The sequence below is a fragment of the Apium graveolens genome, chromosome 10 (assembly GCF_009905375.1).
Source record: "Apium graveolens cultivar Ventura chromosome 10, ASM990537v1, whole genome shotgun sequence".
Lineage (NCBI taxonomy): Eukaryota > Viridiplantae > Streptophyta > Magnoliopsida > Apiales > Apiaceae > Apium > Apium graveolens.
In genome coordinates, this window is record NC_133656.1 from 221,972,782 (window position 1) to 222,044,870 (window position 72,089).

Consider the following 72,089-nt stretch of genomic DNA (forward strand, 5'->3'; position numbering starts at 1 on the left):
CTGACTTAATTCCCTTTAAGTTAGGAGAATTTGAGGTCATACTAGGAATGGATTGGTTGTCAAACCATGAAGTGCAAATAGAATGTAGAAGTAAGAAGGTGAAATTAAGAACCAAGGATGGTGAAGAAGTGATATTCAAAAGAAAGAGGCAAGAGAAGAAATTCCTAACGGCTATTGAGGCAAGAAGATTATTATGTCAAGGATGCGAAATTTATTTGGCTCATGTCGTGGATGTGGAGAAAGAATCTGTGAAGATCGAGGATATTCCGGTAGTAAGAGATTTTCTGGATGTGTTTCCTGATAAATTGCCTGGACTACCTCTAGACAGAGAGATCGAGTTTACGATTGATTTGGCTCCTGGAACGGAACCAGTGTCAAAAGCTCCCTATCGCATGGCACCGGTCGAGATGAAGGAATTGGCAGCTCAGTTGCAAGAATTGTTGGACAAAGGAGTGATCCGACCGAGTGTATCCCCGTGGGGCGTACCGGTGTTGTTTGTAAAGAAAAAGGATGGAAGTATGAGGTTGTGTATTGATTACCGCGAACTGAATAAGTTGACGATTAAGAATAAGTACCCTCTACCGCGGATCGATGGCTTGTTTGACCAGTTAAAAGGAGCTTCGTGTTTCTCAAAGATTGATTTAAGATCTGGGTATCATCAATTAAAGATTAAAGCGGAAGATATACCCAAGACAGCGTTCCGAACGAGATATGGACACTATGAGTTTTTGGTAATGGCGTTTGGCTTGACGAATGCGCCAGCCGCATTTATGGATCTTATGAACCGAGTGTTCAAACAATATTTGGATAAGTTCGTTATTGTATTTATCGACGATATACTAATTTACTTCAAGACGGAAGAAGATCATAAGGAGCATTTGAGGATTTTCTTGGAAATTCTGATAAAAGAGAAACTGTATGCTAAATTTTCAAAGTGCGAATTTTGGCTAAAGGAAGTACAATTTCTTGGTCATGTAGTTAATAAAGAAGGAATCAAAGTGGACCCAGCCAAGATAGAAGCTGTAATGAATTGGGAAAGACCCAAGACTCCTATGGAAGTCAGAAGTTTTCTGGGATTAGCCGGATATTACAGGAGATTTGTGCAAGATTTCTCTAATACTGTCGTTCCGTTAACAAAGTTGACAAGAAAGAACGAGAAGTTTGTTTGGACAGAAAAGTGTGAGGAAAGTTTTCAAGAGTTAAAGAGGAGGTTGGTAACCGCCCCAGTGTTGGTATTACCAGATGAAAAAGGGGAATTTGTGATATTCAGTGATGCTTCATATAAAGGACTTGGATGTGTGTTAATGCAACACGAGAAGGTAATAGCATATACGTCAAGGCAACTCAAGCCGCACGAGCAAAAGTATCAAACGCATGATTTGGAATTGGCAGCAATCGTGTTTGCCCTTAAGATTTGGAGGCATTATTTGTACGGGGAAAAGTGCGAGATTTATACGGATCATAAGAGTTTAAAGTATATCTTTACTCAAAAAGAATTGAATATGCGACAAAGAAGGTGGTTGGAATTGATCAAAGATTATGATTGTGCGATAAACTATCATCCTGGAAAGGCAAATGTGGTAGCAGATGCTTTAAGTCGAAAGGAAAGATTGAATCTGTTAACATCATCAGAAAAATTAATCAAGGATTTTGAAAAGATGGAAATAGAGGTGCAGACTCCAGAATTTGGAGGTGAAGCTATATATGCAATGTCATTTCAACCTGAAATTTTGGAAAAGATTCGATGCTGTCAAGAGCAAGTGATGAATCACGAAAATGATAAGTTGACGGGAGAAGAAATTAAAGCTCAAAGGGATGGAAAAGGGATATACCGTGTTAACTCACGTATTTGGATACCTAATGTCGTGGAACTAAAGCACGAAATTTTGCAAGAAGTGCATAACTCGAGATTTTCAATTCACCCTGGAAGTACAAAAATGTACCAGGATTTAAAAGAAAGTTATTGGTGGCCAAATATGAAGAAGGAAATTGCGGAATGGATAAGTAAATGTTATACGTGCCAAAGAGTCAAAGCGGAACATCAAAGGCCGAGCGGATTGCTTCAGCCACTGGACATACCCGAATGGAAATGTGAACATATCGCGATGGATTTCGTGGTAGGATTACCTAAAACCAAGTCAAATCATGATGTGATTTGGGTGGTAATCGATCGGTTGATAAAGTCAGCACATTTCTTGCCGATAAATGAAAGGTTTTCATTGGAAAAGTTGGTCAAATTGTATTTGGATGAGATTGTGATGCGTCATGGAGTTCCTGTGTCTATCGTGTCCGATAGAGACCCAAGGTTTAACTCGAGGTTTTGGAGACAATTCCATGATCATTTGGAAACTAAATTGAAAATAAGTACGGCATATCATCCGCAGACAGATGGACAAAGTGAAAGGACAATTCAGACAATTGAAGATATGTTGCGAACCTGCGCAATAGATTTCAAGGGAAATTGGGATGATCATTTGCCCTTAATTGAGTTTTCCTACAACAACAGTTATCACGCGAGTATTGGCATGCCGCCTTATGAAGCGTTGTACGGAAGAAAGTGTAGGTCCCCTACCTATTGGGACGAAGTTGGTGAGCGCAAATTAATTGGCCCAGAGCTAGTTCAACAAACGAAAGAAAAGGTAGAAATGATTCGAAAGAGATTAATTGCAGCTCAAGATCGCCAAGCAAAGTACGCAAATCAAGAACGGAAAGACATGCAATTCAAACCTGGAGATAAAGTCTTGTTAAAGATATCTCCTTGGAAAGGTTTGACCCGATTCGGAAAGAAAGGAAAGTTGAGTCCTAGGTACATTGAACCATTTGAAGTATTGCGTCGAGTTGGGAAAGTGGCATATGAGTTGTCGCTACCTCCGCAAATGCAATATCTGCACAATGTATTTCATGTATCTCTTCTAAAGAAGTATAATGCTGATGCAAGCCATGTGATCGAGTTGGAACCAGTGGAGATCCAACCAGATTTGTCCTATGTGGAACAGCCAGTTCGAATTTTGGACCGAAAAGAGAGGACACTTAGAAATAAAGATGTACCACTAGTTAGAGTGTTATGGAGAAATCCATTAGTCGAAGAATCGACCTGGGAATTAGAAAGCGAAATTAAAGAAAAGTATCCCCATCTATTTGCTTAGATTAGATTCTGGGGACAGAATCCTTTTAAGGAGGGTAGATTGTGACGACTGAGAATTTTGCGACGTAATTAAGTCAATAAAGTATGCTTTATGTGATGTGATTATAATTATGTGACTAAGTGCTGATTAATTGTCTTTTCTGTATAATAGAATATAGGAGCGTATATAAAAACGTTCCAATTTAAAGAGTCAGCTTAGGAGTTAAGCTGTGTCGTCGGGCCGTCAGGTAGAACGTAACCCGTCCTAATAAGGAGTTAAAGAATATAAAATATGAATTATATGTGATTGAATGAAATGAATGTTTAAATAAAGTATTTCGTCCTAAGTGACGTGTTGATTGGTAAAGATAATGAGAAGCTTAATCGAAACGCTGAGCGTCGGGCCGTCAGGCTGAACGTGACCCGGTACGCGTAGAAAAGGATAAAGATTAAAGAAGGATAAATTCTATGATAGACCTGAGTCATTATGTGATTATATATGTGAGATTGTTGTCTATGTACATGACTATGTGTTCTGTGACATTTTTATGAATTTTTAAGGGATTATGTGATTTAAAAAAAAGGTTTAATTAACCTTCGCACATTTTTATAAAATCATCTGAGTAAGATAAAAACATGGGATTTGTTTTATTATCTTCATAGTGGCCCTAGAGACTTTTTTAAAAATGATGAGTGGATTTATTTGGTGGTCTTTGCATTTTTAAATTGATTTTATGTGGAAAAATGTTATTATTAAGGCGAGATTGCGAAATTCATATAAAATCAACCGTACGCTCAAAATCTTATTATGAGTAATGGTTAGAAAGCTAATTTCAAGGCCTACGTATTAAAATTGTCATTTTCAATAATTCTCGACTTCACGAGAGAGATATATTTTATATTTAATTCTTGTTACATTTGAGTAAAAAGGAAGGAGCAAATAAGAATAAAAAGGGGAATTAGTAATGTACTAAAATGCCCTTGATTTTGATTGAGTATAAAACTCATTCTCTTCCCCCTTTTCTTTCTTTTTCCCGAGCACATCAATCTCTCTTCTCTCTTTCTTTCTCACTCTCTCTCTCTCTCGGCTACTCTCTCTCTCTCTCTCTCTCTCTCTCTCTCTCTCTCTCTCTCTCTCTCTCTCTCTCGGTTCTTCTTCTTTTCTCTTGGTAAACCACTTGTTTCTTTGATAACTCTCACCAATCCTTCTCAAAATCTCTTGTTAAACATACATAAGTGGTTATTGGAGTGTGCAGTGTGAATATCTTGTTGCATGCAAGCTCGATGTGTGTGTGTGTGTGTGTGTTCATGCTTGATGCGTGTGTACGTGTGTGTATATGGTCTAATATGTGCTTAAGGAGGTGATTTTATAATTGAAAATTGATTTTCAAAGCCAAGTGAGTCTTGCATGTGCATTGTGTGTACATAAATCGGAGGTTTCAAGGTTGGAAACCCCAAAATGGGGCACCACCGAGAAACCACCGCCACCGGTGATGAACTCCGGTGAACCGGTGGTGAACAATGATGTTAAAACTGAGCTCTAGAATCTTTAAATCAAATATTTGTGTTTGCATGTGATATTTTGATAAAAAGGCCGAATGGTTTTGTAGATTACAAGTTGATAGATTGATTCTTGTTGGTTGTAATGTTAATTTAGTTTGATGTTAAGAGATTAGTAGGATTAAAGATATAAAAGCTTAAAAGTTGAGTTGCATGTGTGTTTTCTTGAGGAAAGGCCGAATGGCCCTTGCTATTTTTTTAGAAAATCATGTTGATTTTGTTAAAATGAATGACTTGTTGATTTGATGTTTGATTATGGGTTGATGTGTGATTTAAGGATTAAGAAGATCATTTGCATGTGTTGTTTTTGAAAAACCCGAATGGAATCTTGGTTTTAAAAAATCAAAAATGATTTTAATGGTCATGACTTGTTAATGTTCATTCTTGGAAATTAGTAAAGATAGGTTGATAAAAATTTCTTAATGTTTGCATATACCAAAAAGGGCTATGTTCTTTTATGATTTAAGTATGATTCTATGATAATTGGACTTGTACATTTGTTTGGATGCAAAATTTGGGAATGCATGGTGAAGGTCTTGGTTCGATCTCGTGTTAGTAAAAAGAAGAATTGACTTTTGTGACTTATTTTTGGTATAATTAAGGTTTAACTAGAAAGTAATAAGATTGCATGTTGATTTAGAAAAGGACTTGTTAATGCATGATTTGATTTGATTGTGATTGTGGTTAAGGCCGAATAGGCCAAAGAAATTCAAAGTCAAAAATCTGATTTTTGGTAAATGATAGAATGATTGAATGTTTATGTGTGAAAACCTTTGAATTTTGCTTGTTGTATTGTGTTTTGGTTCGAATTATGGATAAAAGAAAAGGGAATTGAGTTAATAGAGGTGAAAATCTATAAGTAATAGCCGTGCATATCATTGTGTGTTTGTACGAGTTATAAATATTTGATTTGGGGAAAATAGTCAAGGTTTGGCGAGTATATGTAAAGTGATATAAGGCTATGAGTAAAGAATGTGCTATGTGCTATGTGTATATAAGCTATACTCGTATAGTTCGAGTCAAAAGTATAATCGAGTTATCGTATTGAGTGATCGTTCTGGGAACGAGAGTTGAGAAACTGATTAAGGTTTTGGTATTGTAGATTCGGAGCGTGAGGGCATTCAGGCTAGGAAAGGAAATGATATACTAGGTGGCATTAATTCAACCTTCAGGAAAGCAAATTCAGGCAAGTAACTCTGATTACTTGTGTAAATGGTTATAAAGAGAATGTTTTTCAGGCCATGTAGAGTATTAAACTGTTGAATTGTGAAACCCTGATATTGATTTGAGATACCCTGCCTTTGTTCTTGATAAACTATTATTGATAAGCATAATGATTCAACCCTTTGATAATCTGTCCTTTCTGTTCCAGTTATTTATTAAGCCATGAATTGTATTGAACCCTCTAATTATCCTTGTAAACCCTGTTTGATGATACTTTATTTCCTGATCACCCTATTGATCCCTAAACAAATGTTGATCCTTTTAACTTAAATGCCTTGTTATCCTTGATACAGAATCCTTAAGAATTGTTCCTTGTTTATCCTTGATTCATTCCCTGAACTTTGTTTTTCTTAAAATCTGACTTAAGAATGAGTTTCGACTCGAAAGAGTCTAAATGATTTCATATTCTTGGTAATGATAAAATGGATTTTAGAAATAATATTTGTTTTTCCAACTCGAGGTTTTCCAAACGAATTCCTGATGGATTGGATTGGGATGTAAGAGGCTAGTGGGACTAGTCCAGTCATGGTAAGAGGCTAGCGGGGCTAGTCCAATTTAAGGCTGAAATTATGCCGATTGGTACCTTAAAGACCGGAATGGAGGTCGGTACGGGCTGATCACCCGTATTATAATGAAATGGAAAGATAAAGTGATCCAATCAAGGGTTCTAAATGATTATTTAAAAGGAAACTGAAACTTCTTGTTCAGTAAATTGATTCTTGAAAATGAGAATGGTTTATATTATTTTGAAAAGAGTTAATATGAAGCTTAAAGCTCGAGAACCCTGATTCTTAAATCTGTTGATCATATGATTGATTCCATATATTGAATACCGTTGTTTTCCTCTTTTTGAAAGATCTATTCTGATCCTTTGATGATTTGTGATGAATGTCGGCTTTCGACCTACGTTGAGCCTTGTTCCTTAAAAGCTCCATATTGTTCCTTTAAAACCTTTCCTTAACCCAAAAGCTGGAAATCTGCCACCTAGAACAAATAAAGTAGAATGCCCTGAGTTTGGTAAAGTATATTGTGAAATGATATCGTAGAACTGATTTATAGTTACTTGCTGAGTTTTATACTCATATGTTTTGTTTTAATCTAACCATGGCAGTTAAGCAAGAAGATGGCCAGGCTTAGGCGCACTGCTCGTAAGAGCGTACCTGGTGGTCCCTACCGTGTTGAGGGCTTCCGGTTGCCAGAGCAGATAGTGGTATTTTTGAGTGAGCACACGCCTAGAAGGAAATGTTTAAAGATACAATGGGTTATCTGTCGGTTCCCAGTCGGAATCGATATTGTTTATTTAATAATATTTTTGGGGTTGTAAGTTATATTTTATGATTGGTAGTTGTAATATTGTCTCATACTTTATCCTGTTGATCCTGTTAGTAGTTAATCGGGGTTTATGCATATTTAATTATTAGATTAGAGGTGTGTGAGTCCTCATTTCCTAACCCCGAGATTGAGGGCGTCACATACATGGTGTTGGACAGACCCAATGTGAGATTCTACATGTCTGTTGTGTCATAAGTAATTCTCACAGTGATAATAATGTAATGATCCTTAGCTTTGAAATCATTATATTTTTATATGATAATTAATGTACTTTGATTACAAATAAAGATTACCTTTGACCGGGTAATGATAAAAGTGTATTTCGGGTATATTATGAATTGTATGAGAAATATGAATGATCTAGATAGGATTTAACCCTCCTAGGAGTGATATTATTGGCCTCTTGTGTGAGCTAGACTATGAAATGCGTGGCCTCGCTCAAATGTTGATTTGATCTGATAGTCTACTCATTGATCAAGGAAACTTGAATTAAACTATGATGAGGATGACACATTACATGCCTCTAGTTTAATCTATAATATTTGGTTAAAGGGATTATATTATATTGAAGGTTAAATCGAATCACCGATTTAATTATTATCACTTGGTTATCAATGATGTATTATTGGATGCCGCTCATTGTTTATAATTATAATATGAGATATTAAAATTATTGCCAACATAATAATAACCTACGGGGTCACACACAAATAACGCTTGTAGGAGAAATAATTTAAATTATGAATTTATATTAATAAGTAATTTGTTTTATTTATGATATGATATTAATTAAGTATGACTTAATTAATTAAATAATAAAATAGATAAATTACTTAAACTAATTCCGAAATAGTTATTAATTAATTAAGTGTGACTTAATTAAATAATAAATTGGGATTTCGAATTAGTATTAATTATAATTAGAAAACTCATTATTCTCTCTATATAAACTCTCTGAGAGCTGATTTATATATAAGTATAAATGGTTTACAAAACCCTAGTCGTTCAAGGAGAAAGAGGAAGAGAGGTAGAGATGGAGTTTTCGGGTGTTAGTAGACATCAATCCTTCAAGAAAAGCATTCGTGTGGATACCGTAGATCGTAGATCGCGAGAGCGGGATACGTGGTGATTCAACAAGGTTTGGAACTCCATTAATCCTCCATTAATGAACTCTTGAAGCTTCTTTAAGGTAAAGATTCTTACTACAAATTAAATATCTATTTTCGCATGGATCCTGCGTACGTTTTCGATTTTATTATAGTTTTAATTTAATTTTACATCGTTTCCATTGCGTTTATGTGCTCGAAACCCTTCAATGGAATCAGAGCTACTTGCGAAAGTGTTTAACTCATTTATGTGTTTAACCATTTTTGATATACAAGCATGTACGTGATTTGTCATGTTTTGATGTTGATACCGTATATTTGTATATGTATGGTTTGAATATACGATATTCATGTGAGTTGTATAATCATATGATGATTATTTAATCTGTATGTATACTGATATATACATAATTTATGTTTGTTCTTATTATGAGAATTGTATTAGATACGGATTCTGAATTATTATGAGAATCGTATTAGATACGGATTTTGAATCAGATGTTGCAGATTCCATGAAATCTGGGTCTGGTGTCCGATTTTCGCGAACGAATACCTAATTCGATAAGGAATTGACTCGTCTGTAGAGCGTTTGATGTCGTTTAATGCATGTAAACAACGATTTAATGTTTTCAGAATGTGATTCTGATTTTTCTGATGTTTGCCATATTTTGTTTTTATGATTAGATCATGATGGGTATGATACGTTAAGATAAGTTTATGTATTTTTTTATCGTAGGTAACCCGCAGTCGCTACCCTTCAGGTGCGCACTGGGTAAACCCTACGGGTTCACGTAATAGCCTGCAAACCACGTGAACCAAGGTAAACCGCATTTAAGCGACAGGCTCTGGCTCAGGAGGCATAATCATAAATTCTCCTCCCGTGAGATTCGAACCTGTGACCAAGAGGTTATGGCTTATGACCTTAGGCTAATGGTTTTGATTTTTTTTTTTAAATACGGTTTGCATGTCGTTTGATCTTGTAATTTAAATCTCGAATGTAACTTAAGTTTTTCTTGTAAGTTCATTAGATTAGATTTTATTTTTTATTAATGTAATGTACATGAAGACTTAAAGTTCAAGGAAGGGCATTCCCAAGGAGGCCATCCAAGGAAGCGATATAAGAAAGAGACGAGTCAAGAGAGAAGACATGTAATAGTTAGCTTGTATTTATTTTACTACCTTAGATTGACCTAGATCTCTATCATTAGCTTGATAAAGATCACATAAGACGAAGCCATAACCAACCACATTTATTTTATTGAAATTTACGTATATATGTGCATATGATGAATATATGTGTAGAGTAGTTTATAAAGGTGCATGCTTGATTAGATTAAGGATGCATGTATTAGATACGCACTCATGCCATACTTGTTAAATAATATAAATCTGTAACGACTCAGTATTTTAAAATGAATAAACGATTATGAGATTCTCGTGTTTATGAAACACATAATAAAATATAAATTTTCTTTATTTTTGACATGGGGCGATTTTGTCAAAAGCGGCTTCATTAAACTTGTAAGGTTGTGGGTTTTAAGCGAGACCGTTGTGACTCCCTCACTACTTGGAAATCAAACCATTGACGGATATTGATTTGAAGTATTTTATTCAAGGAAAAACTAGAAATCTCTTTATGATGGGATCATGATCGTTTTAAAATTAACAAAACCCAAGTTAATATTAAGTTGATTAGATGCCTTCCAATGAGTCCAATGCGTTAACCCCTAGATCGATAAGAAGTGGGTTCGCCAAAGCGAAGTACTCCCGTCTATCTTGGGAGATGTGTTGAAGTATATTGATACTTTTTGACTATTGGATTTGACTTAACTAAGTTATCACAATACGATTGTGAACTTAGAGGCATAGAGTTTGGAGATATTTATTAGATAAATATGAATAAATGTTGTTCCACCAAGCTATCCAAGTGTTATATAGTTGATATAATTGTAAAAATCAAAATTGAAACTAATCGATTGAGTTTTAGTGATGGATTAATCAATTTATCAGAGATTATAAAAAAATAATTAAAACAATTGTTTAGATAAAAATATGTTACCCATATTCTAGTAAAATTTAATATTTTAAATTTATCTAGATAATAAAATAAAGAAAATTGGGCATGATAGTGTCCTCATGGAACTTATGGACTTACCTAACTTACCTGAACTTTCCCGAGGTTAAAATATTTTTTCATATAAAATTTAAATATATGTAAATATAAACAAGATCACCTTATATTTATAAAAATACTCCTACACTACACTTATATTTTTTAACCACATACAAATTTCCTGAGGTCATCATCGGCCACAACAATCCCAATAAAGTATATCATTTAAAATAATTTATAATAATAAATCCAATCTAAAATCCCAATCAATCTTATTTTTTTCAAAATAAATTAAAATTTATCAAAAGTTTTTTAAAATATGATTTTTTTATACAACTCATGGTAAAAGTTTTGGCCTTTTCTAAATCTAATACTTGGAAAATTGATAAGAAAATGGAGTACAAAGAGGACTAGCAAGAGGATTGAGAGTACAAGGATAAGAAAAAAATGGCAACACTTATGGCTTCTTATTCTACAGTTGGAATGTTGAGCTCAACAACTCATCTTTCATCATCCACAAGACAACCCATTTCATCCTCCTCCAAAACGACATCGTTTGATGACATGCGTTTCGTTTGTTCTCAATTGAGTGGTCTTCAAATTTCACATGATAAGTCCATTAAGCTCAAGCCCATTTGTGTGCCCACTAAGCTCCCTCTTCTGCTTGTTGCTCGTAATGTCCTAACCCCCTCTACTCCATTTTTTTACATACATACAAACAAACATACAAACATACATACATACATGCATACATACATACATACATACATACATATCTTCTTGTTTAATTTTTGTTCTTTTTTTAATTTTTTGGTTTATAGAATGGGTGTGTTTGATGATTTTTATGTTCTTTTGGGTTCAGTAGATGGGTTGTTCTGAATTTAGTAAATAAAGAATCTTGGGAAATTTTGAAATTTGTTGAATGTGTGTTTTGGTATTGGTAATGTGGTACTTGATTGTTTGTAGGGCCGACCCTGAGAATTGAGGGCCCTAGGCGAACTCAAATTATGGGGCCCTTATAAATTAATAAATCAAGTACAATATATATCGAGAGCTACAAATATACTAATAAGAGGAAAAACAAAACATTATGCAAAATAATCTTATTATATTACTTAAATATAATACGTCTTGTATTTTCTGATGCAAAAATATCAATCAAATTTACATAATCAAGTTTTTCAACCATATCCTTTTCTATTGATAACATAGCTAAGCCACTTAACCTTTCTTGAGACATAGTTGAACGGAGGTAGGATTTTATCAGTTTCAACTTTGAAAAACTTCGTTCTGCATAAGAAACAGTAACCGGTATCGTTAGAAGAATCCTATAAGCAATCCAGACATTTGGGTAGCTACCTTCCATCTCTTTGATGTATGTCAACACGTCTATAGCACTCTTTGTACCTTCTGGCAAATTTCGGCGCAATATACACAAGTCTTCATACAAATCATCACAATTAAGATCTGAATTCTCACCATTATTTTTAATGTTTGCAAGATTATCACAAAAGGTCCTCAACTTTTCAGGCTCAATGGACTTTAACTTCTCAAAATTCCATAAAATTCCAAAATTTTCTTCAAAACTTTGTAATTGTTGAAACCTAATTAAAAAATACATATATTAAAAATGTATGACTAATATATCTCATAATTTTAAAATAAATCATATATAAGTACCTGGTACCAAATGATGAAATAGCTTGATCAATAATGCAGAGAAAATAATTATTCTTAAAATTCTCCTCAGCTGATTGTGTCACATCTCACCCGTGCTCTCATCAGATTGCCTTTTTCTGTGAACCACACGCTTTTCCACAAATGGTTCAACTTCCATCTTATTGGCAATCTCAGTAGCTTCAATCATAGCTTCCTGAAATCAACTTCTCTATAATTTTGAAGAAATGAAAGGTGACCTTTTAATTCTCTGATGGCAATATCAATTTGCGTGTCTTCACTTTGAAGAGCTTCTCTTCTCCTTTTCTCCTTTCTTTTCTCACCTCCACACTTGTATTTTCTTATCGGACCCATTGATCTATTTTCCTGAGATTTGTGAATATGAAATGAGTCAAATACTCCAATATTAATACAATCTGTTGTTATAAATAAGAAATCCAAAGAAAAATTTACCTCTTTGCTTATTAATCCAGCCTTTAGTCGTAGAATCTTTGATTGAATGAATCTAATAGTATGCTCGCAAGGTTTTTCTCACTTGTCTCTTGCAAATCAGAGTATCAGGCCCTCCGTCTCTTTGTTTTTAACTTTACCATATTAGTACTTGTTTAATAAAATAAAAAATATTAACTTATAAAATTAATTGGATGTTTAATTTGAAAGAAAAATTAAATGAATTAAAGGTTTAAAACAGTAAAAATATGAATATTAAATACTAATTTTTCAAGTACAAAAAACTAAATTAAAATTAAAAAAAATCAATTAAATAAAAAAAAATAATAAAATAATAAAAACACACTTATATATATATATATATACAAACCTATATAATATTTGGAGGCACTTGTATTTTGAATATCCTGGGCAGAGTATCAGGCCCTCCGTCTCTTTGTTTTTAACTTTACCCTATTAGTACTTGTTTAATAAAACAAAAAATATTAACTTATAAAATTAATTGGATGTTTAATTTGAAAGAAAAATTAAATGAATTAAAGGTTTAAAACAGTAAAAATATGAATATTAAATACTAATTTTTCAAGTACAAAAAACTAAATTAAAATTAAAAAAAATCAATTAAATAAAAAAAAATTATAAAATAATAAAAACACACTTATATATATATATATACAAACCTATATAATATTTGGAGGCACTTGTATTTTGAATATCCTGGGCACAAGACTAGTCCGCATATAGTCAGGGCAACCCCGTTCCGCATGGAGGCCTCTCCCTTAGTTAGAACAAGCCTTGAAAAGTGAAACTTGGGAATCTTAGCTTCGAAGATAGTTTCAGTCTTGACAACTTTGCAAATAGTAGAAAATGCCAAGCTTGTAAATTTGGTATGTACACATATAAGCCATATAGGTATGTAATATGAAGGATTATTCACAATAAAAAAGCAAATGCCATATCATTACTAACTAGCATAAAAAACCGTGCAAGGCACGGGTTATCTTCTACTCCCTCCGTCCCTCCCAAATGTTTACATTTGGGTGGGGCGTGGAGTTTAAGAAAAATGATAAAATAGTGGAGAAAAGTTAAAAAAGTGAGTAAAATAGTGGGACCGATTAATATTATATATATAAAGTGGGTATAGTAGAGAGAAGTAGTGGATGTAGTTATTTTAAAAATTATAAAAACCTTACTATTTTTGGAAAGTTTTGAAATGTAAACAATTGGAAGGGACATCCAAAAAAGGAAAGTGTAAACAAATGAGAGGGACAGAGGGAGTAGAATTTGATATTAAGTTATGAATTAATATCGTCATTTAAATCATTTCAAATTTTATCTATTATAATTTTAATCTTTTCTTACAATAATTAGATAATATCTTGTAAATTATTTATATAAAATTAAATATTCTCGATTAGACTTTTTATAAAAAATAGTTAGGTTTTTTAATCATTTGAAATTACAAATCAATACAACATTTTCATTAAATATAATAACATATATCAAATGAATCAAATTTGGTGATGACTAATTTCAAATTTTGAGTATTTTTTAAAAATCGAGTTAAGTCCGAAAAATAATAACCTATCACCGATCAAGTTAGTAAGTTTGATATCTATTAGTTATTAATTTGGTTTTACAAAAAAATAGTTTCAAACACATCAATCCTTATTTATATAGCATTTACAAAAAAATTGTCGTATTTGTAAGATGCTTTTATCGAGATCATACTTTTGAACCTATAAAACTGGATAATGACGATTACTTTATGATGGATCACATTGTCAAATTTTGAGTATCTTTTAAAAAATAAGTCAAGTACTAATTTTGAATTCGAAATAAGCTGAAGTTTAATGGCTCTTTATACCCGTGAATGTTTATTTATTTTTAAATATTTTTTAAAAATATAATACTATGTACATTTTAATTATGTATTCATTAACACATTTATAATTACTTAAAACTTATAATTTTTTAATAAAAAGTTATTGTATTTTTATCAAATATAAAGAGTTTATGATCAAAAAATTGAATTTTATGCTCACTAATTTTTAAGAGTAATTAGACATTTTACGAATAATAAAATGTCTCAAAATTCTGATGTAACAATAAGTCTCGATCACACACACACTTATTTAATATGCATGGTGAAAGACCCATGTGAATAAGTGGCAGAGTGGTAAGTAGATTGCTATTGTAACTTGAAAACCTGGGTTCGATTCCCTTTAATAACAAGTTTTATACAATTTATGAAAAAAAGGGTAAATTAGATATTTTAAGTTGAATTTTATGTCTCACCAATTTTTAAGGACAAATTAGACATTTCATAAAGAATAAATTGTCTCATGATTTTTGAGATAATAAAATATGTCTCATCAATATTGTCCCATGTTGGGCTATTAATAATATAATAAATAATAATAATAATAATAGATAGATGAGAATAGACATCAGAGCACCTGGCAAGAATAAACTAGGTATTTGCATCTATGCTTACATAAGGAGTACCATCTTGAAGCGGAATGAGGATTGATAGAAGAAGATTTTGAAGGATTTCGTGTATATGTTCACAAGATCAGTCCTAGTCTCCATTTCCAAAATTTTGTCACGATTACCCCTGTCCTGCAATGAATAATAAGACAATAAAACTGGACATAGTACCCCCCCCCCGGCCGGGTTGCAGCGTGCAGGTACACGAGTAATTCATTGTTTCAGGATGACAATCTAAGCACTATTAATAACCCTGTTTGCTAATACATTGCCAGTCTATAACTACCAGGCAACTAAATTAGGATGATTCTTGCACTACCATTATACTTTTAGCGGTGGACACCTAAAATTCATTGCTCTATAGGAACACACCACCAGTGGGCTATGTAGGGTTTTGTAAATCATGGTTTCATGACCATTTTTTAACCTGTCAAAAAAAGGACTAAACACTGGAAACAGGATTGCAGCATACATTTAAAAGCTTCTTCTGAATTCCGAAGCTCTACTCAGAACTTGAAGAACCAGAGGAAGACGTGTATATGTCTCTACAGCATTCCCTATATGTCCTCGTGCAATCTGCAGTTTGGCTTTGGTTCGCATCAGTTTTCCTTGATCCTACTTTACTATCTTATCTAGAGCAGCGTTAATTATCTTCTTAGTATCAACATACCTTCTTTGTGCTGACAATATGCGAGCTAGAAGGATCTATCCATTGACACTAGACCCAGCCTCCATCTTGAACAACTGTTTCGCATAATTAAGAGCAACATCCAACTTTCTTTCTCTGCATTCATTTAACTAAGATGAAAGGATCTGTCTCCCTAATCATATTTTCTGCAGTCTCAAGCGCTTCCTCAGGCTGTCTTCAAATCCTCTGAAGATCAGACACTGCTATCCTAGATTATGATGAAAGAGAAATGCCAAGTAATATATGTGTGCTACAACCACCATTTCATTACATCTTCCTCTAATTTTTGAAAGATACTTCTGCAAGTAAGCTATATCTTCTTGAAGGCAATTAGAATTTTTCGCACAGATCTTCGAAGGAAGTGTGAACTGCACGAAGTGCAGAGGGAAAAATAAGAACAGAATGAGAGTGAAGGAGAATGCATTGTGGTTTATAATGATGATTTCGGAGATGTCAATACTTTCTTATCTGATATTGATGCTGTCACACTATACATAGCTGCCCCAGTATTAATGGCATATAGAAATCTTTTTGCCTAATTACCTCTTTGGAAGAAATTGATGTTGCACTTCTTTCTTACTTGCAAATGATGTAGAAGTTACAGTCTGATTACACTATGATTTGCAATCAAAAGAGTACTACCCAAAACTTTCCAAGTCAAGTGTTGATTTCAGCTAGCATATCATTTCTTTGCAATGAAAAAAAATGCGTTTCATCTTATTACACCATATATGAAATACCGTTTCGGCACGGAAATTAAAAAATATGTATAAAGTAGTAAAAAAGAAAAGAAAAGTGGGTAAAGTGGTAGGATCCACTGGTTTTAATGTATAAAATGGAGATAATGGAGTAAAAGTAGCGTGAAAAGAGAGGTAAAAGTGGAAAAGTGGGGAAACCCTGAATATTTTTGGTAAGTTTTGAAATGTAAAAAATTGGACGGGAGAAAATATAAAGAATTGTCATGTTGTCACGTATCCTGCTTTTATTTTATGTGACCAAATAAATGTTTAAATCCCAGTGTATTAGTAAAAGCTGTGAGAATCAACATGTATTTCAGGTAGGATATGCCCATTCACGGGAAAGAGAGCCAACAAAGAAAACAAGGCATCACATTCACACCACAAGACTTATAAGTTGCAGTTTATGACCTACAATCACATTTTATTCATGTTTTATTTGCTCCTCCAAAACAAAACTTGAGAGTTATCACATGATCAGACAAAAATCTGAGCCAGAAAGTTTACTTTTACCTAGATAGAGCTTACAGGTAGAATAATGAGACTTGGGTATGAATCCAGACACGACAGCAACATTACTACTACTTTCGATTAAAGCATTGTCACAAACCATGATGCAAAATATACTTTTCATTCCTTCATGTTGACCTGGGCTTTATGGGGGATTTGGTCCTTGGTTTTAGAACTAATACAGAGAAATGATATAATCATATGAAGTATAACTTATTGAAGTATATAATCTTTACATATATATAGACTTTATAGTATTTTCAATTCTATAGTTCATTTGCAAAAGAAGGATATTTGGTTATCTGCAGTGCTTATAATCAGCCATCCCACACATGATAGATGTATGCAGCATGAACCGGAGTGGTGAATTATCTGAAAGGTTCAACTGGTTCAGATTCTCCGAGTATAGCTGCGGCTTCAAAACATTCAGCAGCTTCTACTGCTGATCCACCATTTTCCACCTTGTAGAGTAGTCCAAGATTGTACCATGCAGAGGAATTTGTTCTGTCTAGTGTCAAAGCATCGGTCAAAAAACTTTTTATGGCTGGCAAGGATTGATCATTGAGCTTCCTGAGAGTGATGCCTGTAGCTATCAAGCTCGGGACATGTCTGGGATCGACGTCAAGTGCATTTTTAAAAGATTTCAGAGCTTCGGCATGGAGGCCTCTACCTTTGTAGAACCAACCTTGAATAGTGATACTTTAGAATCTTAGAATTGAACATAATGACAGATTGACAACTGTCTTCTGTATGCTAAATGCAACTTTGAATGTAGTAAGAAATGCTAAGCTTGTGTTTTCGTTATGTAGGTATAAATATACAGGATTAGTCATAAGACTAAAGCAAATGACATATCATCACTAATAAGAAAGGGCAACAAGAACACTTGGCAAAAATAAACAAAGATGTTGCATGTGTACTTACCTAATGAGTACCATCTGGAAGCGGAATGAGGATTGATAGAGGAAGATTTTGACAGACAGACTTCAGCATCCCGCCACTGTGACAAGTTCGTGTATACGTTTGCAAGATCATTCCAACTCTCCATTTCCAAAATTCTGTCAGAGTTTTCCCTGTTCTGCAATAAAAAAATAAGACGATAAAACTGGATATAGTAAAGCATGTTTTGGAGATAAAATTTCCCACTCATAAAGTTTGTGAGAACATAACGAAAACATAATAGAGTAATTCGTTCTCTTCAAGGATGACAATTTAGGTGAAAGGCATTAATACCCTATTATGCTAATACCTCCTCAGTCTAAAACTGGGAAATAGGTAACTAAATTAGACTGATTCTAGCACTATCATTATATTTTTAGCCTTCGATAATATTTATTGCTCTATTGAGGAACCACCTATATAATAGGCTATGTCGGGATTTGTATGTCATAGTTTTATGAATATTATCAAGATGTCAAAAAAATATATACTGAACACGGAAGCAGGATTGCAGCATACATTTAAAAGCTATTTCTGAACTCCGAAGTTCTTACTGCGAACTTGAAGAGAAGCAAGAAGATGTTTATATGTCTCTACAGCATTCCCTATGTGGCCTTGTGCAATCTGCAGTTTGGCTTTAGTTCGCATCAGTTCTCCTTGATCCCACTTACCTGTCTCATCTAGTGCAGCGTTAATTATATTCTCAGCATCAAAATACCTTCTTTGTGCTGACAATATGCGAGCTAAAAGGATCCATCCCTTGACACTAGACCCAGCTTCATATTTCAACAGCTGGTTTGCATAATAAAGAGCAACATCCAACTTTCTTTGCTCTGCATTTATTAGACTAAGATGAAAGAAAACATTTGGATCTGTCTCCCTCGTCATATTTTTTGCAGTCTCAAGCGCTTCAATTGCTTCATCCTGTCTTGAAATCCTCTGAAGATCAGACACCACTATCCTAGATTGTGATGAAAGAGAAATGCCAAGTAAAGAATGTGCCAGTCCCACCATTTTATTACATCTTACACTACTTTTTGAAAGATATTTCCGCACATACCCTATACCTTCTTGAATGCAATCAGAATTTTCAGCACAAATCTTTGAAGCTAGTAATAATTCAGTTATGCAGGTTTGGTTCTCCCTAACATTCAACAGGTTCCTCAATAAATTAATAGCAACCATGTCGTCACCTTCTCCATAATAACAAAGGGCTAGGGTATTGTGTTGTTCACGTCTTTCCATGATCCCAGGAGGCAGCTCCTCAACATGATAGGCAAGGGATCTAAAATCACCTGCAATAGTTAGTGCAAAAGAAAGGTGATGCAAGATTGAAGGGTCCCATCCAATCTTTCTGAGGGAAAATTTTCTGAGAATAATCAGCAACAAAAGAGCAGCCTCTTCTATATTGTTTCTTGGCACAAAGGAACTTTCCATCTGGGAGCGAAGATTCTGAGAGGTTGCATCCGTACCACTGTATAGAAGAAATACTGCAAAGTTCTTTTCTACTTTTGTTCTGGTCTCTATGTCTAGATTCCATTGGTAGAGTAGAGCTCGTCTGTATGCCAAAATTGCTCCTTCAGGAGCCCAAGAAAGAATACATAGATCTGGAAGTAGTTCAACTGCCTTGTTTATGGTTTCCTGAAATTCGCAATCCGCAGCAAAGTCTCCAGGTAAGCCTTCTGGCGATGCTGATTCAACGGTGTCCAGAAGTACTTTGCACGATTGAGAAGCTTCTAAGATTTTTCAACAGAGACAAGGATTAAACACTGACATAAAATAATATGATTACTTTTTGCCTCCAGACTTCCTCAGTGGTTGCAGAAGTTGCAAACTCAACTGTTAACACAAATTGTTAAAAACGTACACAAATTATTCAGTCCGCACAATCTCACAAAATTTGTTGACAGAAAATTTATATCAATCCCCAGCTGCTTAAGTTGAGCAAATACACTTAAGCCAACATATAGATATAAGGTAGCCAAAGAAAATAGTGGGGGTACCTGTAAATCTGCCTAGAGCCTGCAAACATTTTGCTTTGAGAAAGATTGCCTCAAAAAGTAAACTGACAGCATGAATCGACATGGTTGGTAATGGCTCTGTTAATGAATGGCGTCGAGGGTGTTCACATCTACTCATGATGGAGAGTTTCATCTTGGGCAAAACAGCAGTAATGTCGATCCCTTCAAATGCGTACAGAGCACCCGCTCCGTTTCCTTTCTGAAACTCAAGTCTACCTAATAGAGCTCTTGCTTCCTAAGTTACATAAAAAAAAACTATGCTTCACACCTGAGTACTTTTTGCAGAATACCACTATTTAAACTTAAGAACAAGAATTTTCATAAACATAATTTCAAGTATATACATATCCTAAAAATTGTAAAGAATTTCTATTGCTTAGTTTGGCAAACCATGGCACCTTTCATGCACAATAACTGAACAAATGATCAAGTTAAAATTCAATAACCCAAAACATTATATGAGTATTTACAACTTTCAAAAACCTTATAATTGATAGGTAGAAAAAGAGTAGCGACAAGGTTTCTTTTAACCCCGGGGAGGGGGGAATCAGAATGCAGCATATGCTGGCTTATAAATACCACGAAGTTATAATGGGAAACAATTAAACTTAGATTGGAGATCTAAAACCTCATTCTTATAAATGTATCCTCCATCTAAATTTACAGAGAAAGTTGAGTTCAAAGGAAAATGAAATTACTGTAATTCAATGATCTGGCCCATGTGTCAAGCTCAATATCAAAATTGTTTATCTCAAATGCCTGATCTCGTTTAAATTTGGGCCTAACAATCTACCATGGTGCAGCATGCTTGAATACAAAAACATTACCGACAATTTGTTGTCTTAAGTTGCCTATAATTCCTTCACATAAAGTGTTTCACCATTCCTCTTTCTACTACCTTAGCCTTTTATATTTAATCCATGTACTCAACCATATACACCTAATTTTCCTATAGTCAAAGGAAAAAATTCTCATGAATAACAATCTCAGATGGTGATTGTGGTAAGTAGTTATGTAACTGACGAATTTTAAAATGCAAATCCTGATTATAATATAGCTGTAGGACTCACATCGTAGTTTAAAAAATCACTCTCCCTAAGAGATGATTCTGCCTCTTCTATATTACTGGTGTCAATCTTCGTATCATTCTCCCCAGTTCGAGAAGAATATCCAATTGCTGAATAATCTCTTGTAGCCAGTGAATCTGGTGAAGGAATTATTTCCTCAACATTTAATTGCTCCCCTGAACAAATGTACTTCATCATCTTTCTTACTCTTCCTTTTAATCTAATAATCCTTTGGTCAATCCAACTTTTGATTCTCATTCTGTTTCAAATAGTTGAGAAATTTCTGCTCCAGAGCAATTAATAAAGAGATCAGAGAGCCCTATAAATACACTACTAAGCATAACAAAATCTGTATACTAATCAACTTCATAATGGGATGGTGTATCACGATACTTTAGACAATGCAAATACAACGGATTGGAACAAAGTCAAGTTATAGCAACTTTTAAGCAAGTTAGCTCAAAGCTAATGATCAAACCCCGTGTTCTAATATTCAAATTTACCAACTAAAAATTAAATGATTCAAAGTAATAATCCCTACTAAAATAGAAGCATAATCCATGATAATATAAATTCAACTGAGCCATTTAAAGGAAAAAAAAAAGATTTTGAAGATAGCTCATCCTCATCATACATAACTTGTGTGACCAACTAAAACTAACCATGCATATTGAGTTCAGAAAACCACCATTTCAGCATTTAAGTTTACACAAAGGACACTCATAAGTCATAACACAAGGAAATCACAATCCAAGAAATTTCAGTAGCACACCAATGTAGATTCACCAGAAAACACAACATCAAATCACCAAAAGAACATAATCTTAAGAGCAAAAGCTGAGAAAAACAGACCCTCTTAGGCCATTACATCATCATACCAATAAAACAAAAGGTAAACAGAACAAACCCACAATTAAGAAAAAAAGTACCTTTTGCACCAAAAGAGGAACTTGCTGAGCCCACAAAAAATTAACCACAGCTGCACCACCCATTTCTCAATCATCCAAGAATATCACTTTGCTAAATTACTCAAGAATCCTAAGTTCCTTCAATTTCTAGTATTTTCTTTACCATCCCTTTGCATTTGGCACCTATTAGTGAAGTATGAAACTGGTTCAAGAATAGGACAAGTTGGTGAGTTTAATAATTTTATTTGAATGCGCCAGAGGAACTTTTATTGCTGCACAGGTGTGAATGGAGGGGAAAAATTTGTCAATGCTAGTTGTTTAAAATTGAGCTCAAGGTAATATTAGATGTTAATCTGTGACCGAGTGTTTTAACTTTTAAGCACTTTGAGATTTCACTCACATGACCTACAAAAACAAATAATTTGTCATTTGTCCAAGAATGTTTAAGGTCCCACTAGAGGAATTTGTCATGCAAATTTGGTACCATAGTCAACTAGAAGGGACTGTGTGATGGGACTTTTGCTGCAAACAGAGGGGATAGAGAGGAGGGTGCGGCTGCAGTGTGGCCGCAATGTGTTTTGACTTTTTATGAATGTATGTACGTATGAGATGGGTAATTTTGGTATGGGTAATTTTGGTATGCAGGATTTTTTTTTTAAATAAACGGACTTGCTTTCGTTAAATTAAATCAATCCTCAAGACATCACAAATAAAATTCGGAGGAGTATTAACCCACTCCTGCAGGTCGGACATAGAATAGGTGGCCCTGGCTAACACATGAGCTAACTCATTCGTGTGAACGAACTCAACTAACACCTTGTCAAAGTGTATAAACAACTCTGATACATTCTCCCACAATGGTATGAAAATAAGCACACCCTTATACTCCTCTACACGCATCTGCAAGCATCTTCGAATCTGTCTCAAATATACATCGTCTAAACCCCAAATCCTTCACCCATGACGAGGCTTCTTTTAGCGCAATTGCTTCTGCTTCCCTGGGCTGGAATTGCACTGCAATTTTCTGACTTCTGGCTCGAATAAAGGTCCCTGAAGCATCTCTAATCACACTACCTATACCAACACAGCCTAACTCTTCGAAAACAACTGCATCATTATTAATTTTTAAGCAACCCTGTGCTGGAGGACTCCATGATCTGGGGCTTGAATTCATGACAGGCCTGAACCTTTGTTGCTCCTGTGGTATGCAGGGGTTTAGATTGCAAGTCCCAAACTTTCTTTTATTGTACGTTGGTTTGGTCAAGACTCAAGAGTTAGAACTAGGGCCGAGCATAAAATTAAAAAATCTGAATCCGAAACCGCTAAAAACCATTAAAATTCGAACTGCAAAAATTTGATCCGAAACTGAAACCGTAAAATTAAAAACCGAAACCGATCATCCGGGTTCGATTATAGGTGAAAACCGAATCAAAAAAATCTGATCCGAATCGATAATTAAAAATAAATAAATAAAAATATATTTATTATATATATATATGGGTGCCCTTCCACAGCCACAGGTGGTTCTAATAACCACCTGCCGCATTGTTATATTGCGGGACTGTATCCGCTTTGACTCAATGCGCCAACCGCAATGCTTCATTGCTGCAAATAATTTAGTTTTATTTTTAAATAATTGTAAAATAATAGATAATAAATATATAAATAATTTTAATTGATGTATAAATTCCTAATATATTTATTATTTGGTTGTTATATTTTTATTTTGTATTTATATATTTCTATTAATAAATTCTTTATTTTAACAAACTAATACTTAAAATTCGTGAAATTACAGAATAACTCCGGCCTCCGCAATGACCCATTGCAACCCCGCAATGAGTCATTGCGGCAGACGAGACCCGGGTTTAACTCGTTTCTTCCTGATCATAATAACAAAAACCTAATTCTCATCTACTCCGGCGATTTCAACATCTACTCCGGCGATTCAGCTACTCAGGTATGATTCTCATCATCTACACACACGTATACATACACATAGTTACATACTACCGCAATGACCCATTGCGCTCATAGTTTTTTTATTAATTCTGCGATTCCATTTCCATTGTATTTTGATCTTCATTACGTACTGTGTTTTTTTTTTAATGATTTGTCAATAATTTTTTTGTTTCATATTTCACTATCTGCAAGGATTGATAAGGGTTCTCTTGTTTTTGTTTGAGTTTTCTGCAAGATTCAAAATTTGCCAAAATATACGATGCTGAAATTTCGATAATAATACTACAAAATTTATGATAACAAAAACATAATTAGAAAGATAAGGGGGTTTAGCTAGAGAAGGGGCTGGATAGGAGCTTTTTATATGTCTTAGAAAGGGGATATATGCTTTAAAAAAGATCAACTTGAAGCATTCTTGAATATACTCAAGACTGCAGTCTTATTGGGTTCTTAATCTTATATTCGATGTTTTCGAAATGTACTAGTAATAGTTTGGCATAGTAAGTTGAGATATGTTGTATAAACGAATGCTTGTTGATTGATTGATTGGTTGTGGCTAGCTTATAAACGAATGAGTCATGCCGATTTTTCGGTAGGACTTAAAATAGAAAATAACGGTTTTATAAATGTTTCGTGTTTAAGTTGGGATTATATAGTATTTTTTATTGTGCACTTTGCAGTTACTATGGAGAATGAGTGTGGGCCTATTGTTGCAGAATGTGTTGCCGCATAGAACCGACATACCACATTGGTTCATTGCTGCAAAATGTGTTGCCGCATTGACCCATTGCTGCAGTAGTTCCTGCCGCATTGGGTCATTGCGGCAGATTAATCAACAGTCTTACCCCTCAGCTTCCGCAACATTTTTTTTGTGCCTAAATTAATTTTTTGGTTTTCACATAGTATTTCTGAATTTTTATGATTACAATATTTTGTGAGTTTTATGTTTTTAAAAATTGTCATATATGTTATTTTAGTTAAAAAATCAAATTATCAATTTTAATAATAAAATTTATATTATTAATTTTATACTTTTTTGTGAATTCATACTTAATTTTTGTGCAAATATTAAATCAATATCAATTTTTGTGAATTCATACCTAATTTTTGTTTTTAAAATTTATATTATTAATTTTATACTTTTTTGTGAATTCATACTTAATTTTTGTGCCATTATTATAAATTGACTGGTCAAACGTTAAGGAGTTGGACCGACATACCGCATTGGCTCATTGCTGCAGAATCTCTTTCCGCATTGACCCATTGCTGCAGTAGTTCCTGCCGCATTGGGTCATTGCGGCAGATTAGTCAACAGTCTTACCCCTCAGCTTCCGCAACATTTTTTTTTGTGCCTAAATTAAATTTTTGGTTTTTAAAATTCCGGTTTTCAGCCTATAAATAGTGCTTTTGTAATCTCATTTTTTTTTCATTCTACATTTTCTCTTCAACATTCTCTTCTCTATTTTTCGAAAAATGGTTTTCTACTATGATTGGGACAATAACAAGGTAATTATCGATGACGTGGCTTACGACGGGCCCGAAGGAGATGAAGACATGGCAATAGCTGTCCGCCGTATTCAAATGGCGCTTGAGGGCAAGAAAAGAAAGGAAAATGAGGCGAAGACGGAAAAGTTGAAGAGGAAGAAGGACGACGATAAGGGTGATAAAGGCGGTTCTTTCAACACCATTAAAACTTGATCATTCTCGTCGGAATAAAATGTTTAAGTTATTATGTATTTTGTTTAAGAAAATATTTGAATGTACTCCTTTTCTATTTGAATGAAATAAATTATTTAATATTTATCTTTCTTGTATTTGTCGAATTTAATTTATCAATTTTTAATTTATAATAAACAAATATAATGTTAAAAATTAAAAATGTGAAAAACTAAAAAAATGAATTTTTATCGAATTTTCTTTGCCTATAAAAAATATAAAATAACTTAGCCTCTAAAACGTTAAAAATTTCTTGGTAACAAACTATATAAAAATTTCTTGTTATGTTATCATGCACATATTAAAAATGTGAAAAACTAAAAAAATAAAATTTTATCGAATTTTCTTTGCCTATAAAAAATATAAAATAACTTAGAATAACTCGGTCACCTACCGCATTCTGTCATTGCGACTCCCTCAATGAAACAATGCGGCAGGTGGCTCTTCAACCACCCGCCCACGTGTTTTAAATATGTTGTGCCTGTGATTTACACCTCCCGCATTGACACATTACGGGAGGGGGAAATTTTTTTATTATTTTGTTCTTATTTTTTTAAAATGGAAAAATTGTATATAATTTTTTTTAATTCAGTATAACTTCATTATACAGTACAAATGTGTTATTATACATAAATTTGAAATATTTAAAATTTAAATTAAAATAGTTTAATTAGAATTCACTCAAAAAAGATCAAGGCAAACAAGTATGATTGTTTATTGATCGTAAGGTGTCGCCTTCGGAAGACGACACCTTTTGATTAATAAACAATCATAACATTGATACATTTCAGTTATCATCTGCGTTTTTTTATTTTTTTCATTAAAACTAATATTTTAATTATTTTTCCGATTATATATCTAATTAAATTTTAAATTCTTAACTCATTATACAATTGATAATATAAATGAGAAGTAGTAATAAAATTAGTATATATAGAAACAAGTTGTTGTTGAAATTAGTTATATACTTTTTAACTCCGTTATTATCGGAAACAAATTAAATCATTAAAATATAATTTTTTGTTATTTAAGAAATTAAATAAATGCTTCATTGTTTCATTGCGCTGTAGCAATGAAACAATGCGGGGGTATTGTTGCATTGAAACAATGCGGCAGTATCTGCAGCAATATTTCATTGCACCCTTTGGAATGAAACAATGCGGCAGTATCTGCCGCAATATTTCAATGCCGAAGGTGGTTACTACAACCACCTGGGGTTGTGGACCAAACCCCTATATATATATATATAGGCAAGTGCTCAAATACAAACCAATATTAGAATACAAACTACAAACCAATGAGACCCACATGTTTAATCACTTTCCCCTTCGTTTTTAATTTTACTTCTCCCGTTAGTTGGTTAAATTTTTTTAAAAAATAATTTCACCGTATTTTTATTCATCTCCCACTCATCGATTTGCATAACATATTTGCTATATTTTAACGACAAATCAGTATTTAAACTTACCCGAATCAGTAAACTCAAATCAGTACTAATTCCAGAACCAGTACTTTTAGTAATTCTCATCGATATAATTAGTGATTTATCGTTGAAACATATCAAATATGGTATTCATACTGATTGTTGGATGACGTAGAAAAATATAGTGAAGTTAGATTTTAAAAAGAGTTCACTAATTGGCGGGAAAAATTCAATTAAAAATTGAGGGTATTATGTGTAGTTGTGTATGAGAGGTGTAGTTTGTAGTTTGTATTTTAATTTAGTTTGTATTGAAGTAAGACTCAAATGAGAACCAATGTAAAAATGAGATATGAGATCTAATCTTAGCACTTCATTTTATATATTTTTCAAATTTTCTGTTAGATATATTTGATAATGTCATGCCTAATATAATTTATGTTTAGATTTCAGATCTTACTTAACAGGACAAATCAGTACTTAACTGTTGATCAATACTTATACTGGAAGTCAGGACTTAAGGATATCAGTACTTATATTATCAGGAGATAATCATCAGAAGTTAGATATCAGAACTTAAGTGCTGAAGGACGATCAGATAAGGACAGTAGCTGATTAAAGGAAAGAAGATCAAGATAAACATAAGAAGAGATATGCATGAAGAAGGAGTTCCGTGAAGAATGGAATACTTGGAAGAAAAGATATCTGATTGATATGTTTTAGGAAGCAGAATTATATTCCATATCAATTAGCGATTATCTTGTAACTGTGTAGTATATAAACACAGACGTAGGGTTTACACTATAAGTGTTATCATATTCGAGAAGATTATTCATTGTAACCCTAACAGCTCTCGTGATATTTGTTCATCACTGAGAGGTTACAGTTCCATACTATAACAGAGTTTATTGTTTCAATAAAGTTTGTTTTCTGTTACTTAATATAAAATATCGATTTGATTGTATTATACACTGTATTCACCCCCCTCTACAGTGTGTGTGACCTAACAAGTGGTATCAGAGCTTATCTGTTAACACACATACAGTTAAAGATCCAAACACAATCATGTCGGACACAGAAACTCCAACTAAGCCTACCAAAACTGAGGAACCACAAAAGACACAAATTCAGAGTCGGTATGAGACCATCAGAGTTCCCATACTGAGACCATCTGAATATCCCATATGAAAGGTAAGGATGACCATGTTCCTGGAAGTAACAGATCCAGAATACCTTGATAGAATCAAAGAAGGGCCTCACAAACCAACCAAGCTCGCTGTTGCAGTTGCAGGTGAAGCAGCAAAGACCGTACCAAAGGAGAAGAGTGATTATACTGTTGAAGATATAGCATCAATTGCTAAGGATGCTAAGGTACGACACTTACTGCATAGTGCCATTGATAATATAATGTCAAACAGGGTAATCAATTGCAAGACTGCTAAGGAGATATGTGATGCTCTGGAAATAAGGTGTCAGGGAACTGACACAATTAAGAAGAACATGAAGACAATACTCACTCATGAGTATGAACATTTTGACTCAAAGACTAATGAGTCATTGAATGATTTATATGATAGATTTGTCAAAATTTTAAATGATTTGTCATTGGTTGATAAAGAGTATGATCTTGAAGATTCAAACCTTAAATTCCTGTTAGCTCTTCCTGAATGCTGGGATTTGAAGGCAACGACAATAAGAGACAACTACAATCTTGATGAAACAACTCTTGATGAAATCTATGGAATGCTCAAGACTCATGAGCTTGAGATGGAACAAAGAAGCAAGAGGAAAGGAGGAAAGTCAAGGACAGTTGCTCTTAAGGCTGAAGAAGAATCCCCCAAAGCAGCTTCCTCAAGGAAAGACAAAGGGTAAAGCTCTTGTCATAAAGTCTGAAACTGAGTCATCAAGTTCTGGAAGTGATGATGACTCAGATTCTGAAAGCTTGCCTGAGACTGATGCTGATGAGGAGATGATGAAGCTGTTTGCTCTTATGGTGAAAGGAATCACAAAGATTGCATACAGGAAGTTCAGGAAGGGAAAGAAGTTTTCCAGGAAAGGCATAAGTTCTGATAAGAAGAATTTCAGAAGATCTGAAGGCAGAGGAGGAAAGTCTGAAAGAGGAGATTATACCAATGTTAAATGTTATAACTGTGGTGAGAAAGGCCACATATCTCCTGATTGCAAGAAGGTAAAGGGTGACAAAGGCAAGGCTCTTGTCACAAAGCAGAAAAGATGGACAGACACCTCAGACTCTGAAAGTGTGGAGAACTATGCATTGATGGCAAATGCTGATAAAGAAAGTGCTGAGAGCAGTTCTGAAGCTGCTGAAACAAAGGTACCTTAGACTACTTATGCTTTTCATACTGATGATATTAATGAGTTGAGAAGATATCTTAAAACCATGTTTGTTAGTTATAGAGATCAAACTTTAACATGTGAAAGATTAACTTCTGAAAATCTTGCATTTAAGAAAAGAAATGATTTCTTAGAAAAAGAGTTAGTCATGTTCCATCAAACTCAGAAGGATAGAGATGATGCTTTTTATTTTAGGGATGAAGTGCTAAAAATGAATGAATCTCTAAAAACTGAGTTAGAAAAGGAAAGAGAGATTATCAGGACTTGGACTAACTCTGGCAAAACAACTCAAAATTTGCTAAGTAGTGGAAACTGGAAAGAGGGCTTAGGTTATGGAGAAGATAAGAATGATAAAGGAACTGAAGAAATTAAGCCTGTTGTTAAGCAAAAGCCAAAGTTAAAACCTGTTAAGTTTGTAACTGTAAAGTCTGAAAATGAGAAATCAGAAGTTAAAGAGGAATCAACTTCTGACAAACTAAAACAGGAAAAGACAGCTGAAGTGAACATAGGCTTAATGACAAAGAAGCAGCTTAAGCATAAGCTGAAAGATGTTAAGAATGCAAACAAGGTAAAATCACCTAGGAAAAATAGGAATGGAAAGGAAGGTGTGAATAAAAGCAATGATTATAAACCTGTTCCTGATGCTCCTAGGAAAACATGTCATAACTGTGGAAGTTCTAACCATCTGGCTTCTTTTTGCAGGAAGAATAAGAATATTAACTCCTTACCTTCAAAATCAGGAGTTAAGAGTCAGTCTGTTAGATACAAACCACAAAATCCTTGTTTTCATTGTGGTAGTTTATGGCATTCCATTTATACTTGTAAGGAATATCATAGTTTGTACTATGATTATTATCAAATAAAACCTTCTTTGAAGAAAGTTTCCATTGTTCCTTCTAGTGTAATTTCTGATTCAAAGTCTGATAGTGTAAGTACTGATAAGAGAAATGTTAACATAAACTCTGATGCTAAATCCGCTACAAATGTTAACAAAATTAATAAGGCCAAAGGATCCAAGCAAAGTCTGGGTCCTTAAAACTAATAATTAATGGTCTTTGTGATTGCAGGGCAACAAGAAAAATATTCTAGTTCTGGACAGTGGATGTTCAGGACATATGACTGGAAATAAGGCCCTGCTATCAGACTTTGTGGAGAAAGCTGGCCGAAGTGTTTCTTATGGAGATGGCAACATTGGAAAAACATTGGGATATGGTAATATCAATCTTGGAAATGTCATAATTAAAGAAGTAGCTCTGGTCTCAGGACTTAAACACAATCTACTGAGTATAAGTCAAATCTGTGACAGAGGTTATCATGTTGATTTCTTTGAAGAACACTGTGAAATTGTGAGTAAATCTAAAGGCAAAGTTGTTCTGAAAGGATACAGGCGTGGTAACATTTATGAAGCTAAGCTTTCAACAAGTACTGATGGTTCTGTAATATGTCTGATAAATAGAGCATCAATTGAAGAAAGCTGAAATTGGCACAAGAAACTCTCTCATTTAAATTTCAATAATATAAATGAACCGGTCAAGAAAAATCTTGTGAGAGGACTGCCAAAGTCAGTATTTGCTCCTGATGGCCTTTGTGATTCCTGTCAGAAGGCCAAACAAAGAAAATCTTCATTCAAGAGCAAGACTGAATCATCAATTCTTGAGCCTTATCATCTACTACATGTTGATCTATTTGGTCCAGTGAATGTCATGTCTATTGCAAAGAATATGCATTGGTCATAGTGGATGAGTTCACCAGATACACATGGGTGTATTTCTTGCACACAAAAAGTGAAACGGCATCTATCTTGATTGATCATGTCAAACATTTGGATAAATTGGTCAAAGATTCTGTGAAAATTTTAAGGAGTGATAATGGCACTGAGTTCAAGAATTTGATAATGGAAGAGTTCTGCAAAAACCATGGAATAAAGCAAGAATTTTCTGCTCCTGGAACTCCACAGCAAAATGGAGTTGTTGAAAGGAAGAATAGAACTCTCATTGAAGCTGCACGTACAATGCTTGAAGAAGCAAAGCTTCCAACCTATTTCTGGGCTGAAGCTGTGCAGACTGCTTGTTTTACTCAAAATGCAACACTCATTAACAAGCATGGAAAAACACCATATGAGATGGTGAAGAAAAAGAAGCCAAATCTGAAATACTTTCATGTATTTGGATGCAAGTGTTTTGTTCTCAAGACTCATCCTGAACAGTTATCCAAGTTTGATTTAAAAGCTGATGAAGGAATCTTTGTTGGATATCCACTTTCCACAAAAGCCTTCAGAGTCTATAATTTGAGAACAAAAGTGGTCATGAAATCTATCAATGTCTCTTTTGATGACAAGAAGATTACTGGTCTTGAAGATTTCATTGATCATGATCAGCTGAGATTTGAAAATGAAGACTCAAATTCTGATACTGAAAATCCTGACAGTCTAAGTCCTGATACTGTAAACTCTGATGGATTAAACTCTGATGTTATTGAAACTGTGGTGACTACGTCAAAGGAAGATGCACCTATGCAGGGGGAGCATACTCAAGATCCTACCACATCTCAAGAAACATCAGAACATACATCTGGCTCTTCAAGTTCTGATTCGTCAAGTTCTGATAAGCCAAGTTCTGATAGTGCTGAAAATCTAAATACTGAAGAATCCAACTCAGAGAGCATAGTTTCAGGGGGAGCATCCAGTTCTAGAGAAAACCTTCCATCTGCAAGAAAGTGGACAAAATCACATACACCTGATTTGATAATTGGAAATCCTGATGCAGGTGTCAGAACTAGAATAGGTACTTCAAATGAATGTCTCTACAATTCTTTTCTCTCTCAGACTGAGCCAAAGAAAGTGGAAGAAGCTCTTCAAGATGCTGATTGGGTGCAAGCAATGCAGGAAGAGTTAAATGAATTTGAAAGAAACAAAGTCTGGACCCTAGTGCCAAGACCAAAGAATAGATCTGTTGTTGGTAAAAAGTGGGTATTCAGAAACAAAACTGACAGTGATGGCATAATTACAAGGAATAAGGCAAGGCTGGTTGCAAAAGGATATTCTCAACAGGAGGGAATTGATTATGATGAAACATTTGCACCAGTTGCTAGGTTAGAAGCCATAAGGATATTTTTGGCTTATGCTGCTCACAAAAAGTTTACTGTATTTCAAATGGATGTGAAAAGTGCTTTTCTCAATGGAGAATTGGAGGAGGAGGTATATGTTGAACAACCTCCAGGCTTTGTAGATTCCAAACATCCAGATCATGTCTACAGGCTTGATAAAGCACTTTATGGACTTAAGCAAGCTCCTAGAGCATGGTATGAGACTTTAGCTCAGTTTCTTCTGGAAAGTGGATTCAACAGAGGAACAATAGACAAAACACTGTTCTACCTCAACCATGGAAAGGACTTACTTTTGGTCCAGATTTATGTTGATGATATCATTTTTGGGTCTACAAATGACAGACTTTGCAAGAAGTTTGCCAAACTAATACAGTCAAGATATCAGATGAGTATGATGGGGGAACTTAGCTATTTTCTGGGCCTTCAAGTCAAGCAGAATGAAGAAGGAACTTTTATTTGTCAAACCAAGTACACCAGAAACTTGCTGAAGAAATTTGGAATGCAAGATTGTTCTAGTGCATCCACTCCCATGGCCACTACAACAAAACTGGATAAGGATACTGGTAAATCAGTAGATATTACTGACTACAGAGGTATGATTATCTCTCTACTCTATCTAACTGCTAGTAGACCTGATATCATGTATGCTACCTGTCTTTGTGCAAGATTTCAAGCAGATCCAAGAGAACCTCACTTAACAGCTGTGAAAAGAATCTTTAAGTATCTTAAAGGAACAGCTGATCTGGGATTGTGGTATCCTAGAGAATCAGATTTTAAACTAATAGGTTACTCAGATGCAGATTTTGCAGGTTGCAAAATTGACAGGAAAAGCACAAGTGGAAGCTGCCAATTTCTTGGAGGCAGATTGGTTTCTTGGTTTAGCAAGAAACAAAAGTCAATTTCCACATCAACTGCAGAAGCAGAGTATATTGCTGCAGGATGCTGTTTTGCATAGATTCTTTGGATGAAGAATCAGTTACTGGATTATGGGTTAACATATTTCAAAATCCCTATTTACTGTGATAATCAAAGTGCTATTGCTATGACGGGTAATCCAGTTCAACACTCTATGACAAAGCACATCAGCATCAGGTACCACTTCATAAGGGAACATGTGGATGAAGGTACAGTAGAATTGCACTTTGTTCCAACAGATCAACAACTAGCAGATATCTTCACAAAACCACTGTGTGAAGCCACTTTTACAAGATTGGTAAATGAACTTGGAATGATTTCAGGTTCTTTCTCTAAATCTGCTTAGTCTTGTTCTGTATTATCAGACTTTATGATCAGTATTTAAAGAATTTAATCTCTTTCTGTGATTAATTGATAAATGTTTTCAAGTACTGACTGTTGTCTGATATATGTTTCTAAACTCTGATAAGTGATTTGTCTGTCTAAGTAAAAATTCAATCCTATGAGGATAAATGTGCTAGATACTGACTTACTAGTCTTCAATAAACAAATGATCCCATGTAAGAAGTAATTATTTTTGTGGAAATCTTATGACACTAGCAAATTCTGATAATTGAGCTTAGTTGAGTTTACTTTGTTCATCTTATTACTAAGTCACAAATTAGAATAATGCTACTCATATGTTAAGTTCTGATACTAGTAAAACTGCTGAATGTACTAAGTGCTGATAAACCTCACTTATAAAAAGAAAAATCAAAAGGATCAAAGAATAAAATCAGGTACTCCTTTGAGATCTAGAGTAAAAATGTGGTAGGGAAGACCCAAGTCCATTGCTGGTATTAAGTAAATATGCATTAGAAAAGCAAAATATTTTCTTGGTGACTTTTCACACTCTATGATTACTGGAGAAATACTCTGATAATAGCATAAATTCTGATAAGCAGTCATGACTCACTTACACTGAGGAGCCACTGTAAAATAGAATTTAAAAAGATGCATAAAATTAGCACAAAACAGTTGAGGTGGACTCAAGCATGAACTCATTCATCAGTAGGTTTCAGGATAATGACAGCGGTTTAGCAAAATTTTAGTTATGCCTTATTTCTAAGATATACTGAAGTGAATCAGACTTTACTCTTTGTCTGCTATTTCGCTTGATGCACACACTAATCACTCCATCTGAATGATGAAAATTACTGTGGTGGTCTATGTTGTTTTAGAAAAACAGTCATTGTGTCATTTTGCACTAACTCTGAGGCCAAGTTCTGGTTGCATATTCTGACGATTAAGTTCTGAAGAGTATAACTCAGCACTTGTATGAGGATTTACTTAGATAGGCATTCCTTTTTCGAGTTAAGAAATTATGTTCTGATGACTGTTAAGTTCTGAAATAAGTCTAAGTTCTGATATTTCAGTCTAAATTCTTTACTTGACTTATCTGTGGATAAAATTTGATAACAGTCTCGGTACAAACTAGAACATGTGAAGTGGAAGATTAATAGTCACTATGGTTAGGATTAATGGTACTCGTACTTGAACAGTCAACTTTTACTTGTGTCTTGTGCGCATTCAACCATGTTTTCTTTTTCCAATGAATGTTATTCTTTTTCCAAGTCTGGGGAAACGAGGTAGAATTAATTCTACCTGTCAGCATTAAATACTTTTACGTCTCCTGGCATTCTCTTGCCTATATAAGCAGCCACTTCACATCAGCCTTCCCATCACACTCTTTCTCACAAACTTACCTTCATACTTTTTCTTTCAAAAACACAATGGTCAGATACAACATGTTTTTGAACTACCAAAACTTCAATATGGAGCTAAGCTGTGCCGACTGGCAGCAGGAATGGCACGTCACGGCCATTCCTGAGGAGATATAGGACTCTGTCCCACAGGAGGTACTGACCCAACTCATGTTCTTCTATATGGACTACCATCGCCATCTGGAGCGATTGGAGGAGGAAAGACTGGCAGCTCTCCGCCAGCAAGAGTGAATCATCTGACTCGCCATTCTGTTTGTAGAGAGTAGGAAGAAGAAATGATTTAATCTCGTCTTCTTCCTATTTTTCTTCATCATCAACTTTGTCAGGCTTCTTAGCTAGGACTAAAGCTGTTGATGTTAGGTTTCGTAGCTTAGGGAAATCTTGTATAAGTACTGATGTAATTTCCATTTCATGAATGTATTCTCTTGATATATTAATGAAATTTGTTTTTGATTCAAGATTTTGTCTCTAAGTTATTTTGTAATGCATTGATAAATCCTGATTGATATTCCGATGACCATATAAATTCTGTTTTAATTTAAGTTCTGACTTTCCTTTATCAGTACTTACTCATATGATTTATCTTGGTCATTTTCACTTGATTTCTTTTCAGAATATTAATGATGCAGTGAAAAATAATTAAATCAGTGGGAACGGTTTCAATTTTGAATTAAAACTGTTTCACCTTGATTAATGGAATATCTGGGTAAATGGAACGGTTTTTCCTTGAAAACAGGCAAGTGGGCAAGTAATGATTACTGTTTTCTCGCGCCCAGTAACTATCCGTTATTACTGCATGTCTGACAGGTGTCCAACGGTAACATTTTTTTTAGAGTATAAGTACGACAGAGAAAGGATTTATTTAATCTTTTATTTCCTTCATAGTTTTTCTCTCTACTTGCTTTTACTCTCTTTTTCTCTCACGTTGGTTTTTCATACAGACATTTTATCAAACACCTAACAGGCACTTTTGAATCTCAATTTTTCACATGGCATGGCACCTAAGGATTTAATTATTGATGGAGCTAAGTTTGTTCCAAACAACTATGCTGCAATTCTTGATCATGCTGAAGTTCCATCTGAATTGCATTTTGTGCAAGATCTTCTTGCACACAGTGAGATTGGGTATGCATTAACCCAGCCCTCAGTCTTTTCGAGTCAACAAGTTCTGACGTTTTGGCGGACTGGGCACTTTGATGATGGTGGTAAACATGGCACTCCTAGTATTGTTTTCGAAGTGGGTGATTCATCTTATGCAGTCACTCCTGGTATAATACGCAAAGCTCCACATCTCCCAGAAGATTGTACCTTTTCAATTCCAGAAGAATCAGCTCTTCAGGAGTTAATGGCAAATTTGGGGTATGAAAGGAGTTTGGCAAAACTTGGGCAGTTGAAACGGGCTCATATCAGAAGAGAATGGAGCTTCTTCTTCGACTGCATCACCAAAGCTTTTGGGAACAAATGTTCAAATTTTGATGCTATCCCAATTCTGAGTCAGCACATAGGGTATGCTATTATCCATCAAACTCATTTTGATTTTGCAACTGGTATAATTGGTTTTATTGGGGATAGGATGACAGAGGATAGGAATGTTATCTATTTTGCTAGATTCTGTTAACTTATATATACTTTTTGTACTGATGAACCTCAATTAATCAGTTCCACAACCCCACCTTTTAAAGTTGCAAAACGATACTTTAATGACTTGGTAAATGCTGACACTAAGAAATCAGTGGTTAGACCATTACAGATTCCTCTGTCTGTAGAACAGATCCTAGTAAATGCTGATCCTGATACTTATAGATCTATTTACTCTGATGTCCAACCAACAATAAACACCCAAAAACCATCATCCTCAGCACCTACCACTCATTCTACTCAACCTACCCTCAGGACATATCTCAAATCCTATCTCTCCACTTCACAGACTGATCAACCCTCAGCCTCAGCACCTACTGTGAAGCCTTCATCCTCCAAGCCAAAGAGGACAAAGACTGTTCCTCAAACACCTCAAAAGAGAAGGAGGATTGCCTTGAGAGATGAATCTAATACTGAGGAACAGGTACCTTCTTCAGAACCTGTTGGAGGTGAAGCTGAGAAAAAGACTTCTCAGAAGGATTCTGGAATTGGGGGATCTAGGCTTCTCAAAAAGCTTAGAAGAATGACAGTTCCTGAAACTCCCAAGGAATCCAAATCAACTAAGAGATACCAGAAATAGAGGGCAAAAAGGCCAGTTTCAGATGATGAAGAGGAAGCAGCTAAGGGAGGGGATCAGGAATCTCTGATCTCACAAGACAAGGAATTTGCTCCAGTCACTTCTTCTCCATCAACTCCATCTAAGGAAGCTGCTACTGAAAAGGCCAACACACCATCTGTGTCTCCTGTTCAAAAGTTTGTTTCTCCTGTTGATCCAGGCCTAAGTGCTGAAATTGATATTCAGAACCTGGTTGTGCCTGAAATACTTTTCTTAGAAGCTCCACCAGCAACTAATCCTTCTACAACACCTGTTCCTGATGCTGTTCAAACTCCAGAGTTATCAACAACATCTTCTCTGAATCATGATGCCGATGATCAGACTTTAGGTGAGCATCAGGATTTGGCTGTTGATCAGAACTTGGAACAAGATCAGCAATTAGAGGATGCTGAAGCCTCTATTGCTACTCACACTGTTGTCTTATCAGAAGATATTGATTCTTTAAGTTCTGATGCTGCAAATGCTGGAGATACTGGTGATGCTGCTCCAACTGCAGATGCTGATACAACAGGTCCTTCAGGACATGCTTCTCAACAGACTATTCCAAAGTCTGAACTGGTTAAGAAGTTTGTTACCGGAGAAGCACCAGTACCTTGGAGTGAAACTCCTGCAGGTCAGGAGTGGACTAAGGAATGGAACTCAGTTTCATGTGTTCCAACTGAAAAGCATCTTGCTGAGCACTTGACTAAAGCTGATGAAATGTTAAATTATGATGATTTCAAAACCCAGCTTAGAGTCACTGCATTGAGTACTAAACATCTACAAGGTCTTCATTCAACTACTCATGCAGAGCTACACAAGATTCAGGAGAACTTTATCAAACAGGAACAAGTTTAGAAAATTGATAAGAAAAAGTTCTTCCAACCTACCATTGACAGGATTGCTTATATTGAGAAGACTCAAGATCATCAACAAGCTCAGATTGATGAAATTCTGAAAAATCAAGCTTCTCAGCAATCACAACTAACTGAAATCCAATCCTCAGTGGAATTGCTTATCTCTCTTCTACTACCTGCTGATGCCAAAAAGGGGGAGAAAGTAATTAAGTCCAAATGCAAGACTGACAAGACACTGACAGGAAAGGATAATGAAAAAGATGATCAAGGAAACTCTGGAATGGGTAGAGGTCATAGTCAAGGTAGAGGATTCACATCAAGACAACTAGTCACAGGACAAGTTCTGATACTGGGAAGAGAATAAGTTCTGCTATTGGTAAAAGGATAAGTTCTGATGAACTTTTAGATCTTGATGAGGAAATGTCAAGACAGTTATTTCTTCAGGAAAATCCAGGAATGGACTTGGAGAGTTTAATGAAAGAAGAAGCCAGGCTTAAATCAGAGAAAGTCACATCTAAATCTGAAGCTTCTGGTAAAAAGCCACTTCCAAAACTAAAAGGCATTGTGATCAAAGAAAGGACACTTACTGAAGCAACATTGGCTAGATCACAACCGTAGATAGATCCAAGATCCAAGGGTAAAGAAAAAGTTGGTGAACCTATCAAGGTTTATGTGCCTCCTGAGGATGAAGAAATTACTGATGAAAAGGATGATCTTGCTCTGACTTCAAGAAAAGTTCTTAAAACAACCTCTGACATGGCTCAAGTTGTTCAGAGTCAAGAAATTGTAAGTTCTGATATTCAGAAGAAGCAAGTAACCTCTGACATAGCTCAAGTTAACTTGATATCAGAAGATAGACCAAAGACACTCCTACCAGGATTCACTAAAGCAAAACAGACTCAATCTTTGAAGACTACTGCAAGTGGTTTTGAAGCAAGAGTAATTACTGGAAAGGAAGCTAGAGATAAAACTGGATTGGGAAGTGCTGATGAAAGAAGAATACATAACACTACCAATGATCCAACTTCCTTGAGTGAACCAGGTATTGGAGCAACTCCTGAGAGATTGAATCAACTGGAATCTGTACAGATGGTTTACCATACCTACTTGAAAGAATACATCATGTTGTATTTCATGACAGATGGTAGGGTTTATCATATAAGACAAAATGCCATTCTATTGAAGTATTTTGAAGAATTGGAGCATGTACATTTCTTACTTCAAGTGGATGACAGAATAACAGGAACTGCTGCAAACTATTTAAAAGAACAGATTCAGAGACAGAAAAGGCTTTATTCTGTTAAGTCTGACAGCATATATGTTCCAAAGTACAGAGATCACAATGGTGATATTGTTGATATGAAACCTAATACTGCACAGATCAGAACATATCTTGGTATTAAGGGACTTGAATTCAATCTGGAGTCTGACAAAGCCTATGTCATAAGACTAGATCAGGAGTTGAGAAAAGCAAAGATCAATGATCTCAGAGCTGCAATCTTTCAAACTGGTGAAGATACTGCAGAGCTTAAAGATGCTAAAAGGAGAATGATTGATGAACTCAGATATGCTGAGAAATGTTTGTTGAAGAACTATCTCAGAACAACTCCTGACATCAGAGAGATCAGATGATGAAGCCAAGTCGAAGATCTACAACTGCTTAAATTCTGATATTTGTACAGACTGAAGTTGTTATCAGAAGTTGATTATTGGTAAAGCTTTAAGGACTGTAAGTTGTAGTTATCTAGTCTAATTCTCATGCATTTGTACTTAATGTTTTTGACATCATCAAATATTTGTTAAACTTGTATATTATGCTAATTTACAAGTTGGGGGAGATTGTTAGATATATTTGATAATGTCATGGCTAATATAATTTATGTTTAGATTTCAGATCTTACTTAACAGGATAAATCAGTACTTAACTGTTGATCAGTACTTATACTGGAAGTCAGGACTTAAGGATATCAGTACTTATATTATCAGGAGATAATCATCAGAAGTTAGATATCAGAACTTAAGTGCTGAAGGACGATCAGATAAGGACAGTAGCTGATTAAAGGAAAGAAGATCAAGATAAACATAAGAAGAGATATGCATGAAGAAGGAGTTCCGTGAAGAATGGAATACTTGGAAGAAAAGATATCTGATTGATATGTTTTAGGAAGCAGAATTATATTCCATATCAATTAGCGATTATCTTGTAACTGTGTAGTATATAAACATAGACATAGGGTTTACACTATAAGTGTTATCATATTCGAGAAGATTATTCATTGTAACCCTAGCAGCTCTCATGATATTTGTTCATCACTGAGAGGTAACAGTTTCATACTGTAACAGAGTTTATTGTTTCAATAAAGTTTGTTTTCTGTTAATATAAAATATCGATTTGATTGTATTATACACTGTATTCACCCCCCTCTACAGTGTGTGTGACCTAACATTTTCTTTTAATCTCATCCATACGTTTCCTTCTCTCACCCATTTACCAAACACTTACTTTTAACCCATCTCTTTCATCCCCTATCTCTCTCATCACCCATCTCTCTCATCCCCTATCTCTTTCATCGACACCACTGTCCCTCTCCACGCCCACCACTCGTGGTCGTCACTGCTCCACCGTCTATGTCGGATTGTCGTACCCCTCTCCCCCTTCTTCCTCTCTCTCCTTTCACATCTCCCTCATCTTTATCTCCTACCTCCGCCACCATCCATCAACGCCGTCTGAAATGTTCTTACTGGCCGGAATAATGGTGGACCACTTCCGCTTCAAAACCAATGACTACAGAGATTTACACAACCTTCGATTCATCTTATCCATCATAATAATTTCATCAGCCTTCGCTCTTTTTTAGATCTGATTTATCACAAATTTTGTTTTTGTGTTATGCAACATCTCTGTAGTTTTAATTAGGTTAATTAGAGTTTATGATGATTGTTGGTATTGATTGAGGTCGTCGAATGATTTTTCAGTGGTGTGATTTGATTTTCGTGCTTATAGTTTATTTGTTGGTGATTTAAATTTAAATATGGTGGTCGGAGTTTATGAAATGAGCTAGTAGCCGGATCTGGTGGACATAAATAGTTGTTAGATGTGGTGATTTTAGGTTGACGAAGGTTATTTTTTATATTATGGATTTGATTTTTCATTTTTTAGGTGGTAATTTTTTATTTTCCGGAGGTGATTTTTGATTTGACAGTGGTGATTTTATATTTGACGATGGTGATTTTCTGGTGGCTACCGGTGGTGGTGGCGGCGGTCGGAGACGGTGGTGGCCGAAAATGGTGGTTGGAGGTAGCGGTAAGTAGAATGGAGATGATGGAGGAGGTGATAGTTAGAGATGATGATGATGAAATATAAAAGGAGGTGATAATTAGATCTAGTGATTTTTGTGATGATATTGGTGATCATAATCGATAAACGGAGTTGGTGGCCGGATCTGGTGGATAAAAGTGGTGACCAGTTGTGATGATTTTTTTTCTCCGATGGTGATTTGTTGTTTACAGATGGCCGGAGGGGTGATTTTTGTGTTTCCGGTGGTAATTTCTTATTTTGACGGTGGTGATTATATGTTTGATGGTGGTGATTTTCTGGAGGTTGCCGGAGGTAGTGGTTGCCGAAAATGGTGATGTTCAGGGGTTGGAGGTGGTCGTGGTTGGCTGGTTTAGAAAGAAGATGGGGGAGGGGATAGTTGGTGAAGATGATGTTGAGATTTAAAATGAGTGGTGTAGATTAAAAGTAGCTTTAAATTTTGTGTGGTGTAGATTAGATCTCATATCTCATTTTAAAATGGGTTCTCATTTGAGTAAGACCCTATATACATATATATGTTTTAAGAATTAATAAATAAGAGGATCAAATGGTAACTCACTAGATTGGGTAACTAAGTAACTTGATTGTGTCCGTCAGATTGTTGCATTTTAATGGTACACATCTTTTTGTGTAATATAAAATGTGCGTTTTAAAAAGTAAGAAAACGTCCTAACGTCCATTAACCATTCTTATCCATCAGACACCTCGTCACTATCACGTACAATTTTTATTTCATTAATTTTCCATATTATTATTTTTTTTAATTTATCAAATATATATTAGTTTAAAAAAATATTATATATTATGTGTAAAATTATATTTTTGATAGTACAAAATTATTTTTATGTTTTAGTTTTCTCATCTATAAGTTTACATAAATTGTTAAGAAAAAATTAATATAACATTCAAATAGTATATAATATATTACAATAAAAAATTTAAAAATTGAAAAACCAAAGAGCATAAAAAAGAAAAACATAGAACAAAACAACATAAAATATAATGTAACATGACTTAAAATTACGGAAAAACATAAAAGCTACCAAGAGAATTATAGAACATATATAAAAATAATTACAGAACGCTTAAAAATTTAGAGAAAACTAACAAAAAAATACAGAACACTAGAATATACAAAAATTATAAAATATATAATAATTATTAAACACGTAAAAATTACAGAAAATTAATTATAGAACACATAAAATTATAGAACAAAAAAAATTACATAACATCAATAAATGAACATATAAAATTAAAGAACATACAAACAATTATAGAATATACAAACAAATTCACAATAAATAATTGAAGAACATTAAAATAATTATAGAACACAATAAACATTAATAAAAATATAGCTATAATATACAGCATTACACTACCCAAAAGATTACAGAACATACAGTAAATTAAAAATATGTACAATACACAATATGAAGGACTATAGAACATCAATACAAAATAAGGAACACAGGGATAAATAAAGATGCAAAGTTAAAGAATTAACTATGATTTTTTTTTAAAAGATAAAACTAGATATATAAAAGACAGAGTATACACACAACCCATGCAAAAAAATAATAACATAATAAGAGAACATTAATTTGCATGACAGTTAAGTGAAATAAACTGTTGGGTGGTTTTCTTAGCGATGTTAAATGTTACTAAGTTACTCAATTAAAAGGGTTACCCACTGAATCTAACCCTATACATATATATATATATTTTAAGAATTAATTAATACATGTAATTTTTAAACAGAAGTTATAAGTTACTCAGGCCTTTGTAAATATCAACTTGCTTAATCAATTCAATAGGAAACGACCTCTGCTCAATCTTATTCTTAAAATAAAAAGTAACGAGCTCCTCGTAAGTAGGATGAAAGCGGAATCAAGTAACATTACATCATCAACCCTATCATACTCCTTGTCGTCCATGTTCTTGTTCTTTTATTTAATAGATGTTCATGGAGGAATTTGGTAACAACAAATTTTGAGGTTTGTAGCCGGAATAAAGATCCATGATAGTGGTTCTTTGTCCGAAAACGTGAACAGTGTTCGTCGAAAATCATGAACAGTGTTTGGTGGTTGTGATGAATTGGGGGCTGAGATTGCTTAGGGTTGGTGGTGGCTCCTTATGGCTCTCGCTTCCGACCCCTTGCAATTTGCCTCCGTATCCCTATTTATAGGGAATCAAGCCAACGTAGTTCTTGGTGAACAAGAAACCTAACGGGCTTAGATTTCTTGTCCCGAGGTCCAATGGGAAACCCACTGGAAACCGTCTTCTACTAGCTTTAGGAATGTCCGCCGATGAGGCCCAACCACAAAGGCCCAAGGCTTTTTCGCGGCTTCGAGACTTCACGGATAAGGCATCTCCCTGGCCAAGGATAAGCCTCCGCTACCACCTGTTTCTCTAGTTCGTGGACGCAGCTATAGCCGTGGTTCCCCCAAATATTGGACGCATCCTTGCCCCCCGAGAAGGAGCCCCTACCAGATTACAGGACAAGTGATCCCAAGCTTTTGGGTGCAAAGTGCAGGATACTCCAAAATCTCCCAACGAGGACACCCGTTGACTACAGAGACAGAGCTCCCAAAGCACACACCAGATTTACCCCACATCCCCAATGAGGACACTTATTGACTACAGGAGGAGGTCTTCAATCATCAGGCATACCCCTGGAGGTCTCTGACCGCAGACACCGCCTTTCCTGTAGATGTGCTACAGGAAGGAGTTCTTCAATAGAGTACCTGCATAAAGTATATTAGTAATAATAATCTCCATCTTTCTTGAATCTTCTAAAGAGTTCGTCCAAGTAGCATATCAAAGTTGCATTATGTGCCAAGTAGAAGTTAAGGCCGCGCCCAAACATTTCTGTACATTAGCGCCGCCCTGTATCATCAGTCTTTGATCTCTTCTTATGTCATTCTATATTATAGGGCGCGCCCTAAATTATTTAACGTTAGGGCTCGCCTTAACTCTGTCAAAGTAAAGCCAAGGTATGAATCTGTCAAAGTAATCATGTTCGAGGAATCCGTCCAAGGAATCTGTCCGAGGAATCTTTTAGGGCTCACCCTAATATGTGCAAAGGTAAGGGCTTGCCCTGACCTGTCCAAGGGTTTTCGCGCGTGCCAAGCTGTACAAGGATTTTGGCGCGTGCCAAGCTGTCCAAGGGTTTGGGCGCGTGCCAAGCTGTCCAAGGGTTTGGGCGCGTGCCAAGCTGTCCAAGGGTTTGGGCGCGCGCCAAGCTGTCCAAGGGTTTGGGCGCGCCCTAATTTTTCCAAGGTTTGGGCGCGCCCTAACTCTTCCAAAGTTTGGGCTTGCCCTAACTCGTCCAAGGTTTGGAAACTTGATGGTAAGATGGTGGATCGAGGTGATCACCCTCATCTCCCTAAGGAAGGGATGCCCTAGCAGTACATTATGGGATGATTCTTGATTTAAAACCTTGAATTCGAGTATTTTTGTCACAACCAAAGGACTTTCTCCTAGAGTGCACAGTAATCAGATCTATCCCATGACGCAGACTCCTTCTCCAGAAAAACCATAGATCCAAGAATCTTCTCCCGACATATCTCAGTCTGGTAGCCCCATTTTCTTAAATGTGTTGTAGTAAAGGATGTTTGCCGAGCTTCCATTATATACAAAAGCTCTATAGACGTTCTTTGTTCCGATCTGGATGGAGAAAACCAAAGCATCATTATGGAGATGGTGCATCCACCGAGCATCTGCTTCTCTGAAGGTGATGTCCATGGATTCGCCCTTGAATATTTTGGATGGCCGAGTCTCCAACCTATGAATGTCAGTCAAAGGTCTGAACCGGGCTTCTCTTACGTACCTTGTCAAGGCTCGGTTGCTATATTCCATCCCAGGATATCTTCCGTATATTGCTCGGATGCTTCCATCTCTAACAAATTTGTTTTCTTCCAGGGTTTCGCTATTTGGCCCACAGGGCGTGCGACCCCCTGCCTCTTTTCCATTCCCTCCTTATAGTTGTGGCATTTATCCGGTTTGGGCTGGGACTTCTTCTTCGATATCTCGGACTTGGAGACCTATCTCTTTTTCTTGCCTTGGCTCTCTGACTTATTTTTGAAGCTGGTTGTACCTCTGCCAGAGATTGTTCTATGGCCTCTGCTAGAGAGAAGACATCTTCCAAAGTTGCCGAGGCTTTTCCCTGTAGATGTTTCCAGAAATCCGAGCCAACCCTTAGCCCCGCTATCAGAAAACTTTTCAGAGCTTCGTTCGAAGCACCTCTCATGCTAGTAGATTCTGAGTTGAATCTTTTAAAATAGGACGTTAAGCTTTCATTCTCCCTCTGCTTGACGTTGGCCAGAGTAGTGACAGATGGGGCATATCTCACGGCGTCTTGGAACTTAGTCAGGAACAAAGTCTTCATTTGTTCCCAAGAGGTGATTACTCCCGGCCCGAGTTTTTGGAACCACTGTTGAGCATTTTCCCTGAAAGTTGCCATCAAAAGTCAGGATCGAGCCAAGTATGGAACTTGATACACATCCATCTCTGTATTAAATCAGCCCCAGAACTCTACAGGATCAGAGCTTCCGTGGAAACGAAAATCACTAGTGGTATTGCGATAACCTGCTGGCAACTGAGCCTCTCTTACCATAACAGAGAATGGTGAGGGGATTTCGACCGTGGCCGTTACCCTTCCTTTAAAGTGATTAAGTAGCCTCTTCAGGTTATCTACGTTAATAGTTCCCATGCCTGGGATAACTTGCATGTGAGGTTGTGGACCTTGGGGCTGAGGCGGAGGCATCACTGCTTAGTTGCCCACAGGAGGAGCATGTTGTTGGTCGGCGCCATGGGCATTAGTCTGCCCTTCCTGATTGTGCCCTCTATTTCCTCCTTGGGTTCCTCCCTGGCCTTGGCCGTGGTCGTGAGGCGCTTTATGATTGCGATTCTGATTTTCCTTCCAATCCTGATTCTCCGCGTTGTTGTCTTTTTCAGCGAAGTCGTGGGTGCGGGTGCCCCTATAACCCCGATAATTGTCGCGACGGTAGCCATCCAAGTATCGGTATCGTCCTCCGCCTCTTCCCCTCCATTGGGGTCTTTGCCAGCGATCACTTCTGTATCCTCATCCATACAGATCCAATGACCCACGAGGAGGAGCTCTCTCATGATCGCGGTGCTGCTCCTGATTTCCTAGGGAAGTCAGGGGCACATGCGTTGTACCATAGGGCGTCACATCTCCGCGATCGGCTTCTTTCTGCCATTTCAACAATAGCATCCTTAGGTCATCATCTTCCAGGAAGATTCCCAAACAATCTTTCAGAGCAGCGAACCCCCGTTGCTTGTTCTCTGGCACAGACTCTGCTTGTCGTTGTTCCTCGAGACTACGCCCGGGCCGATGAGGATAGGAATAACTTGATTATCTGTCTGAGGCAACTCTCGGCCATCCGCGTCTTCATCAACCAGTTCAATAATTGGGGTTACATCATCAGAATAATTGAGGCGCCGCGGGGTTTTTGGCAAGCGCCCTCCTTCAGTTCGGCCCCGGCCGGCCAAGTCATTTCCCTCAGTCATAGGAGCTTTTCCAGGTGCGTGGGCAGCACAGTTGTGGTGAAGGCCCCTCCTGGTCTTTCGTCATTCCATGGTGCTCAGTCTTGAGTCGAACCCGTTCATAGCATCTCCCATGTGATAAAGTTGAACCAGCAAGTCGGCATTACTGATCAGCACAGGCGGGTGTCCTCCAATATCTGGGGTGGGGGGATCAGTCATAGGAGGAACATAAGGTTTATGGTGATCATAGTCATGATCAGATTCTTCTTTAGAGCTTCCTTCATAAAAAACTTCCATCATTATATTGAGACATCTCTCCTCCTAGATGCAGATCTTCATTAGCCCCTCCTTCTAGCACCAATTTGTTGACGGAGGAATTTGGTAACAACAATATTTGAGGTTTGTAGCCGGAATAAAGATCCATGATAGTGGTTCTTTCTCAGAAAACGTGAACAGTGTTCGTCGAAAATCATGAACAGTGTTCGTCGGAAATCATGAACAGTGTTTGGTGGTTGCGATGAATTGGGGGCTGAGATTGCTTAGGATTAGTGGTGGCTCCTTATGGCTCTCGCTCCGACCCCTTGCAATTTGCCTACATATCCCTATTTATAGGGAATCAAGCCAACGTAGTTCTTGGTGAACAAGAAACCTAACGGGCTTAGATTTCTTGTCCCGAGGCCCAATGGGAAACCCACTGGAAACCGTCTTCTACTAGCTTTAAGAATGTCCGCCGATGAGGCCCAACCACAAAGGCTCAAGGCTTTTCCGTGGCTTCGAGACTTCATGGATAAGGCATCTCCCTGGCCAAGGATAAGCCTCCGCTACCAACTGTTTCTCTAGTCCGTGGACGCAGATATAGCCGTGGTTCACCCCAAATGTTGGACGCATCCTTGCCCCCCGAGAAGGAGCCCCTACCAGATTACAGGACAAGTGATCCCAAGCTTTTGGGTGCAAAGTGCAGGATATTCCAAAATCTCCCAACGAGGACACCCGTTGACTACAGAGACAGAGCTCCCAAAGCACACACCAAATTTTACCCCACATCCCCAATGAGGACACTCATTGACTACAGGAGGAGGTCTTCAATCATCAGGCATACCCCTAGAGGTCTCTGACCGCGGACACCGCCTTTCCTGTAGATGTGCTACAGGAAGGAGTTCTTCAATAGACTACCTGCATCAAATATGTTAGTAATAATAATTTCCATCTTCCTTGAATCTTCCAAAGAGTTCTTCCAAGTAGCATGTCAAAGTTGCATTATGTGCCAAGTAGAAGTTAAGGGTGCGCCCAAACATTTCTGTACATTGGCGCCACCCTGTGTCATCAATCTTTGATCTCTTCTTTTGTCATTCTATATTATAGGGCGCGCCCTAAATTATTTAAAGTTAGGGCTCGCCTTAACTCTGTCGAAGTAAAGCCAATGTATGAATCTGTCAAAGTAATCACGTTCGAGGAATCCGTCCAAGAAATTTGTCCGAGGAATCTTTTAGGGCTCGCCCTAATATGTGCAAAGGTAAGGGCTTGCCCTGACCTGTCCAAGGGTTTTGGCGCGTGCCAAGCTGTCCAAGGATTTTGGCGCATGCCAAGCAATCCAAGGGTTTGGGCGCGTGCCAAGCTGTCCAAGGGTTTTGGCGCGTGCCAAGCTGCCCAAGGGTTGGGGCGCGGGCCAAGCTGTCCAAGGGTTTGGGCGCGCCCTAATTTTTCCAAGGTTTGGGCGCGCCCTAACTTTTCCAAAGTTTGGGCTTGCCCTAACTCTTCCAAGGTTTGGGCTTGCCCTAACTTTTCCAGAAAAAAACCCATTTTCTTGGACGCCCTTCCTTTGCCGTTTGTCCTTGGTCGTCCGCCCTTGGCTGTCCGCCCTTATTAAATCATGTTGACCCGAATTTGACCCGGATATCTTTTGTACCAAATTTTGGCTATAACAGTAGATTATATGAAGAGTTGTTAATTAAGATTACAGTTGCTGGTGGTTATATTTTTAAGTAATTTTTTGGCAGATTAAATGCAACCCTTAAACATATTCTTATTTTCAAAGAAACGTACTTTCTACTTTCTATTAAATTTGTCACTTTGTACTTTATATTTAATATGTCAGTTTTAATTTGAGGCAGTTTTATAATCGAAACTGATTCGATAAATTCCGAACCGGGATTTTTAAAACCCAAACTGAATCGATGACTTCGGTTGCGGTTTTAAATTTTAAAAACCGAGGGTACGCGGTTTCGGTTTCGATTTAATCCAAAACCCGTTCCGATCCGACCCGCGCTCCCCCTAGTTAGAACTTATAAGTAAAGGAGAATCATTGATCCTCTTTTAAATGGTATTTTAATTTTACTATTTTTTCATCATCTTTTGCTTTCATTCTTTTAACTCTCATTAACATTTATTTTTTCTTATTTCCTGTATGACTTATAAGTCATGTATAATTATGTATTTGATACATGTATAACTTATATTTTATATGTATAATTTTAGTCCTTTTTTAATTCTTATATAACTCATATTTATATTATTTTTACAAATTGGAGTCATATCCTAATTAATTCAATTAATAACCTTTATTTATAAATGAAATCCTTTTTAATGATATTTTAATTTCAAATCCTTATATATAATCTATTACTATTATATAAAAGATAAAATATTGAAAATTTTGGTATGGTACCTGTTTTTTGAAACACGCTGAATTTACCGAATTGCCCTTACTCATATATTATTATATTCTATTTATAATTATATTAAGAATATACTTATCTATACTATATTATAATAGACGAAACATTAAAAGTTTGGTAGTCGGTCGGTCAGTACTTGCTGAAATTATTTAATTGCCCTTACTTAATTGATATTGCTCCTTTTACTTAATTATCCTTATTTTAATTCGAATCAAAAAATATTACATTTGACCGAAATTTCAGCAAGTAATTACAGAAAATGTTTTGCGAGTTTGAGAGAGAGAATGCGCGCTCGTACTCTAGAGCTTGAGAGCCTAACCTATCATTCATGTTATCCTTCCTAATCTTAGCTGAAAACATATTTGTCGATTGTCATGACAAACTAATGAAGTTTTTAATTTACTTGAAAGGAGAGTAAAATTAAATATATCTTTTTCTGTTAAATTGATATGTAATTAATTTATACTATTTTTATAATATTATAATAATCAAAATATTAATCACTTCCTAAAGATATCATGAGCAGTAAATAATAATCTAATATATTTATCGATTTATTTATCTATCTATCAATATATACTAAATTATCTATTTATACTTATATTATATTATAATATATGAAATATTAAAATTTTGGTAGTCGGTCGATCGATACTCGATGAAATTACTTAATTAATGGAATTTGATAAAATTACTTAATTATGCTTGCTTAAATATTTATGTATTTTTTACTTAATTTATGTTAAAATATATTCTAATCGATGTTAAAATTTATTATGACAAAATCACTATTTTTTATTTTTGAACATACATGGGCAAGGCTAATAAGTCTTGCGATATAGGTTAAATGGTATTCGCAAGGTTCATATTATAAAACAAATGGCAAGCTATTACGGGGATGATGAATGATGATTATTTATCTATACCATATATTGTTATATAACGGAGACATACTTTCGGTATCGATTTTTAGATAGACACTGATTTTACAAAAAAAATCTTAAAATTTTATAATTTTTTTCAAAAAATAATAACAAATTACAATCAACAATCTTATCTTTTATAAGCACCGACATGTCTCTCAGCTATATACCTGGGTTCTCTCTGAATTAGAAAACTCTTTCGGTTCAATAAGTGCATCAACTTGGAATCTATATTCAAACTTTTATGGTTTTGGGATAAACTTTTATCAGTTGATAAGATTTGGTAGTCGATCAGTCTATATTAAATTATAATAGAAAAAAATTAAAAATTTGATAGTTGATTGGTTTTTGATAAAATTAGATAATTGCCCTCATTTAAATAATTTATTATTTTTACATAATTATCTTATATAATATTATGGTAAAAAATTATAAAACCCTGAAACAAGTTATATATAACCAGATACAGTAGGTAAGTAGAAGACAAGTAGATATATACTGTTGTGGATATGTTGTGAACTTGATGATTTCATTAACAAAACACCTTAGTAGATTTTACTTAGTGAAAAGTGTAGCACTCGATAAATAAGGAATATAGTCCCGACGGATGATGATTAATTATCCATCGAGTGAGTAGCTTGTGTAGTAATGAGTCTGTAGCACATTTCTGCATACACCTTGTTTAGATTATGTAGTAGCACTCAAGTCATGTTGACTTTAATTAGATATGCAGAATAGGTTGATTAATTGTACATAGATGATGTCTTATAATTCTGCATAAATGAAATGAAGTCAAGTGCCAGATAGCTACCCGACGGATAAACAACAATGCCACTCGACGGATGATCAACAAGACAACCCGACGGATGATCATGTACCCCCCCGGATAATCAATTCAAACATCTGTTGATAATGACTACACAGTCACATGCGCCGAGTGTATGCAAAAGGAATGTGGAAGCCTATTCAACTGGGTTTTAGAAAACAAAGAAGCATTGCCATTTCCATGCTATTATGAAGATATTCAAAGATGCTGGAATAGAGTAATGAAGCAGCATAATATTAGACTTGATAGGTTTTGTTTTATTATCTTATCTTATTACTTTGTAATCTTGGTGATATATAAACCAAGAAGTAGCAAATAGAACAACAAGAACAAGACTAAGAACATTATCTCAGAGAAACCATTGTAAGCTGCATCCTTAGCATTTCTCTGTAATCTTAGTTGTTCATATTTGTAAGCAGCTGTGAGCTAATCTTGCTACACAGAGTTCTCTTGATATAATATATATCTCTGGTGGATACATTCAAATCCACCAGAAAGTTTTTAAAGACTTGTGTTTTTAATTACTTGTGTTTTGATTTTCCTAACTTCTTATTTCGCACTTTGCGAATCAAACACTTATATATTATTAAGATAGAACATTTTATATTTCTGAAAAAGGTCCAAGAATTCCATTCAACCCCTTTTCTGTAATTCTTGTTGCATTGTTAGGGACTAACAATTGGTATCAGAGCAAGCTCTTGAAGAACAAAGAGTTTAAAGATCACAACAAACATCAAGATGAACAAGAACGATGTAGGAGTCAAGATTCCTTTTCTGGACAAAGATAATTACCATCACTGGAAGGTAAAAATGCATCTTCACTTACTTTCTCAAGATGAGGCTTATGTAGATTGCATAGAGAGAGGCCCTCATGTACGAATGAGAGCTGCAACTGGAAATGAGCCATCAGTTCCCAAGCCAAGGCATGAATGGTCAGATCCTGATATTGAACAAGTCAGGAAGTTTGGGATACAATACAGATTATCTGTGATGGCACTAAACAAGTCAGGGAAAATAAGATGTAGCTGCTAATTCAGCAATATGAGCACTTTAGAAGTTTCATGCTCTGAAGTTTCATGGAAGGGTCTATCAGACAAAAGACTCCAATATTAAGTTCCTTAGATCTCTTCCAAAGGAATGGAAACCTTTGACAGTCTCATTGAGAAATTCTCAAGATTACAAGGAGTTTACTTTGGAGAGACTGTATGGCATCCTGAAAACTTATGAGCTTGAAATAGAGCAAGATGAGAGGATGGAGAGAGGAAAGAAGAAAGGATGATCCATTGCACTAGTTGCTGAGTTAGAGAAAGAGAAAGAGATGGAGATGGAAGCTGTTGAATCAACTTCAAAGGTTTGTGAAAACAAGGGCAATGGGTTGGTAGCAGAAAATGAAGATTCTTTGAGCCAAGATGATATGGAGGATATTGATGAACATCTTGCATTTCTTTACAGAAGATTTTCCAAGCTCAAGTTCAAGAAGAACTTTGGAGCAGCTAAGCCAAATAGAAACATGGTGGATAAATCAAAATTTAAAGGTTTCAAATGTGGCTTAGCAGGGCACTTTGCCAGTGAGTGTAGAAAGTCAGATTCCAGCAAAAAGAAGTTTGAGCCTGTGGATTATAAACAGAAATACTTTGAGTTTCTCAAACAAAAGGAAAGGGCTTTCATTACACAAGAAAATGACTGGGCAGCAGATGGTCTGGATAAGGATGAGGATGTCAGCTATGTCCAAGTCTGATGAAACAGAGACAAGTTCTTCAAGTAATCAGGTAATCACCACTAACCTTGCATATTTATCTAAAGCTGAGTGTAATGATGCAATAAATGACATGTCTACAAAATTATATCATTTGCGTGTTACACTTAAGTCTCTTACTAAAGAAAATGCTAAAATCAAATAAAACAATTTATTTTTAAGTGAGAGGAATAATGTGCTAGAGTCTCAGTTCATTGAATTTAAAAAATTAAGAATTGAGTGTAAAATTGCTAAGGATGAATTAACTGAGTCCTTGAAGAAAGAAGAGATCATGAAGAAGCAGCTTGAACGAGAACAGAAGGTGATTAAGGCATGGAAAATATCTAGAGATGTTCATGCTCAAATCACCAAAGTTCAAGGTATTGAGTCCTTTTGTGATGCAGCCTGGAAGAAGAATAAGGAGAAGCTGGAATCCAATTTGGTTGAAGGATTGCTAACAGATGTAGACTCGACGGATGATGAGGGTCATCCGTCGGATAACAAAAAGGGTTATCCGCCGAGTGATATAAATCCTCATCCGTCGACTGTGAGCAAACCTGTGAGTAAAGCCAAACTTGCCAAGTTAAATGAGAAATATGGATCAGTTTCCAAGAATTTTGTTCCAAGAGAATCCAGTCAAGTGAAGAAGGAGAAAAAGGCTAATGTTGGTCATATGACTGTCAAGCAATTGAGTGACAGACTGGAAAAGATTGGGGTTAAAACAAAGGCTAAAAAGAAAAATAATAGAAATGGTAAAGTAGGAATTAACAAGCATAACAACTACACACCTAATAAATATGCTCCTAGAAAAATATGTGTCAAGTGTGGTAGTGTAAATCATTTGTCTGTTAATTGCAAAAATGTCATGCCTACTTCCATATCTGTGCCACCTCATTTTCCTAACATAAATGTCATGCCTTTTATGCTTATGAATGTTATGTCTACACAGAATATGAATGCACAGTTTGCTAATATGCCATTTGCACCTAATCCTTATTATGCTGCATTTAGTATGCCATAAATGCCATTTAGAATGCCTTACTAGAATAACATGTTTACTAGTAGCATGCCATTTCCTGTTAATCAAAATATGCATGATAATTCTGTTGTAATGAATGGTTTCAAAGGTCCAACTCAAATGACTAAGGATGAATCTGATATCCCGAAGTCAAATGAGATCAAACCTAGGAAACAGAAAAAGAAAGCTAACAAGGCAGGACCCAAGGAAACTTGGGTACCAAAATCAAATTGGATAGTGGTTGTTCAAGACACATGACTGGTGATTCTACCCTGCTCACAGAGTTCAAGGAGAGAGCTGGCTCAAGTATTACTTTTGGAGATGATAGAAAGGGTTATACTGTGGGATATGGCTTGATTTCAAAAGACAATATCATCATTGAGGAGGTTGCCTTAGTGGATGGTCTCAAGCACAATTTGTTGAGTATCAGCCAGCTATGTGATAAAGGCAATTCAGTAAACTTCAACTTGAAGGGTTTTTTAGCACATAAACGCAACTAAAACGTAAATTAAAATCTTAAAAAAAATGAAACCCTCCGCAGGATCCATGCGAAAAATAATATTTAATTCGTAGTTCAGTATGTTTATCTTAAGAAGCTTTACGTTAATGGAAAGATGGAGGTCTTTAATAGCGATCCAAGAACGATGAACGGAAATCCCTAGCAGCTGCTCCTCAAGTATGAAACACTCCACCGGTATCCACCAAGAGTACAATGTGATGGAAGAGGAAGAGGTTGAGAGAATTAGTTGCCTCCCTCTTGTTCTACTTTACAATTAGGGTTATTTATTTGGGTTGAGGCAAATAGGGTTTATAATAGTATATTTATAGGTAAAATTTTCAGCTGAAATTTTTTCATAAAATATTATTATTATTAACCCTTTAATTGATTATTCTTATTAACCAATTAACTAATAATTAAACACCTTTTAATCATTAATCCCTTTTCTAAACACTTTAGAAAAATAATTCTCTCACTTGATTTAATTTCCAAAATTAAATTCTTAATTAATAATATTAAGAATTAATTAAATCTCATTTAATCAATTATTAAATCTGCTAATTAATTATTTATTTCACAAATAAATAATTACCAGCTATTATTAATTAATTCCTCCACCATTAAATCATTCTCTTTTATGGTGTGACCCTGTAGGTTCAATATTAAACCGGTAGTAGAAATAAATAATAATAAAACTATTTTATCATTATTTATATAAATTCTCTAATTCATTAAATATGAATAATTAATAAATTAATCATATTTATTCTACATCGTGAGGGATACTTCTCAGCATATCGCGACTATCCGGATAATACGAATTCACTGCTTAGAATACCAAGCACCTATTCAGTGAGTAGTTACCGTACAATCAATTCCTTCTACCCTGCAATGTCACGATTAAATACAAGGCATGAAACTTGTGTCAAGCCTATCTTATTTAATCATTTGCTTTCCCATTCACTATGTTTAGTTCTATTTAATGTAAATTAGAAACTCCTTTCTAATTTCATTCACTCTGGCCAGAGATTCCTGAACTAGCATAAGTGGATCAGCATTGAACATTTTCTTCCTTCACTGGAAGGGGTAGATCCTTTATTGATCATACACTATCTTCGTGTACAAATTCCTATACCCAGTAGAGCTCTTATAATTGTCCCTGGAGACTAAGAACTAAACCAAAGCATAGTTCAGTGTACACAAGATGACTATAATGACCTCAAGTCTAAGGATACTTGTACAACTATCACTATGTGAACAACTGCTGACACGTGAGTGAACTCCATCAGTTGTTCAGCTGTGTGAGTCATGTTCAGTGAACTTATTCTATAATAAGCACCTACATGCTAGCTATAGTGTCACCACACAAATGTCTATGAGAACGGACATCCTTCATAATGAAGCAAGCATAGTATGTACCGATCTTTGCGGATTACTAATTACCAGTTAGTAATCCTACGACCAGGAAATATTTAAGTTTAGAGTTATTATCTTTTAGGTCTCATTATTATGATCTCATCATAATCCATAAAAAGCTTTACTCTAAACTATGGTATTTCTTATTTAAACACTTAAATAGATAAAGCCCGCAATAAAACCAAAACAAGTCTTTTATTAATATCAATGAAATCAAAACAGATTACATAAAAGTTATTCCTAAATAATCATACATGATTGGACTTAGGACACATCTTTTTCAATCTCCCACTTGTACTAAAGCCAATCACTCTGGTATCTAATACCCATCTTGTCTTTATGACGATCAAAGTGACTTTGAGAAAGTGGCTTTGTGAGTGGGTCTGCTACGTTGTTATGTGTGTCAACTCTCTTGATGTCTCCTCTTTCAATACAATACAAGAAATGTTACCGCGCTCCCACTAACCTTTTTGTAGACACATGGTTCATCTATGTTTTTGATAAAACCAAACTCTTTGATTGTATCATCAAAACGGATGTTCCATCTACGAGAAGCTTGCTTTAAACCATATATGGTTCGCAGCAGCTTACACACTAGGTGTTCATTTCCCTTGGAAAGAAAACCCTCTGGTTGTGTCATATACACATCCTCTTCAAGTTTCCCATTGAGGAAGGCCGTTTTCACGTCCATTTGCCAGATCTCATAGTCGTAGTAAGCAGCAATCGCAAGTAAAATCCGAATTGATTTTAACAGGGCTACAGGCAAAAAGGTTTCATCAAAGTCAATCCATTGCCTTTGTCTGAATCCTTTTGCCACGAGTCTGGCCTTATAGGTCTCCACCTTCCCATCTGCTCCAATCTTTCTTTTGTATACCCACTTGCACCCAATAGGCTTAACACCTTTAGGCGCCTCAACCAGAGTCCATACTTTGTTGGTATACATAGATTCCATTTCGGATTTCATGGCACTATGCCATTTCTCTGAGTCAACACTACTCATAGCATCATTATAGGTCACAGGGTCGTCATCATCAATTATTGACAACTCATTGTCATTCTCAATGACAAGGCAATAATACCTCTCAGGTTGGCGAGACACTCTCCCTGACCTACGAATGGCCTGTTCCACAGAAGGTTGTTCAGTTTGAATAGGTGTTTCCACTTGATCCGTAGTAGTTTGTGCTTCTTGAACTTCATCAAGTTCAATTTTGCTCCCACTGTTTCCTTCAAGGATAAACTGCTTTTCCAAGAAGGTAGCATGTCTGGAGACAAACACCCGATGATCGGTGTAAAAGTAATACCCTAAAGTCTCTTTAGGATATCCCACAAAATTACATTTTACAGATCGAGATTCCAGCTTATCTGGGTCAACTTTCTTGACATAAGCTGGACATCCCCAAATCTTAACGTGTTTAAGACTCGGTTTCCTTTCTTTCCATATCTCATATGGAGTTTGAGGAACAGATTTGGAATGCACCTTATTCAGTAAATATGTTGAGGTTTCCAATGCATAACCCCACAGGAATACTGGAAGATTCGCATAGCTCATCATGGACCGAACCATGTCTAACAAAGTTCGATTTCTCCTTTCAGATACCCCATTCAACTGTGGAGTATATGGGGGAGTCCACTGGGAGACTATACCATTTTCTTTGAGATAAGCTTGAAACTCTCCATTAAAGTATTCACCACCTCGATCTGATCGAAGAGTTATAATATTATGTTTGGTTTATTTCTCCACTTCATACTTATATTCTTTGAACTTTTCAAAGGCTTCAGACTTGTATTTCATCAAATACACATATCTGAATCTAGATCGATCATCTATGAAAGCAATGAAGTATGAAAATCCACCCATGGCTTGCGTAGACATTGGTCCACATACATCTATGTGTACCAATCCTAGCATATCTGCAGCCCTCTCTCCATGTCCACTAAATGGAGATTTGGTCATTTTACCCAATAGACAAGACTCACATGTAGGATATGATTCAAAATCAAAGGGGTCAAGTAACCCTTCCTTATGCAATGTCCGTAGTATATTTTCACTAATATGACCAAGTCCGCAGTGCCACAAGAAAGTGAGATTTTCATCATCCCTTTTTCTTTTATTAGTATATTCAATTTGTAGTAAATTATGCTCTACATCACATACATACAGACCATTTTTTAAAATACCACTTCTATAAACAACGTTATCTCTAAGAATTGAACATTTATTATTCTGAATAACAAACGAAAATCCAGCCAAGTCTAACATGGAATAGAAATAATATTCCCCACAATCGAGGGAACAAAATAACAATTATTTAGAATAATAGTCTTGCCCATAGGCATATGTAAATGAAATGATCCTACAGCTTCAGCAGCAACTCTTGCTCCATTTCCCATCCATAGAATCACCTCCTCTTCTTCAAGAGTCCTACTTCTCCTTAGTCCCTGCAACGAATTGCAAATATGAGAACCACAGGCGGTATCTAATACCCAAGTAGAAATTTGACTTAGTGACATATTAACTTCGATCATGAACATACCAGAATCAGAAGCGGTAGTCTCACTACCCTTCTTCTTCTTCAATTCTGCAAGGTAAACCTTGCAGTTCCTCTTCCAGTGCCCCACCTTGTTACAGTGAAAGCAAACAGCTTTGCTCTTGGGGTCTTCAGCTTTTGGTGGAACCAGCTTTTTCTCACCTACTTTCTTCTTCTTGGAAGGGTTCTTCTTCCTTTTCTTAGGATTGGAACCTTCTCCAATTAGAAGAACAGAACTCTTCTAAGGAGGGAAATTCGATTCCGCAGTCTTCAACATGTTGTGGAGTTCAGGCAGGCTGATATCCAGCTTATTCATGTGAAAGTTCACAACAAACTGCGAGAACGAACTCGGAAGTGATTGCAAGACCAAGTCTTGGCTCAGTTCCCCATCCATGGCAAAACCAAGTTGTCCAAGACGTTCAATCAAATTGATCATCTTAAGTACATGGTCATTCATAGATGATCCTTCAGACATCCTACAACCGAACAGCTCCTTCGATATCTCATATCGAGTTGTCCTCCCTGCCACATCATACAACTCTTGTAGATGCATAAGGATAGTGTGAGCATCCATATGCTCATGTTGCTTCTGTAGCTCAATGTTCATGGAAGCTAGCATGATGCATTGAGCAATATTTACATCATCTATCCACTTATGATACACAACATGTTCATCATTATGTGCATCACTAGCAGGTTCAGTAGGCTTAGGTGAGTCAAGCACATATTCCAGCTTCTCAACCCTGAGAACAATTCTCAAGTTTCAAAGCCAGTCAGCAAAATTAGGACCAGTCAACTTGTGAGCATCTAGTATACTCCGGAATGATAGTGCAGAAGACATAACGAATATAGTAAATCTGTAAATGATGAACATATAACAACACTTAGCAAATATTCAATTTCATTTCAAAACACTATATGAATCGGGTCTTTATTCATAAGTGGCTCCCACTAGTTTATCTAATTTATACAACCCCTAAGTGAAAATTAAGCATTCATAATGCTAGTGGGAATAGGGATCCTACATTCCATCACACAACCTCGGCTGTAGCACGAAACGTCATGTGATGTTCAATAGGCAGACAACTCTTGTCAATTATATCTTATATTATTCCCTAATAAAACTTTAGCCTCTTGAATAATTGAGTCACGGCTGTAGCACGACAAACTCAATATTCTAAGTCAAGTCTAACCCAACATTTCGTATAATTGAATCAGTCTCCAACGGCCCACGGCTGTAGCACGTAACGACCTTTAGATTCTAATTCAATGTACACATCTCTATGTAATAGACAAGTATTTCTTATTTCGAAATCAAAGCCCTCGGCTGTAGCATGAAACGACAATAATTTTAAAATAAGAACTACTTTCTACCATGTTGGAAGGCTTTGACCGACACAAGCCCGTTGTGTCATTGGCCAATTACTACTTGATATTATTTAATTTTAGAGGGATTATATTATGTTACAATCATAATCATATTATAAAGAGATTCTTCCTTTTAAATTAAATATTTCAAATCAATAATCGATAATCAGATGATTCCCAGATCGGGGGGAGCATTGTCAAGAGGCGTCACTTAATACCCCTTTCTTACAGATAGAAATCTGCTTTTGACAGAATCATCCTTTCTCTCAATATTGAAAATTCATATTTAATTATGTGTTTCATAAATACAAGAATCTAATGATTGTATTCATAATATTATTATTAAGGCAAGAAACGATTCCTATTCTAGATTTTCTAGAGCACGCCTTATATTGATTTAAGTTCACCTAAATCTATCATCGCATGGTAAACATAGGCATATATCTCATATATAAAATTAAATAAACAAGTAAATGTAAAGTACAATAAAGTAAATGCATTTGGTTATGGCCCCATCCTATGTGACCTTTATCAAGCTCATGATAAAGATCAAGGTTAATCTAATATGGTGATGGAAATAAATACAACTACTAATTACACAAGTCTTCTTCTTTGTTTAGACTTCTTGTATGCCTCATCTTCTTCTTTGTATCACCTCCATTGGATAGCCTTCTTGAGTCTTCAATTACATTACATGATTGAAAGTAAAACAAATTTAATGAACTTACAAGAATAACTCGAGTTACATTCGAGATTTATGATTACAAAGATTGACGACATGCAAGTCGTATTTAAAACCAAAACCAAAACCATTACACTAAGGTTGAAAGGCCATAACCATCCACCATGCTCATACAACACATAAAAGCATGTTAAAACACATAATCTGATCTTAACATATCATATTATCCATGATCTAATCATAAAAAAAATATGACAAAAATCAGAAAAATCAGAATCAAATCAGAAAAACAAGAATCACTGTTTACGGGCAGTAAACGACGTCAAATGCCTTACAGACGAGTCGTTGATAGATTTGGCTATCGGTTTTGTTCAGACGCTCGTTTACCTATGAAATAGGGTATTCGTTTGCGTAAATCGGACACTAGACCCAGATTTTATCAAATCTGCAGCAGCCAATTCAGAATTTGTATCTAATATGATTCTCATAATTAGAACAAACATAAATCATGTATATATTAGTATATATACAGATTACATAATCATTTTATGATTATACAACTCACATGAATATCATATATTCAAAATCATACATATATAAGCATATCATATCAACATCAAATCATGGCGAATCATGTACATGCTCATAAATCGAAAACAGTTAAACACATAAACGAATTAAAAACTTTTCGCAAGTAGCTCTGATGCCATTGAAGGATTTTTTAGCACATAAACGCAACTAAAACGTAAATTTAAATCTTAAAAAAAAAAAAACCCTCCGCAGGATCCATGCGAAAAATAATATTTAATTCGTAGTTCAGTATGTTTACCTTAAGAAGCTTTACGTTAATGAAAAGATGGAGGTCTTTAATAGCGATCCAAGAACGATGAACGGAAATCCCTAGCAGCTGCTCCTCAAGTGTGAAGCACTCCACCGGTATCCACCAAGAGTACAATGTGATGGAGGAGGAAGAGGTTGAGATAATTAGTTGCCTCCCTCTTGTTCTACTTTAAAATTAGGGTTAATTATTTGGGTTGAGGCAAATAGGGTTTATAATAGTATATTTATAGGCAAAATTTTCAGCTGAAAATTTTCCATAAAATATTATTATTATTAACCCTTTAATTGATTATTCTTATTAACCAATTAACTAATAATTAAAACACATTTTAATCATTAATTCCTTTTCTAAACACTTTAGAAAAATAATTCTCTCACTTGATTTAATTTCCAAAATTAAATTCTTAATTAATAATACTAAGAATTAATTAAATATCATTTAATGAATTATTAAATCTGCTAATTAATTATTTATTTCCCAAATAAATAATTACCAGTCATTATTAATTAATTCCTCCACCATTAAATCATTCTCTTTTATGGTGTGACCCTGTAGGTTCAATATTAAACCAGTAGTAGAAATAAATAATAATAAAACTATTTTATCATTATTTATATAAATAATCTAATTCATTAAATATGATTAATTAATAAATTAATCATATTTATTCTACATCGTGAGGGATACTTCTCAGCATATCGCAACTATCCGGATAATACGAATTCACTGCTTAGAATACCAAGAACCTATTCAGTGAGTAGTTACCGTACAATCAATTCTTTCTACCCTGCAATGTCACGATTAAATACAAGGCATGAAACTTGTGTCAAGCCTATCTTATTTAATCATTTGCTTTCTCATTCACTATGCTTAGTTCTATTTAATATAAATTAGAAACTCCTTTCTAATTTCATTCACTCTGGCCAGAGATTCCTGAACTAGCATAAGTGGATCAGCATTGAACATTTTCTTCCTTCACTGGAAGGGGTAGATCCTTTATTGATCATACACTATCTTCGTGTACAAATTCCTATACCCAGTAGAGCCCTTATAATTGTCCCTGGAGACAAAGAACTATACCAAAGCATAGTTCAGTGTACACAAGATGACTATGATGACCTCAAGTCTAAAGATACTTGTACAACTATCACTATGTGAACAACTGCTGACACATGAGTGAACTCCATCAGTTGTTCAGCTGTGTGAGTCATGTTCAGTGAACTTATTATATAATAAGCACCTACATACTAGTTATAGTATCACCACACAAATGTCTATGAGAACAGACATCCTTCATAATGAAGCAAGCATAGTATGTACCGATCTTTGCGGATTACTAATTACCAGTTAGTAATCCTACGACCAGGAAATATTTAAGTTTAGAGTTATTATCTTTTAGGTCTCATTATTATGATCTCATCATAATCCATAAAAAGCTTTACTCTGAACTATGGTATATCTTATTTAAACACTTAAATAGATAAAGCCCGCAATAAAACTAAAATAAGTCTTTTATTAATATCAACGAAATCAAAACAGATTACATAAAAGTTATTCCTAAATCATCATACATGATTGGACTTAGGACACATCTCTTTCACAACTCTGAAGCCTGTGTTGTGACAAACAAAAGGAGCAACAAAGTGGTTCTCATTGGAGTGAGAAAAGGAAATGTGTACCTAGCTGACTTCAACTCATCAAATGCAGAATATGTTACTTGTCTTCTCGGCAAAGCAAGTCAGGATGAAAGTTGGTTATGGAACAAGAAGCTATCCCATTTAAACTTCAGGAGCATGAATGAACTTGTAAAGAAAGAACTGGTTAGAGGTATTCCTCAAGTGGAGTTTTCTAAGGATGGATTGTGTGATGCCTGCCAAAAAGGAAAGCATATCAAAGCCTCATTCAGAAGCTTGATTCAACAATTGAAGAACCTTTGCAACTGCTACACATGGATTTGTTTGGACCAGTCAATGTGTTGTCCATCTCAAGGAAAAGATTTTGCCTAGTAATTGTAGATGATTTCTCAAAGTTCACTTGGACATATTTCCTAAAGTCTAAAGATGAGGCTAGTGAAATTATCATCAATCACATAAGGCAAGTCAATAATCATCCTAATTTCAAAGTTAGAAGAATCAAGAGTGATAATGGAACTGAGTTCAAGAATTCCGTCATGAGAGCATTTTGTGAAGAAAATGGGATTTTGCATGAGTTTTCAGCAACAAGAAATCCACAACAAAATGGAGTAGTAGAAAGGAAAAACATATCACTTATTGAAGCTGCAATGACAATGCTTGAAGAGTCTAAGTTACCAACATATTTCTGGGTTGAAGCTATAAATACTGCATGCTACACTCAGAATATTTCTCCGGTTAATCAAGTAAAATGCATGACTCCCTATCAATTGTTCAAGAACAAGAAGCCGACTCTAAATTTTCTTCATGTCTTTGGCTGTAAATGTTATAACTTGAGAAATCAAACTGATCAGAATGGGAAGTTTGATGCTAAAGCAGATGAAGGAATTTTTGTTGGATATGCTGTTGGTAAAGCATATAGAGTCTACAATCTAATAACCAACATTGTTGTGGAATCAATACATGTTGTGTTTGATGATAAAAAGATTGAAGGACTGCAATATGGAGATTACCATGAGAGCCTCAAATTTGAAAATGTGGAGATGGTTAGTGATGACAGTGATGATGAAAGTGATCAAAAAATAGTATCAAAGGATAATGCAGAAAAATCCACTACTAATGAAGCACAAAATTCAATATCTGTCGAGTTGCATAATCCTTCATCTGTCGGGAGGCAATCTGTTTTATCCGTCGGGAGACAACCAGCTTCATCCATCGGTACTCAAAATTCACCATCCGTCGAGTCATCAAAAGAAGCTGGAGGTCAGAATAGATCACTTACAGAAAGTTCCCCTTTCTCAAATCAAAGATCCATTAACTCAGGGGGAGTTTATAATAATCTAAACTCAATCACACATCAAGACAACAATGAGGCCTCTTCATCTAGAGCTAATCTACCTCAACAAAGGAAATAGACAAAGGATCATCCCTTTGAGCTCATCATTGGTGATGTATCTTCTAGAGTTCAAACAAGGAGAGCAACTCAAGAAGAATGTCTATACAGCAGCTTTCTTTCTAAGGAAGAACCAAAGAAGGTAGAAGAAGCTTTGTTGGATCCTGATTGGATTTTAGCTATGCAGGAGGAGCTAAACCAATTTGAGAGGAATAAGGTATGGAAGCTGGTGCCCAAGCCTAAAGGAAAGAATCCAATAGACACCAAACTGGTATTCAAAAACAAGATGGATGAAAATGGCATAGTAGTCAGGAACAAAGCTAGATTGGTTACTAAGGGCTATTGTTAACAAGAAGGAATAGATTATAATGAAACATTTGCTCCTGTTGCAAGACTTGAAGCCATCAGAATCTTCTTAGCCTATGCAGCCTATGCCAATTTCAAAGTCTATCAAATGGATGTCAAAAGTGCCTTTTTGAATGGAGATTTGGAGGAGGAAGTCTATGTCAGTCAGCCTCCTGGTTTTGAAGATCCAAACTTTCCAGATTATGTTTACTATCTTCTGAAAGCACTTTATGGACTGAAGCAAGCACCTAGAGCCTGTTATGACACTTTGTCAAAGTTTCTTTTAGAGAATCACTTCACTAGAGGTACTGTAGACAAAATTCTTTTCTTTAGAAATGTTAATGGCTCTAGTATACTTTTTCAAATTTATGTAAATGACATTATTTTTGGCTCTACAGATGAAAAACTTTGCAAAAAGTTTGCCAAATTGATGCAAAGTAAGTATGAAATGAGTATGATGGGAGAACTAACTTACTTTCTTGGTTTGCAAGTTAAGCAAGTTAGTGATGGAATATTCATTACTCAAACTAAATACATTTATGATATTTTAAAGAAGTTTGATCTAATGGATTGCACATCTGCAAAAACTCCCATGGCCACTGCAACTAAGCTTGAATTAAAAACTACTGAAAAGTCTGTGGATATTTCAAATTATAGGGCATGGTTTGCTCACTTCTGTACATAACAGCTAGTAGGCTAGATATAATGTTTTCTATATGTTTGTGTGCTGGATTTCAGACTGATCCTAGAGAATCTCACTTAGTAGCTATTAAGAGAATTTTCAGATATCTCAAGGGAACACCAAAACTTGGCATTTGGTACCTTAGAGATTCTGGTTTTGATCTAACTGGTTATTCAGATGCAGATTATGCAGGTTGTAGAATTGATAGAAAAAGTACAACAGGAACCAGTCAATTTCTAGGAAACAAGCTTGTGTCCTGGTTCAGTAAAAAGCAAAATTCAGTTTCTACTTCTACAGCTGAAGCTGAATATATTGCAGCTGGCAGTTGCTGTGCACAGATTTTGTGGATGAAAAACCAATTGCTAGACTATGGTTTGCAAGTTGAAAGGATTCCCATTTTCTGTGATAACACAAGTGCAATTGCCATCACTGAAAATCCAGTACAGCATTCGAGGACAAAGCACATAGACATCAAGTACCACTTCATAAGGGAACATGTAATGAATGGTACTGTGGAACTACATTTTATTCCAAGTGAAAAGCAGCTTGCAGATATATTTACCAAGCCACTGGATGAATCCACCTTTTCAAGGTTGGTAAGTGAGTTATGTATGCTAAATTACTCTTGAATCTTTATAGATTGTTTGCAAGTTATAATGCAGCCAGAAATTTAATTGATTTTTCAGTCATGGATGAAATTTTGGCTAAGTCAAAATTTACATCTCGATGGATGATCACTATCCATCGAGTTTGATCATCCGTCGGTAACTATTTGTTAATAAAATCAATTACTTTTCTAGAATATTTTATGACTCGACGGATAACTGATTTATCCTCATCTGTCAAATTGTCTTATTCTTAGTCGTTGATTCTCTGAACATTGTCCATCGAGTATACTTACAGTTTGTAAGCATAACACGACGGATAATTGATGGAATTTTTACAGTTTATTTTTTTAACGGCTACTTTGGGCAATTTTTATTGGTTACTTTATTTTACTTTATTATTTTTTACAGTTATTTTTGAGATAGTATAAAAACTTAATTCATTTTCATTACTTTTATTTTATCATTCTTAAATCATCTGCTCTAATTTCTTTCTTTCTCAAAAACACTTACTCTTTTTCTACAAGTTTTTACTCTCTAAAAATGGCACCTGTCGTCAAGATAATGTCTCAAACTGGATTTATTTATGAGAAGAATAACTTCACTACTCTTGTGAACAAGAGGATTCAACAGTCTGGTGACTACCACAAGATGATGGATTTTGTGAAGAACTGCAAACTTAACTATGCCATGCTGGAATCACCCACCATCTACTGTGAGGTTGTTGAAGAGATGTGGACAACTGCTACATACAACTCAGCTGATAAGACTATCACTTTCACTATTAAAGGTAAGGAATTGTGTGTTAATAGTGACATTGTTAAAGCATGTTTCAAGATTCCTGATAATACTGTAACTTCACCACACACAGACACTGACATTATTAACATGCTTAACTCCATGAATTATGCACTCTCTACTTCTAAATTAAGTGAAATTAGGAGGTTGGGTCTTAGAAAGGAATGGAGTTATCTGTGTGATGTAGTTACCAATGTCTTTTCTGGTAAAATCAGTAATTTTGATTATGTCAATATCTATATGCTTAACATGCTTTACATGCTTGTTACTGATAAATTTTTCAACTTTAGTGATCTTATCATAATTGAGTTGGGGTTTAATTTAGGGGAGTTAAATAAGAGGGGTAAAAATATTTAATATGCTAGATTTTTAATGATGATTGTTAACCCCCTCTATGAGGATATTGTGCTTGAGAACCCAACCAACAAATTAGATTGTTGGGTTCAAGAGAGAAGGATTATTGTAGATTTGAACAGGGCAACCCATCACAAAGAGGTGCCACTCTTCTATTTTCCTGTTATGGAGGCACCTCAGGTAAGCGAGGTAAGTTCAGCTGTCTCTACTCTTCCAGCCTCACAAATTTCTTTGTCTTATAGTATAGCTCTGGCAACTGTGTCAATGACCCAACAGTTGCCTACCCAAGCTACCAAACCATCAAAAATTTCTAAATCCAAGTCAAAGAAAGCCCCCTCTGGTATCTCTCAAAAGATACCAGTTGCAAAATCCACCAAACCAAAAAAGGGGAGTGTGAAGGTGGGTAAGAAAGGTGAGGGACAGGGTGAACATTAAAGAAACCCTAAGGATAAGGTTGGAGAGGTGAGTGTTTCCCAGCCTAGCCACACTGCAGTTTCCCAACAAACTGCAATACTTAATAAGAACATAAGCTCATTGTTAGTTACATCCTTCCAAAAGGATGTGACTATTAAACAAAGCTCTCATCCAAGAGCACAGGCCAAAAGGGTAAGGGACACAAGCTCACACCAAACCTATACTAGAAAGAAGAAACCAAAAACCCTTGGGGATGCACAGGGTTCACACACTGTGCAAACTGGTGCTGAAGACACAGTCACTGCACCTTTTCAAAGTCAGTTTGATGTGGTTCCAATAAATGTGGAGTCACATCCAAAATCTTTAGTTATGGAAGCACCTCAAACACCAAATTCTCCCACAAACTCTCTGGATGTGGATATGATCAACACATCAATCCTGATTCCCCTTCTTTAACTCTGTTGGGGAAGCCAAAATCTAGTACAAGTGAGCATCATCTTTTGGATGATTTGTTGGCTCACTTGCCAATTCTTTCAGGAACTGTTGAGACATGTGCCAAAATTCTCATCAATCTGCACAGAGTCCACAATAGTTTCCACTCCAAACACATTCATTTCTACTCACTCGATGGATATTGCTCATCCGTCCAGTAGTGATTGTATCCCGACGGATAAGCTTAACAGCAGTTATCCATCGGATAGTCAAACTGCTAACCCGACGGATATCCCTTATATGTCGAGTGTCTCTGCACAACTTCAAATTTCATCAATTATCTCAAGTGTAGAAGACTTAATGGTAGTACAATCACTCCTAGGATTGAGGGAAGGGAGTGAACTGAGTGAGAATCTGGGTTGCTCCCAGAAAAAAGGAGAGTAAAAGAGTGAAAATATGTAATCCAGTTCTTCAGGATTGGCAAAAGAGAGTGTGAGGAGTCCCACCTTAGATGGTGAAGGTGAGGGTGTGAGGGTGGTGAGCCAAGGTGAGACCTTGATACAAGAAAAGAGAGAAAATGAGAGAAAAGCAGGTACTGAAGATATAAGGGTGGATGTTATTGTAAGTGAGTTAATGAATGTCCAGGATGCAGACAGGGAAGGACTATCTCAGCAAACTCAAGCTGTTATAGATTCCACCTCCTTAGATGCTGAGACATTTATTCACCCTGTTCCAGGATACCAACTTCTAGCTGGACAGGGCAATGACAATGCAGAAAGGATGCTAAACTTGGTGCACACCACACAGTCCATGCAAAGAGCTAAGGATGCCATCACAGCTTTGCCTTCTACAGCTGGTGATGTTGATTATGAGACTGGTGGTTCAGAAGAATTCTTTGGAGGTGAAGGTGGAGATAGTGAAGAAGAGCCATTGGACATAGGGGGAGAAGTAGGCTATAGTTCAAGATCAGGCATGTCATCTTTGGCATTTTCAAAGCAATGTAATGAACACTACTTCAAGACAACCCTGATTCAACTCATAAATCAGACAAATTCTACTTTTCAAACCACCACAAATGCCAGCACCAAAAAGCTCATTCAAGCATATCTTCCTTCTCTGCAACTACAACAAATCCAAGGTTTTCAACATGCTCAAGATGTCAACACTATCAAAGGTGATATTTATGAGATGAAAAAGGCCATTTCTGACAAGATGGACTCTAAACTTTCAGAAGCTACAATGTTTGACATTAAGAGACAACTCAGGAAAAATTCTGATCTTTCCACAAAGATAGATGCCTTGAATACAAGAATGTCAGCAATGGAAGCATCTCTTACAGCAATTCATCTACACCAAGCTCAACAAACAAACTTGCTTCAGAAACTGGTGACTGCACAAACCTCCTCCTTTACTCAGCTTGATGATAACAAAAAGGGGGAGAAAGAGAGTTCTAGGAGTGGGGGGAGTAAAAAGTGCTCAACATTCAAGTTAGCAAAGTAATTGTGCCTACAATTACTATCTCAAAGCCACCAGCTAAGGACAGTATTGATCTGATAAAGGAAGCAGCAGCTACTTTGAAAGCAACTGAAAAGGAGCAGTTGAATCCAATCAACTGGGAGAAAATTAATGAGGGTATTCAAAAGAAGTTTGGGCTAGCAAAGAAGCCAGAAAAGTCAGCCATTCATCACTCTCAAGTCAGGAAAATCTCTGTGAATGAAATGAGCATGAACTATCTGGAAAGAGGATAGCCATCCTGCATCAAATCTCCAAAGGATGAAGTACTTTTGAAGCCAAGGGTGAACTATCCAAAATCATCACTAAAGAACCCTTTGGATACAGTGTATGAGGCACCAAAGCCTGATGAGAAGAAACTGTTGTGAAGATCCATTACCTTCTACAAGGATCCAGCTGATTCAGCTTTAAAAAGGAGAATTGCTAAAGTTTTCAGGAATGGTAAAGAAATTTGTGTGGTGGCTGGACATCCTCAATTTGCTGAAGCAAAGAGAGAAGAAAAGTCAAGATTGAAGCAAGAAAAGAAGCAAGCTGCTCTAGATGCTAAAAAGGTTAAACAAAAGAAAGAGCAAACTGCTATCTTGGCCAAGCTACAAGCTGTGAAACCAACACAACAAATTCCTGCTCAGCCATCTGAAATCACTGAATCTCAACATCCAAAGAAGCAAGTTGAACCACAACAGAAGAAATCTCACAGATACAAGGAATTGGCCAAAAGAACCAAAAGGAAATTGAACTTTGTTGGCAAGAAATTGGAGGATCAGTTTCCCAAGGAACCCATTCCAACTACAACTCAAGCATCAAAACCCTCAGTGGTATTTGAAGACATTAAGGTGGTGGATCCTTAAAGGAACATTTATGGTGAGCCTATTGTGCCTAAGGATGAACCAATAGACTAGAAATTCTACCAATTCCTGACTTCAATTTTCCAATCTTTAACAAGCCAAAGAGAACAAAGTCAAGAGCATTCAAGAAAGTGAAGCTGTCACCTCTCAAATCCAAATCTCTAACCAAAGCTCAATCCAAAGTCAACAAGGGAGATTACATGTACTTATGTGACATCAAGGAATTCTTTGATCTAAACCTCTATCTAGATGAACTGGAAGAAGTTAGAGGGATTGATGCCTACAGGAATCTACCTGAAAGGTTAGTTTTCAAGTACAAGGGAGGAAAGGAGATTCAATGGCCACTTCACAGGATCCTTCAAGAAAGCCAATATGTGCTGATAAAGGTTTATTCATCATTCAAGAAGAACTTTGGATTCAATGTAACTGCAAGAAGACTTGTTCTAAAGATGATTGAAGAACTGAGGAGTATTAGAGCTAAAGATGCACTCCCAAAGACTCTAACTATTCCTTACACAGGGAGTAGAGTGCATCTAATGCCCTACTGGCTGATGGAGTTCATGGATGACAAAGGAGTTAGAAGATTTTTCAGATTAGAAGACCAATTGAGCATCTCTAGCAATGAGACTCTTTTGGAAATGCAAGAAAAGCTAAATCTCACAGAATCTGATGAACTGGAATTCCATAGACAGCTCCAAAATTAGATAGAAGAAAATAACAGAAAGCTTGGAAAGAGATCCGGATCTTCAAGGAATTAGATTAATCTGCTCAGGCTAGATGAGCACCTTGAAAATGATTGTGAGCTAATCTTTGTGCATTTTGTTATTTGAAGCAATTTACAGTTTTATCTACTTACTTTTAAAGTTGTATTTTTAGGGTGTTTTGTTATCATCAAGTTTCTCTTAATTTATGGCTACAATTCCAGTAGATATAAATTGGGGGAGATTATTGTGGATATGTTGTGAACTTGATGATTTCATTAACAAAACACCTTAGTAGATTTTACTTAGTGAAAAATATAGCACTCGACGGATAAGGAATATAGTCCTGACGGATGACTCAATATAGTCCCGACGGATGATGATTAATTATCCATCGAGTGAGTAGCTTGTGTAATAATGAGTCTGTAGCACATTTCTGCGTACACCTTGTTTAGATTCTGTAGTAGCACTCAAGTCATGTTGACTTTAATTAGATATGCAGAATAGGTTCATTAATTGTACATAGATGATGTCTTGTAATTCTGTATAAATGAAATGAAGTCAAGTGCCAGATAGCTACCCGACGGATAAACAACAATGCCACTCGACGGATGATCAACAAGGCAACCCGACGGATGATCATGTACCCGACGGATAATCAATTCAAACATTTGTTGACAGTGACAACACAGTCACATGCGTCGAGTGTATGCAAAAGGAATATGGAAGCCTATTCAACTGGGTTTTAGAGAACAAAGAAGCAT

At 35.7% G+C, this 72,089-nt stretch overlaps 1 protein-coding gene and 1 pseudogene across 1 annotated transcript; both read right to left on the reverse strand.

Moving 5' to 3' along the window:
- Positions 1–11,570: 11,570 nt before the first annotated feature.
- LOC141691879 (uncharacterized) lies at positions 11,571–12,326 on the reverse strand. Its single transcript, XM_074496631.1, has 2 exons — positions 12,223–12,326; positions 11,571–12,063 (listed from the first exon to the last, which is right to left on the reverse strand). Exons 1-2 carry the CDS (start codon positions 12,324–12,326, stop codon positions 11,571–11,573), a joined length of 597 nt encoding a protein of 198 aa, XP_074352732.1.
- A 4,874-nt stretch (positions 12,327–17,200) lies between these two features.
- LOC141688831 (protein NPGR2-like) lies at positions 17,201–22,333 on the reverse strand (annotated as a pseudogene).
- Positions 22,334–72,089: the final 49,756 nt, after the last annotated feature.

Excerpts from the sequence above, each read along its gene's own strand:
- LOC141691879 (XM_074496631.1), bottom strand. The coding sequence starts at position 12,326 with ATGATTGAAGCTACTGAGATTGCCAATAAGATGGAAGTTGAACCATTT. Across the intron at positions 12,064-12,222 it reads GATGAGAGCACGGGTGAGAT|GTTTCAACAATTACAAAGTT; the intron begins GTGACACAATCA and ends TTTTTTAATTAG.